Source organism: Mauremys reevesii, linkage group 10, assembly GCF_016161935.1.
Source record: "Mauremys reevesii isolate NIE-2019 linkage group 10, ASM1616193v1, whole genome shotgun sequence".
Classification (NCBI taxonomy): domain Eukaryota; kingdom Metazoa; phylum Chordata; order Testudines; family Geoemydidae; genus Mauremys; species Mauremys reevesii.
Window position 1 is genome coordinate 61625489 of NC_052632.1, and position 72089 is coordinate 61697577.

Below are 72089 nucleotides of genomic sequence, written 5' to 3' on the forward strand. Positions count from 1 at the left end.
AACTTAATAATGCAGGCTATAACATTAAACCACTCTATTCAAAGTTTATAACAGTAATTGCTCTAGCTTAGGTTTCAAGTCTCTGAACTGATCAGGATTGATGAAGCCTGACTTCAGAACACTCTCATAGGTTTTTAAATAGTCTTTGGCAGGAGAAATAAAACATAGTTGACTAATGATACTAGGAAACTTTAGAAAAAGTTAAGTAAGAAAAATAGCTGAATTTTTTCCTTCTCTCTACAATATTCCAGAAGCGTTCACCCAGGGTGAGAGGACATTAGGAGATAAATTTTACCCCAAAATTACAATAAGTGCAATCAGATCTCATGCTTCAGAGTACAAGCTTTTAATACTATAGGGGGTTAGGAAGTAATTTTTCCATCAGTCTCTTTATAAGATTCTCCAATTAGCTAATATAGCTGCAATATGGATGATTTTTCCACCTTCGTCTGAAGCATCAGTTACTGGCCATTGCTAGCTGCAGAATATTAGGTTGAATGCATCTAAGAGTTCATGTGACATGACAAATCCTATGTTTTGATTTTTTAAAATAGGGTTTGATATTAACAAGACTCACATAGCTAATACCTGTGCATCACAGTGAAAGTATATCTTTAAGGAATATTTGATTTGAATGTGAGGTTAGAGGGCTGTAGGACTGTGCAGAAGTTTCAATTTAAATCTGTTACACAGCTGACAGCAGTTTTGGTTTGAGTCCAACCTGCAATCATAAACAAGCAATGACATTTTTTTTCCCTTCAGAATTGTTTGGTCCACATCTTCAAAGTTATTTACGTACCCAACTCTCATTGAAATACCTACACACATTGGAGGAGCTGAGCCTTTGTGTCCAAGAACTAATTGACGCTTTGGGCAAACTTTGTTTTTTCTATTTATTCATCAACATTCAGATGAGTTTGTGATGGATTCCCCGCTGGGGTGCCATCTGGGACTGTGGTACCACTGAATCCCCTGACCCCCCAGCTTAGGCTCCCGCTACACTATACTGCTGTCACCAGCCTGCCAAGCCCTCTCCCAGGCTCCAGCCTTCAATTTTACCAGCACACATACAGGTAGGGACACACCCAGCTGCAGTTACATATGGATGCTGTGATCAGCTCTGCCTGTGGAGGCTTCAGCTAAGGAACTTCCCAGCTACTCAGACATGGCTGCAAACTCAAAATGATACTGTCTTGCACGGCACAGAGAACTGTACAGCGTAAGCTCATGAAATGCCCCCCCAACGTGGAGAGGAAATATACAACAGCTTTTCACCCTGAGTTATGATTTCTCCACACACACTGGTTTTAGACAAAACAAAAAAAAAAGTTTGTTTACTACAAAAGATAGATTTTAAATGATTATAAGGGATAGAAAACATTTCAAAGCAGGTTACCTAGCAAATAAGCAAAACACGCAAACGAAGCTTAAAATACTACATAGATTGGATGTGAATAGCAAATTCTCACCTTAAATGATATCAGCAGGCTACAGATTCTTAAGGAGCAAGCTGCACTAATTTACAGCTTAGAATCCCCAGGTGTTCCATTCACAGGCTAAAAATCCCTTTACTCTGGGTCCAGCACTTCCCCCAGTTCAGTCTCTCTGTTCCTTAGGTGTTTCCAAGAGTCTCTTTGGGTGGGGAGTCAGTGAAGAACCATGAGGATGTCACTCCCCTGCCTTAAATAGCTTTTGCATATGGTGTGAACCCTTTGTTTCAGAGCTTGGTTCCCATGCCAGTTAGTGGAAAAATACTAGTATCCCAAGATGGAGTCCAGCATCAGGTGACTTGGTCACATGTCTCTGTAGTGTCACAGCAGCCATGAGTGGGAGGCTGTTTGTAGAGTCCTCAGGAAGACTCCCCAGGTTCAGGAAGATAAACTTCTTCTAAGGCCTATTGTTTTCCTAATGGCTCATTAACCTGAATGGGCCCTCCCAGCCAGCCATGTAGACTTAGGCTTTGGCTACACTTGCATTTCAAAGCGCTGCCCCGGCAGCGCTTTGAAGCGCTAAGTGTAGTCAAAGCGCCAGCGCTGGGAGAAAACTCTCCCAGCGCTGTCCGTACTCCACCTCCCTGTGGGGAATAACGGACAAAGCGCTGGGGCTTTGACTACACTGGCGCTTTGTAGCGCCGCAATTTGCAGCGCTGCAGAGGGTGTGTTTTCGCACCCTGCTGCAGCGCTGCAAATTTGTAAGTGTAGCCAAGCCCTGAGAGCTTTTTGCCTAGTGGGTGTTCCGCAGGTGTAAACACATTTACATAGTCAATATTCCTAACTTCAGATACAAAAATGATGCATGCAAATAGGATAATCATATTCAGCAAATCATAACCTTTTTAATGATATCTCTCATGACCTATCCTGCATAAAATACATCAGAATTATGCCATAATCATAGCATAATAATATCTTTATGAAGACTATGGAGTGCAGTGTCACAGCGTTCAGAGTTCATGCTGTATTTCAGATTTGATCCACGCTTGTTGTGACAGGGTATGCAGGACAATTCACATGGTATTTTCCAAGACAACCACTAATTCCACTTCGGTTTCTGTGAAATCACACAAATTCATTGAAAATGACCCTTGACTATAGATTTGCAATGTGATTCAACCCTGGGAAAGCTTGGTTCATTCCAGCTGTCGTGGGGTACACTCACCACCGGGGTGCTCCCTTGTGACTGCATCTGGGGGTTAGCGCTCCCTGGTCTGATGCCCCCTGTGACGCTGGCAGAGCAGGTGCCAGCTCATGCCAAGGCCCAGGGCCTCACTGAACAATGATAAATGCATAGTTGGAAACTAGGCTGGTTCATCTGTGGATTAAAATAGATAAAATAGATATTTGTGTTATAAGAATGAGTTTAGTGTTTAGAATTTATGGAATGCTGCATGTATTAATCTGATTTATCTGTATCCCATGGTATAAAGTTACCGTATTTTCCGGCGTATAAGGCGACTGGGCGTATAAGACGACCCCCTAATTTTCCAGTTAAAACATAGGTTTTGGCCTATACTCGCCATATAAGACTACCCCCCCTTCCGAGGCAACACCATTTAATAACATGAGATTTGATTTAAATAATTTTAATTAAAATGGTTTTGACTTACCGGTACTTACCGGGAGTCAGAGGGCTCTGGGCTGCCCGCTGCGGTGGGGAGCACAGAGCCTTTTAAATCCCAGCCGCGGCGGGGAGTCAGAGGGCTCTGGGCTGCCCGCTGCGGCGGGGAGCACAGAGCTTTTTAAATCCCAGCCGCGGCGGGGAGTCAGGGGGCTCTGGGCTGCCCGCTGCGGCGGGGAGCCCAGAGCCTTTTAAATCCCAGCTGCGGCGGGGAGTCAGAGGGCTCTGGGCTGCCCGCTGCGGCAGGGAGCACAGAGCCTTTTAAATCCCAGCCGCGGCCGGGAATCAGAGGGCTCTGGGCTGCCCGCTGCGGCTGGGATTTAAAAGGCTCTGGGTGCCCCGCCACAGCGGGCAGCTCAGAGCCCTCTGATTCCCGGCTGCAGCTGGGATTTAAAGGGCTCAGGGCTCCCCGCGGCTGCCAGCAGCCCAGAGCCCTTTGAATCCCACTCCCCGCCCATACCTAGGGATGCAGGGCCAGCTCCACCGAACTGCAAAATCAAAACAGAACGTCCCTGTGCTGATACTGTATGTACCGCGCTGAGCCAATCACGGCAAGTGGTGTCACCTATTAATGCATACAAAGCCTGCTCGGATTGGCTGAGTCAGAGAGGCGGGCTATTACAACCTTTGCCAATCCGAGCAGGCTTTGTATGCATTAATAGATGACACCGCTTGCCGGGATTGGCTCAGCGCAGTACATACAGTATCAGCACAGGGACGTTCTGTATGTAGCCGAAGCTACAGTATGTTTATACCCGGCGTATAAGACGACCCCCGATTTTTGGGGGTTGTTTTTTAGTATAAAAAGTCGTCTTATACGCCGGAAAATACGGTATATTGTGTATTTGCATTGGAAACCTCTGTAGCTGTGTAACAAACAGGAAAAGAAGCATTAATTAAGGTACAGTGCTCGTCCTGCACACAAGATGGCCCATTGAAGGCAAATGAGGCATTAAGTAGCATGAAAGGACAGAGACCTTGTCCAGGAAGTGGAGGGCTGCACATGAACTCATCTCATCAGTTTGAATTCTGGGGTGAAGGGGATAAAAACCCCTGAGAAGGAGAAGCTGGTTCTCGTTATGCTGCCTGGACTCTGAGGGGCGAAGATTCCTAAACATAAGCAAGAGATCCCCATGCTATAACCAACCATCCCCATGGCTATAAACAACTGTGGCTGATCAGCTGTTAACAGTAATATTTCATTAAGAATATCACTTCTGCTGTCAGACTTACCAGTGAAAATTGCCTGCAGCCCTTATAAGGAGTCAGACAGGATACTCACAGCAGCTGGCTGCACATCTAAAGCCCAATTTAGTTCTAGCATAATCCCTGTTAGCTCAGCTGTAAAGACAAATACAAAGTTAGCTAGCCTTATGGCTTTCTTCTTCCTTCCTCGTTGGAGCCATCAGTTTATATCTGACAATATCAATATTGTCCCCACTTATCATAAATATATTGATTTGCTATATCTTGTATATCTATAAGTCTTTTAATTATGTCATTATATACTTCCATGTCTATCTCAGGGAGGATGGTTTTCCATTGACAGAGTATTTTCCCATAGCTACAGATCTTTCAATCCTTTCTTTTCATTTAGATCTTTTATCCACTTCTGTACCCTACTTGGAATGAGGACATTTTGATTTCTTGTCCTACCCAGCCTCCACTTAATTCCCAACAATCATTATATGTTAGTCTAGTGTTGTACTTTGGCCCCAAAAGGATTGTTCTAGGGAGCTTCATTCTAAAACCGGCAGCTATCTGTAGTACACACAGAGGCGGCATAATGAAGGCACCACATGCAATACACAATGCCTGTGCTTGTTTATAGGCTAGTTGTCCCAGATTTGTGTTTGCTGCTGATCCAAAGGCCTGGGGGTGGCAGCCATCCTCAATAATTGGTCTAAGTAGCACTCTGTGTAGCATTACCACTGTTTTCTTATCCACTCCCCAGGATTTCCCAGCAATACATACTTCTAAGTAAGTTAAATCTGGCTTTGCATTTATCTTTAATACTTTCAAAATGGTTTCTCCAAGTGCGCTTGTTATCAAATATCACACCTAAGAATTTGTAATTTTTCACTGTGTTTATCGGTTGCTCATATAGACATAACTACATTTTTTTTGTAATTTTCTTGTTGGGAAGATCAGTCCGTTAGTTTTGTCTATGGAGAATATGAAGCCCCACTTGTTTCCCCACTGTGGCCTTCTCTTAAGTGCATCATTATTTCTTTTGGCGGCACTTTCTGTATTTGGTCCATATGGCACGGTCATCAGAAAATAACCTGATCCCTGTACTCATCTCCTTAGGGAGGTCATTCATCATGATGTTGAAGTGGGTTGGGCTAATTACATTCAACTGTTAATGAAACTCCACAGGGGAGAGTATGTTGGAAAAAGCTTTCTCTATTTGGACTTGAATGGTTCTTTTGCTTATGTTCCTTTTCTGTTTGTATGATTTTCCTATAACAACCAGGTAGGCTGCTTTACGATGTAGTCTCTCTCTCCGTAACACAGCATAGGCTTTTTCCTGTGTCCAGGAAGGATACTACATGAATTCTTTGATTCTTGTGCTTTTTTGTTCTTTTGTCTCTATCCTTAGAATGTGGGCAATCACACTCCTGTATCTTTTGAACACACTTTGCTTTCTATCTATGAACCTATTCCTTTCTAGATGTGCTACTAATATCTCTGTTACTGTTCTTTTCATGGTTTTACCTAACCATGCTGTGAAGGAAATTGGTCTGTATGCCTCAGGTCTTGAGAACAAATTCCCCAGTTTCCTTTCTGGGAGAGTGTTTTCAGTCCTTAGGTATTTCACCTTTTTGCCATATGTTGTTATATCATTTTAGTATCCTAAAGCTTCCCAGCCCCTTTCTGCTCTCAACTTCCTGGCTTCATACAAGCGCAACTTGCCTCTGTCCAGCTGGGCTTCATCTTCAAGCAATTCCTGTCATTCAAGCCCAAGTCTCCCGACCCGCCCCAGATGCAGCGTACCAGATGTGACGTTGCACTCCATATGCTTATGAATGTGAATATGATATAACTGATATAATATGATATCCCCTCCTTGTGCCAAAGCTATAAAAGGAGAGTGGAACAGAACAAAGGAGGCTTGCCAGTCGTGAGAACACCTCTAGTTCCCACCTAAGATGTCTGCCGGAACTAACAAGGACTATACCAGGGGAAGGGATTGGGACCAGACTAAGAAGGAGTCTAGTCTGTGAAAGAAGCTTTTTGGAACATCTCTGAGGGTGAGTTTTTACCTATAAACAGTTTCTTAATGTATTAGGCTTAGACGTGTGTGTTTTTGCTTTATTTTGCTTGGTGACTTACTTTGTTCTGTCTGTTATTACTTGAAACCACCAGTACATCCCTTGGCCCGTGCCACTTCCAGCAGCTCCCATTGGCCCGGAGCAGTGATCCACGGCCAGTGGGAGCCACGATCGGCCGGACTTGTGGACAGGGCAGGTAAACACACCAGCCCGACCTTCGAGGGGCTTTCCCTACACAAGCGGCAACCTCTATTTGAGAAACCCTGATTTAGCTTATCCCCACTTGAGTAAACCCAACCTTGCCCCCCAAAGTACAGAAATAACATGTTTGCCATCACATTGTTCACTCTGCTTGTGCATTAGAACTCATTTCTGCATCCTGTGTCTGTTTTATCTATTTAGGCTGTCAGCTCCTCAGGACAGGGACTGTCAGTTACTCCATGTTTCTACAGTGCCTAGCACAATGGAGCCCCATTCTTTGTTGGGCACTAGGGTCATAAACATTTTTATTATTACCACCACCACCACTAGCTAAGTAGGAAGTGTCAATTACACTTTTCAAACCTTAAGAACGTACTAATATCTAAAATGGTTAGCTATTATTCAATTATGGATATAACAGTCTAGTGTCAAAGCACTATGGAAAACAGCGATGTGTAATGAGGAAAGATAGATATTGGATAGCATATACATTACCGGGGTAAAATGAGGTGCTGCTACATGAATTATAAGCAAAAGAGTTCATCGATGTTGGCATCACCGTTTGTTATCATACCTAGAGTATATGCAGCTGTCTGTTGCAGTTGTTTTAATCAATTCCTCTTTCCAGCATTGTCTTCATCAATTCACACACACCTGAGTGAAAAAAGTTCATCAGTTATTCAAAACTATGCACACTAGCTTGGCTCCATACAGAACATATGTTCCTGTCCATATACACTGATAGGAATGGATTTATGGCTTATTGAAATACATTTTTAATTGACTGTTGCCTCGTAGTCAAAACTCTGCATGCTTGCAGCAAAGCCAAATAAAATATACATGGAAAGATGACACGTCACAGGCATTCCATTTCTGCCCTCCAGTAAGTTTTTCACTTCATCCTTAATAGCATCTGTTGAGTGGATGCTTTCCATCAGTTTCCTAGGGGGTGTTGCAGGAGATGGAAATCAGGAGGTAGTTATGTATGAAACTAGGCCACTAGCAATCTGTTCCTAACAGCAGTGTTACTAACTGGCTGCACAATTCAATTTTCAGTGGGCCAGAGGCACATTTCTTAATTCAAGGACTAATATGAGCATCAGTGGCTACTCATGGACCACTCCAATGTACAATATGAAGGAACTTATTATCTACCTTCAGAGGTGGCTGCCCTGCTCAATGCAGAGTTCCCCCAGAAAACCCTTACTTCTCTCATAGGGTCAATTTTGTAAAGCATGTTGAGGTCCTTTGATAAATGGTGCTAAACTTGGAAGAGAATTCCCATGTGAGGCAGTGTCAGGCAGATATTCTGATTGTTCACTTGAATACATTTACTGGAAATATTTCTTGTGCTGCTCATTCCCTTGAGGAAGTGTACTTATTACTTGGGTATCCTGCATTAATTTTTTGAAGCAAACAAATGGCAGCCACTCTTCTCTTTGAAGGCTGATCTTTATCATCTGGAAACAGAAACAGCTGCTTTACAAATGAATTGCAACAGGGGACCAAAATATACATGCATATTCTGTATTCACATTAGGGGGCAGAGAGGAAATGTAATGCCCAGAACCAGCTGCACAAGATCTGAAGTGAGGAAGGACAGAGAGTGAAGTGAGTACAAGATTCCCTGGCTTTGTTTCTATTATGTGTTTCAGGATTTTCACTGAGAACCATCTTGTGTAAGAAACACTGATAAAATAGTGACTTCCAGGAGAGGCAAGTGCAGCTTGGCTACTGGTAGCTCAACCAGGAGTGTGTTGCTTGTTCAAACTACTGCCCCCAGACCACAAGGGACTTCACTGTGGATGGGCTGGAGGCAGAAATTGTAGATCTGAATTCAGGTTTGAACTTCCCAACGTTTCAGGAAGATTGGCATCTTTGGCTGATTTTTTTTCGTTCACTTTGGAAGTGAATTAAAATAAACCAAATTAAGGCTATTTTAATTTTGAATGTGAGTGTCCACACAAGGTTTAATGCAGTTTAACTAATCCACTTTAAATGTACACCTTTAGTCAATTTGGATTAATTTCCCTGAGTAGACAAGCCTTAATTCACACTTTACAGAAAAAATAACAACCCTTACAACTTTCGACCTTTGAAGTGCTTTACAAGTGTTAACTAATCAGTCCTCACAGAACATCTCAAAGCTAGGTAACTAGGTATTGTTATAATAGCTTAAGAAATGGGGAGAACTACGTACGGCTCTCTAACTGTATCCTCAGCTGTGCAGCCAGAATAGCAAAGTGCTCACATTTGATCACTCACAATCTCTCCTTCCTGCAGAAAATCACTCTTCCTTCATCCCCAGGGTCCTCTTCTGAAGCAGAGACCCTTAGACTCACTGCTGCTCAGTGACTGTGCAGGACAAAGATGGGGCAAGATTCATGAGCGTCCAATCAAGGTGTTGAGGGCTCATTTGCATGTCCTCCGTGCCCCTTTAGGAGCGCCACAGGTTCTAACTGCAGAGACTCTCCACAACCCTTTCTATCTGAGCCTGGGTATCCTCACAACAGACAGAGGAGAAATGGGATGGACTTTTGGTTAAGACACAAGAACAGGACTCTGGGTTCAACTTCCATTTCTGCCACAGGCTCCCATTGGGACCTGGGGTAAGTTACTTTATCGCTCCGTACCTGTTTCCTATCTGTAAAATAAGGATAATAGTCCTTCCTTTAATGTTTTTGCTCTTTGAGGCAAGGATTGTCTCTTACCATGTGTAAATACAGCATCTTGATCCTGGGGATACAGATCTTGGTTGGGTCTCTAGATGTTAATGTAATAACAATAAATAATAACTGGTGCAGATTCCCTGGGGTAGGAATAAGGGACTTCTGTGTCCCTTGTTCTCCTGTTAATCTGGGACAGGATTTACCTATTACAGAGTCAAAGACATGATGTGGTACAAGTATCTCAGAAGTTTGTTGCACATTACTCCATTGCCATGAAAAAGTGAATTATTAATATTAGACTTAATGTATTATGCTGCAACCTGTTCTAATCACCTTTAAAAATCCATTTTTATGTCTTCTGAATTATTGGCAAAGGGGTACATTTTGAAATATTGTCAGGGAAATTGCCCAGATTTAATTGGAAGTGAACCAGTTTCCTCAAACTCTGAACACTACTGGGCACACAGAGTGAAGGATATTTTTTTTCAACATTCAATTTTAGTCATTACCAGTCGTGGTGTCTGTGAACTTCCTGTACATTTGCAGAATAAACAGTCTTTTTCCATTTTCACTTATTTTAGCAGATCATTTTAAACAGATGGTGTTTATCATATCAACTGCCTTTTCTTTAAACGAATTGTCTGAGACTTTCTCCCTAACACTGTGCTGAGAAACCCAAACGTGCCATCAGTATATGAAGGCCACCTTGATAAACTGTCTAGTGATGTTTTGGGGGTTTAGCTTTCTCACGAAGTCATTTGGTCCTTGAAATTTGCTAGCACTGCAGATGTAACTGTCAGTAGCTACTGCACACTTCTGGCACCATACTGTACAGTAAGCAGTCTCAACACAGCCTCTAGGGCTGAACCTGTGAGATGGTGAGGTTCTCAGGTTCCACTGGGGACAGACTAAGTTTGCAACACAGTCTGTTTTACTAGCAAATACTCAATTCTTTGTTCATTCAAGGCAATTTTTTTTCCCCTGTTCACATCCCGAAAATGTCTATATTTTTATGTCTCATCAAATATGAAAAACAGTTGTGCACTTAGAGGTACAGTATGAAGGTAAAAGATAGACAGCTTGATTGTTTGTCTGTACAGCATCTCATTCCATCAACAAGACATAAAATGCTGTTTTGAAAATATTCCTTCATCTATTTTACTGGTAATAGCATGCAAATCCCCAGCCAGTAGGGCATATTTTGAATCTTAATTTTAAAGCCGACTAGGACAAAATACGATCATGCTGGTTTGTATATTCCTTGACCGGTTTTAAGAATGTGGGGAATTTGAACATTGCTTGAAATGAACATGACCTAAAAGCGAATGGAAAACATGGTGGCCTCTGTTTCTTTAGGTTACCCATGACTCAGAGGTCCATGCCAGTATTATACTTCCATTAATTAGATGTTTCAATTTACTTAGCCCATTGTTAAAAGGTATCTCAGGGGTATGGCTATCCTTTATTAAAATGGAAAATGACCCTGTCTATTATAAAGCACAAACAGAAAAAGAAAAGGAAAAAACAAACAAACACAAGTTTACTACCTGATTTCAGATTACTTACCATTTAGCAGATGAAACCCTTAAATGACTGGACTGTTAAAATTTCAGGATGGAGCCTCCTCAAAATAGATGATGGTATTGGAACTTCCTATGAGACCAGATCCTCAGCTGATGTAAATATTGGTGTTGCTCCATTGACTCCAGAGGACCTATGCCCATTTACACTAGCTGAGGATCTGGCTCTGAGAATCTAATGTATAATGGACATAATGGATCCAATCCTGCTCCCACTGAAGATGGGTCAATCTCCCATTGACTTAATTGGTAGCAGAGGATCAAATCCATATATAGGACAACTAAAGAGCACAATATAAAATCAAAATGAATACCTGTCTCATGGCTCTCTGTCTACACTGGTATCTCTCTGAATTTGCATTCTGCTTGTTGATATTGATAAAACAGCAAATATCAATTGTAAGGCATCTATTGATTTTTACTTAATAATCAGACCTCATAATATGGACCGATAGAACCAGAAATATTGGGCCAATGACAAAACTTATGGTATTAAGCTTTTACTCCTTAAAACGAATGGAATTAACAGACCTAGAACATGGATGCTTGTACTGGCTGGGAGAATGCTAGCTCCTTATTTATATATGACTTACTTAAATCGGTATTCAAATAGCTGTGCTGTTCCCAAAACATAATTAAGTGATAATTTAAAAGTTGTTTAGACTGGAAAGAAATGTATATGTTGTTTAACTTAATTATAAGCCCCACTTTTTTAGAGAGAGAGAGGTGTCCTGTATTTTGAATAGAGTTGACATTATCTTATGGAGGTGAAAAAACTCTCCTTTCGTTGAAGCAAAACAGAACTGTAGCTTGGTGTTTGCCCAGCAGTGAAGGCCTAAGCCCAGTCTACTGAAGTCAATCAAAATCTTTCCACTGACTTCAGTGGGCTTGGGATCAGATTCAAACTCAGGCTTCTCAGTAGAAATTAAATGTATTGCTTCTTTCCCCCCCACCCCTTTTTAGATTGTAAACTTCTTCAAACAGAGACTGGGCCTTTCAGTATGTCTGTACAGAGCTTCACAGCTAGATAGATGAATGTGCTTATAAATAACTTCTATATGTATCTTTTACCCTCCCAGAAGGGGTTAAATACTGAATTTGATCAATCTAAGTTGGGAAGTTGTACTGAATAAAGTGTTCAAGAAATACAACAGCTCTGTGTATTGTGTGACAGACCTGGTTTTGGAGGTGATCTTAGGTTTCCCATTCCAGGATGGCATCCAGGCAGAGTGTATGTGAAATGTCTTGGCCAAAATGCCATTATGTCTTAGAAATAAAAGTGAAAGAATGCATATGACTCTAATGGAAAGTAACAGAACCTAGTACAGTATAGATGCATTTCATGTAATCATTTTAAAAGTAAGGTGGCCCAGCAGCTGTGATATGTTCCTTAATCTCCTCCTCCTTCTGCAGTGACAGATATATTAACGGTCAGATCCTCAGCTGGGATAAATGGCCAGTTTCCATTGAACTCAGTGGTGCTATGCTGATTTACCACAGTTGAGGATCTGGCCTTTGGCATTTATAAAATTAATTTATACTCATTGCTTCAATTGTTCCCTGAACAAATCTAATATGGCTAAAGTGTGAAGCAGGTCATTTGATTGGATGCATTGAAAGTTCTGTCTCCATAGGAGACTGTTTGTTTATTAGGCAGTGTGTCCATTGGTCCAGTCGTCCCGGGGGCTGGTGGACCTCCCCGCAGGCATGCGGCAGGCAGGCCCGCCCCCCCCCCCCCTGCTGCCCCGCGCGCCGCGGGCTTGCGCCCCTAGCACCACCAGCTTGTTTTGCTGTGTCCATTAGATAGGACACTGGAGTGGGATTTAGAAGACCTGAATTTTATACCTGGCTCTGTAATTGGTATGTTAGATAACCTTGGGCAACTCACTGCGTCTCTCTGTGTTTTGGTTCCCTGTCTATAAAATGGGGAATCGAGATACTGACCTTTATAAAATTTGCTTTGAGGTTTCCAGTTCAAGAGTAGTCTATGAGAGCTAGGTATTGTTATAGTCATCATTGTGTGGGATAGCTTGGCTTTGGTGAGGTTTAACACTGCAAACTTAAAAGGCCAATTTAAGGGAAATGTTAACACAAGGTTACGAGTTGGCACTGCAAGAGTGATAAGCCATGCCCATTATAATTAAAAGCTATGCGCTTTGTAGTAAATAAATTATATGAGAGCCTCTTAAAAGGTTAGCAAGATGTTCTCTCTTATTCCAGTAATGTAAATGAACTATCTTATTCATCTATGAGAGGTTCAGGTACTGCAGAAGTCACTGAAAGTGACTCTTCTTTTGGCTGGCAATGGGGTCAGTTTACTTAATTTCACCTGAGTGTTACAGAGTTTTGCAGCTTCTTAGGCCTGGTCTACACTGGGGGGTAGGAGGACTCAATCTAACATATGCAACTTCAGCTACGAGAATAGCATAGCTGAAGTTGATGTATCTTAGATCGACTTAGATTGACTTACTTCGCATCCTCGCGGCGCGGGATCAACGGCTGCTGCTCCCCCGTCGACTCGGCTTCCGCCTCTCATCCTGGTTGAGTTCTGGAGTCGACGGGGAGCGTGTTTGGGGATCGATTTATTGCATCTAGATGAGACGCGATACATCAATCCCCGATAGATTGATCACTACCCACTGATCCGGCGGGTAGTGTAGACATACCCTCAGATAGACTGAACTTACCTCTACTCACATAGACTGAGGAACTTTCTGAGCATAGTAACTTTCAGAGTGGTATGACTTTATAAGCAGGAAATTCAACATTGAATTTTGCTTTCTCTGTAGCTCTTGTTTATTTTAACAGAGGTGGTGCTGATTTAAGCTGTCTCTTTATAAAAACATTATTAGCTCTAGAAAAGAAAACATGTAGAAAGGTATTTGAATAGACTCGCATTGATTTCTGCATCAGAGAAATTCCCAGTTATCGCTTAAACAAACGCACACATACAAAAACACCTGAGTTAGGTATCTGGCACAAAACAACTCTCTGTTCTTCTAAAGTTTTAAGAATGTGAGACCTAGGCGCTCAAAGGATGTGCTTGAAATACACAAAGGAGGTGAAACTGATCAAAATGAGACATTATCAATGCTTAGGTGGGTGAATCTCAGATAAACCAAATCAGGCCTTCAATTCATTCTTTAAACAAAATAACTTGCTCATAGCATTGGGATATTGGGAAATGCAGTCATAGCTGACTAATGAGAAGGGGCATAAGAGGCTTTGGCAATGATTATACACCAGAATCACAATTTGCCTTTGTTCTTCTCTAATATCCCTGTAGCATATTTCCTGCAAAATCAACTGTAGAACCCTAAGGGCACAAATTGGAAAGTACCCTGCTTTACACAGGGCAATTCAACTGTCTTATTAAGAGGACACGGCTCTGATAAGTCTGCATGAGATATTGCCTGGAAGTGACTAAGGGAGACAGTTTCAAAGTGACCTTTGAGTTAACACAAACATTGCAGCTAGCACCACTTAGAGCTACAGTTAAGAAGGATATTTGCTTTATAGGAAAGTGCACCAAGGAATTAATTTCAATTAATGCTTGTTAATAGGTGTTAACGTCCTTTTTTTATTGGTACAGTTCTGCCTAGAGGTTTACCTCAACCAGCTAACATGGGTTAAAACTACAACTGACCTATCTTCAGAAGGATTGTGACAGAGGTTAAAAAGTCACCTTTTTCCCTTAGTGAAGGCACAGCCTCTATCACAATCCTTCTGAAGACAGGCCAGTTGTACCTTTAACCCAGGCCACTTACTGCATAATCATCCCTGGGGTTATTTTGAGTATCTGAGTTAAAACAACAGCTGCCTTGTTTTACTAGGGCTGTGTCTTTACTGAAAATAAGTGGTGGGCAGGCAGAGTTGTAAGAATGTAATGTATGAATGAGTGTGTGACAGGAAACGGAGAAGCTGTCGGCCAGAGCAGTATTGTGCTGAACCTTGAAGGTGAGACCCAAGAGTTTGAAATTCTTGTGGAATAAGATAAGCCAATGGAGGGACTGAAGAATATGGTGAGACATGATCAGAGCAGTGGGCAAGGAAGATAACTTTAGTTGTAGAGGGTCAAATGGATTTGAGTCAGAAGAGGTGAAAGGATGGAGAACAGGACGCATAATAACCCATTCCAGATCCTATCTTTTGTCCTCACAGCTCTTGCTGGAAGAGGTAACAACTTTAAGTGCATAGACTCTTACTGAAGTTAATGGGATTAACTATGTGGTTGAAGTTAATTGCTTTATTGAATCTGGGCCAGAGTGCTCAGCACCTTGCAGGATCAAGTGCCAGAAGAAGATCCTCTGCAAGTAGTCAGTGAGTAAAATTAGCTCATTTTGATTGAACACAACTACTACTAAGGGAGCATAAACCCCCCAGCATTTTTTCTCATGCTGATTTTATTCACTATCTCCTTCTCCCCCAGCATGTTCCTATAATTTTTCTTGAGAATCATTCAACATTATAATTAAACTGTCCTGTCCAGCCTCAGAAAAGAGAGAGGTTAATGTGGAGCCCAGACAGCAGTGTGGAAAGGATTTTAGCTCACAAGAATGATATGCCTTGACTAAAGAAGAAGGGGGCTACTTTTGATCATGCTTACTCACCTCCTGGTAAGTCTGGCAGGCCAGCTATCAGTTATCAGTCAGCAAAGATACAGCTAAATCATTTGAAGCTTTTCTCCTTTCCGCTCTTTGTTCAGACCTTTCCCTTTGTGTCTGTATATCCTTAAATACTATTTTGAGTGTATCCCACATGAAAGGGCAGTTTCTTCATTTTAGTACAAAGTGTAAAGAGAAAATCATTTCTAAAAGTGCTGAATTCAGAAAATCAAAAATATCAGGGCTGCCAGTGAATGAGTGATAACCAATTAATATCAGCCTGGGACTCGGGAGAGCCACATTCAGTTCCTTGCACTGCCACAGATGTCCACTATGACCCTTGAGTACATCACTTAGTCTTTCTGTGCCTCAGTTCCCCACCTGTAAAATGGGGAGAATAGACCTTCCTTACCTCACAGGGGTTTTGTGATGATAAATACATTAAAGAATGTGAGGTGCCCAGAGACTGTGGTAACAGGGGCCATAAGTACCTATGATACATTTAACAATTACTAAGAGTACACTGGGCTGATTCATGGCTAGGGCAGGCAAGAACTCAGTGCAAAATGGGGACAGGCAACATTTTGGGAAACTCAGCCTTCAAAGGTAACTAACTAGATTTCATCAGGTCTCTCAATGAGAATTGTGTTTTAGAGGCAGACAAATAGCATGTTGTTCCATATAGTTTATCTTAATCTGATCTATATTGTCACAAAGGATGCTGACTAGCTGTGGGGTGGGATAAGGGAATTTTACATCTGTTCAAATGCCGTTTAAGTTTGTATTGTCACCTCAGCATATGCTTGGCAGGTGTGGCATTTAATGTTTCAAGGCAAACAGTAGCTGCAGCCACATGGACCCAATAAGGGTGCAAGTGAAGAAAAGGGAGCTTTTAACTGGGAAAGGTTTTACATGCTAGTGTGTAGTTACAGCACTGCAGGTGCAATACAAGAAACAGCATGGGCCAGATGTTCTGACACTAGATGTGTCTTGCTCCCTTTGAAATCAATGGCAAAAGCTCCTATTGACTTACTATTAGCTCAGAAGTCAACTAAAGTTGCACAAGCAAATAAGCGGCATCCATGCCTGTGGGGAGTTTGGAATGTGATGTCCTTAAGGAAAATGTGCATCCTCCTCCAACCAACCTTACAGGAAATATGCAGAAAAGTCCTGCAAGATGCAGCAAAGCACGTAAGCACATGCTTAATTTTTATCATGTGCATAGATCCATTGCAGTCAATATAGCTGCACTGAATTACAGCAGCTGAGGATCTGGCCTCTGATATTTGAGAATTTTTTGTTTTAAACTGAAGTGATCATGGTGACATGAGGAGGGGGAAAAATTCACTGTAGATAGTAAAGTACTTCCACACATGTGCAATCACATTGAGTAGTAGTCACGGTGCACTGTGGACACAGAGTGTCTACTACTTAAATTAGTCTAGATAACTCAGTTGCCGCAATCTTTGCCATTAAGTGAGCCACTGTCAACCTTGTTTATGTCCTAATTGTTCAAGGTTTCTCTTGATTTTGTTTTAGCACCAGCTACAAGCAAGTGACAATCCTTGGAATGCACCAGTCATACATTATTTGTGTTATTTTGTATCATTGGGTAGCAGGTCTATTAATTTTTCCCTTTGATAGTTCACTAATAACCTACCATTTGACCTAACCCTTCAACAAGTCACAGATTTGCTGTAACCCTTGAGCATCAATATTGAGGACACTTATAAATTAATCTGGCAATGTCTTTAGAGCAGTTGAGATGATTTATAAAGACACCTACAACATAAATGCCATTGCAACCTGATCCATTTTAAACATTTTTTCATTTATCAAACGAATGACTCTTGATGCTTCATGCAACGCAATACTGAAACTCCAATCAAAAGAGATACTACAGAATTAAATGAGAGGCCCATTTACCAGACAGCTCTGATGTGAGAGAACGATCTATATTTCAAGGTTGTACATATAAGTGAAGCCTGGCCACAATATCAGCCAGTGGTTCTATCCTATGAAGACCTTGAGATGTTATTTCATACAGTAACCGATAAAGACATGAACAAGGTTTTCTGAGACATTCCTCTTTCCTTCATTACTCAATACACAGGCCAGGTCCTTCCCATGCAAGTACGATTCAGAAAGGCCCTTATTATTCACAGTAAACAGTAATTAGGACCTGATGCACTTGATTGATATTGGTCAGATCCTCAGTTGCTGTAAATCAGTGTAGCTCCATATGATGATTTGAAGCGAAGGATCAGGCCCTCAGTGTACTTTCTTCAAAAGTTCATTTATTAGCCCATCCTCTGTTTTCCTTTAAGCCACGTTATATCCTTCCAGTTACATAACCAAAAGGACAGCACGTCAGCTATGATACATTAAATGGGAGGTTCCACTCTGACAGGTTGTTCTGGATGACTCTAAAATATCTGCTGTTCCTCCACAAAAATGGAAAAAATAGATGAAGGCTGAAGCTATATAATTAGTGCAGTTTTAGAAACAGGATTACCACAGTGTCACTGATTTTCTCATGAATGACAGCACTATTTGGATTGACATTTCATGTGTTTCTGCAGAGTATGGTACATTTCTATTTAGAGCCGTTACAGAAGTTAGCGATGGAATATTTTCTGGATCCATTCACCCAACACCCCCACCATCCTTTTCAGTTTAAATATACCAGTAGCACAGAGTCTAATTTAGGAAAGAGGATGAAATGAATAGCGTTGCACGAGTAGGATGTTACAATGTTTTTAATGATCCACTGGTAAATATTGCATTCAGAAAAGAGCCCAAAACACCTAGTTCAGATCCAGATCAAAACTTTCCCAAAGTTTGGGACTGAGGTTTAGTTTATCCCTATCACACTCTCATTTTCCATATCAGTCATTTGACTGTGGCAGAAAGTAAATTTGCAAATTCCAAACGCCTCCCCACCACTGATTTACACCTCGCTAGTATACAGTGTTGATGTCTTTGTACTCAGAGCAGCAGGAAATAAAGGCTGCACATCACATTTGCACTGGACTGATCCAGAAAGCATCTGGGTTCTGCTCTGGTTTGGTGAAACAGAGCAGCTCTGAGGGTATTCTGGCACCTGGAGATCACCAAGGTATTAGAGAGGACCCAGACTCATCCTCTTTTCTTCAGTCATGTCCCTTGCACTAGCAGCAACAGGTCAGTGGCTAGAAGCAGTATATTCGGGCAGCCCTACCTTTGCTACCTATTATTAGTCTCCGCAACCCACAGCTGCCCAGAATCTCTACAGTGGCATGCACTACAGGAACTCCTCTGCAACCCACCGCCATCCTGGCTTTGCCCCAGCATGCTACACATACCAATGTTTTCTACCCATGGCAGCCCTATGCAGTGCCTATGCCAGGGAAGTTTCCCATTGGCCAGATGCAGGGCCCAGATAGCCCTGCATGCCAGTATAGCATCATACATAAGCTTGGAAGGATTTATTTATTATTGAGAGGTGTGAGTAAATGTGGATTTCACCGTACACAGACAAAAAAAAATTATAGATAATTGAAAGGTACAGACTAGAAAAAGTAAGAAAAATGCTACTTGAGGACTTTGAGTGGGATTTAAGATATTTTGTATATTTTGACATGATATAGACAGTTATAAAGCTTTAACTTTTGGAATCTCAATATCTGTCATTAAATAATTATTGCCTGACCCCTCCTCCTCCTCCCCCACCCCCAGTTTCCTGCAACTGTGAAAATGTAAAAGTTGATAAAAAAAGCTTAATGATCATCAATGTTATCAGTAGACAGTTAAAAAAAAAAAGCAAAAAACAAATTCTACCGAACTTAATTATACAGGTGTTAGTAGTGGGAGAGGGAGCGCCTCTGCATGTACACACTTTGACAGAAACTTTGAAGTCTGCCTTTGTCTGTGAAGGGAGATGTGTCGCTGGATCTACAAAGCCGAAATCTGATTACAAGGTACAATGCCTTCATCACAGCAGAATGGAGAAGCCATAGTTTGACAAAAGCAAGATAAGAAACAAACAATGCACAGATATACTCAGCAGGATGGTGTGTCCAGAACCCTTGTGTGGCTCTGCTTGAAGTCAAGCGATGATGTTAGACATACTGATCTCACGCCAGAACAGCAGCAGAAAGAGTCTGTCCAAGTGCCTGGGGAATATTAATGAGCGTAAGAAGATTTGTGACTAAGAAAAGGCTCTAGCATTGACTGTTGTCTGTTTTGCCATGTTGGTAATTCCACTGTACTTGGAGTGTTGCCTGGAGAACTTCACTGACTCCATTTGTAAACATTTCTCTCTTTCAGTGGGAGTGCTGGATACTCAACACCTCAGAAAGTCAGGGCACTTATTTATTAAGTGAAATCTATACAGAGATCGGAGGAGAGATTCTCAAAGGCAAAGAATAGATATTAAAATCCCATTTTTGCCTACTCCCCTAGGGCCTAGCTATAGGCACCTAGCTTTGAAAACATTGGCTTTCAGGCTTCTTCTAGAGGCATCTGAATGGAGTGTGCCTTGGATCAACTAAAGACCATTTCTCTAAAAACAAAGAGTGAAATGTTTAGAATCAAGTCAGTGAAGTTCTCCATGCAGTATATTGAGACATATTAGCAAAGAAGATGGCAACATACATGTGAGTGTTCTGCTGGAGCTCTCTTTTAGTCACAGATCTTGTAATGCACATCAATATTCCTCATTCTCGAGGCACTAGATAGGTTCTTTTTGATGCTTTTCCAGCAGTAACTCACCCTTCTTGCTTTTCTACATAATCTCTCAAGACTGCCATAAAGAAAACTTGAAACAGAAGGTTTCTATTAAAAGAAACTCTTTTTGTTTCTGTTTGAAGATTCAATATCATTTATTTTGTTAAGGCTGTGAAGAACTCTCCTACAGCTTGATTTAAGATCACATATTTAAAAACAAAATCCCTCTGGCAGATTTGTACAGAGCACTAATATATTCAAATATTTATATGTTTGTTTTAAGTAACAAGGAATGCAGTACAATCTTTCTTGCCACTCAGGCATTAGTTTAGCAAGTGTTACAGATTAATGGGAAAAAAAACAATTCTGGCCTTTCCACAAAACTCGGCCAAATAGAAACTGGACATTTGTTGAGGTTCAGATAAATGTAAATAAAAGAAAATATTTTATGCATCGATGTTGGACCCATATCACAAGAAGAAGCTACGATGGGAAATGTGTATTGCTTTGGGATTTTGGGGCGGGGGGTTGATCTAGTAAAGTACAACCTTTTCCCCCCATTAAAGTCCCAAACTCTCTGGATCAAACTCTAAAAAAAATTCTGGAGATATTTTCAGTCTTTGGCTTCAGGTCACATATTCCCAATTCTGCACGGCAGAGCTGCAGGGACCTTAAAGATATTTCAGCTGCATTAAGACATCACTGCTTAGCAAATTAGTTTGCCACTTTTACCATACAGATCTACCATAACCACAAGATGATCACATTTGCATCAAAGACAATCAATCACAGAACCAAGATAGAGAACATTTGTCCACAAACAATGGTTCGAATGATGTCTTTAAGGCACAGCCCATGGCGGGATGGAGTAGATGGCTATCAGCCCAGATGAAGTTTCTGGAAACATTCCAGCAGGCACAACACCTCCAGGATCAACACAATTTCTCTACCACCTTTGAGAAAGGTCAGCAGCACATGCTTGTTCCATCAAGGAGCAGCTCATAAATAGGTGTTAGATTTGCTGTCTGAGACTGTGACAATGCCCTGAGATTGTACAAGGGTAAAAATGGAGCAGAAAGCTTCCTTGGTCTTCTCACCTCTTTGGCATAACCATAAGAGCTGTGTTTTACTTGTGAAGTAATTGTGCAGGTCTTGGGCAACTGTCTGTTTAATATTTCACATTCACAGGCCACAAGTTATCACTGATAACACACAGCAGTGTAGGATATTCGGAACCTCTCCACCATGCTTAAAATTCAAGCAGTGCCTGACATGCATTCAATAAACTGGAAACAGCATTCCTTTCCTTAGAGCAATTCCTGGTCCTTGTGAAGTCAGTGGACGTTTTGACAATGACTTCAGTGAGGGCAGGAGTTGGCACTCTCAAAGTAAGTACAAGCTGTGCAAGGTGCACAGCTGCGTGGTTTACAAGCTTGCAAATTTTATGTTTAAAATAGCTCCAAAAGCTTGTAAGCTCAGGGCGAGCATAATTAATGCAGTAAGTTTAGGCCACAGCATCAGTGCCGCTGCAGAGATCAATTTACACTGATTGCTAGGGACAGGTGACTATGGCCAAATGTTGGGGTCTGCCAGCTGTTCAGACAAGGGAGGGCTGCAGCTCAGTAAAAAGTCACATACAGTTAAAAACATTCGTGCAGTGGAAACAGCATGTGGGAACCAAGGCTTATACTCTGCTTGCTCGCTCCACGGTATGGAGTCTTGATGAAAGCTGTTCATGTTAAAGTTTCTGCCCCATTCTGCATTCCTAATGTTTGAGTGTATTTGGCATAAGGCAAACAGTCGTCCGATGTTATTGATTACTGACACCACAGTGGCTCTGAAGATAGATTTAAAGTGACTGTGTTTTGTCTTCACAACACTACAGAGCATACGTACATAAAGATGTCAAATATTCTGAACCACCGAAGGAAAGAAATAGTACACAATTATACTAGGATAATTGCAATGGCTGGATGATACATCCTTCCTATAAATATGCAAAATATTTAGAAGCATTCATTAAATGTTTAAAATGTGAACGTTCCCATTAACAGCACGAATGAGAGGCTGGTCAATGAAGGAAAATGTGTGCTACTTAGAGAGGCAGAGTGTCTAGCCCTGGACTGGGAAACAGGAGACCTGGGTTCTATTCCCAGCTCTGCTGCTGGTCTGCTGAGTGACCTTGGGCAAGTCATATCCCTCTCTATGCCTCAGTTTATCCATCTATAAAATGGGGATAATGTTACTGCCCTCCTGTATAAAGTGTTTTGAGATCTACTGATGAAAAGCACTCCGTAAGAAATAGGTACCATGATTATCCCTAGGTTGTTCTTTGTCCTGAAATCTCTATCAAGTGAGTTGTATCTTGGATTCTGAATATATCCACAGAAGCATCTAAACTGCCATTCCTGATGAGGCCAATAATCTTTCTATACCAGTATCCTGTCTCTAAAAGTAGTTAATAAGGGCTGCTCTAGAGCAGATGTGCAAACCCCCAAATGCATCTAATTACACCACGTAGAAGTGGGGAGATGGAGTAACTCCATTTAAATCAGTGAAATTTCCCCAGGTATACAGTGCTGTCGGTGAAAGCAAAATTTAACCCACTGACTCCAAGTGGTGATCTCTTTATTTACTGAAGCATGCGGACTGATGGTCCTTACAATTTTTATCCAAATACTGCAGCTTGATTTTGTTTGCATAAAAGTCCAATCCTTATTATAATCTCACTATGCTGTTTGCCAGCGTAATAGCTGAGAGATAACGAATTGTTTTTATAAAATAAACACTACCTTCTATTTGTTTTAAACGTTTCCTTTTATAGCTGAATGCTTCCTTGTTCTTGTAGTAGCAGATGAGTTAAAGAACACCTGAATAGCATCATATATTATTCTCAAGAGAGCTATTGCTTATATTATTATAGATTCTTAATACAGCCTCCTCACATAGCTTTGACTGCTGCTGCTTATTCAGGAAACATTAGGTAGCCCACAGTGCTACCTAGATATCCCCCTGAGGTATAAATTCATACATTCTGAATTACTAAAGACAAGTAATAATAGGAGATATACCAATCTCCTAGAACTGGAAGGGACCTTGAAAGGTCATCGAGTACAGCCCCCTGCCTTCACTAGCAGGACCAATTTTTGCCCCAGATCCCTAAGTGGCCTCTTCAAGGATTGAACTCACAACCTTGGGTTTAGCAGGCGAATGCTCAAACCACTGAGCTATCCCTCTCCGGTTTAAACTCTTCCATCCAATTTGTGTTGCAGTGCACTTACACTGAAATTCATCTGACATGAAGAAGTTGGACTTGTTCCCTACACCTCTGGAGTAGCTAGCATCTTATTCTCTGTTAGACTCAGCCTGGCCCTAAATAAGGACATATGTCTTAAGGAACACAAGCTGCTATAACATACCTATTGAGAGGGCTGGAAAGGCTTACGTTAAACCTTCTTTGACTTCTTCTATACTTTAGACTCATTTTGAATTTGGCCCATTAACATTTATACCACAACTTTTTCTGCTTGGGTCTTCTCTAGGCATTTTGGTAACTCAACATGCCAGCTATAAGCTCTAGCGTGTTCAAAACAGGTCACTAAAAGCTTATTTGATGCTAAACATCTCCAGGCTTTTATGCCACATTGGGGAGTGGAGGGGTAAATCCGTATTTTTAATGCAAGTCTAGAGGGTTTTGGAATCTGGAATTCTGACATGGGCATGCCACTCCCTGTAATAAAACCAGGGTTTTATTTTAACTGGCTGCAGGAGGATCTGTGTGCAGTAGGATTAGTTTTTCAATAGCCTTTCCATAGCAGTAGATAAGAGATGCAGCAAACCCCTCTTTGCAAAAAAAGTATTAAATTAATTGGTTGTATATTGTGTCACTCAAATACTTACACAAATGTTAACACATGGGTAGAAACATTACAACACAATGCTGGAAAGTGCCATTTAAATTCTTGATATCTCCCATATGCAGAGATTTGCCTTTTTCTATTTCACTCTCTCTCAAAGGGCTACTGAACTTGTATGTTATAACTTCACCGTGTTCTTAGATCTCTTAAAATGAACACTCCAGAGATTTTTCCCTTCAACAAAAGCTCAGTCTTTACTGAAATATACTGGAATATTGCATATGGGTTGGTTAGACATAGTACTTAGGCCTTGCTAAAGGAAAGCACTTCTTAGGCACATTCGTAAGTCTATCCTTATTCACGACAGCACCTTACCATGTGCTTTCATCTTTTGGACTTCAATGGAACTGAGTCGCTTGCTTAACGTTAAAGTGCATGCTTACATGCTGTGCAGAAGAGGGATTATTTTGAACTGAGCCTTACATAGTAGAGTGATGGGTACAACTGATAAAACAGACAATGGAAAATATAATCTGTAGTGTAGGAACTTAAAAAGCAACAATCCTTCTCACAATACTTTGCTCTTAAAGGCCATGATTCAGCAAAGCTACTAAAGATATGCTTCAGTCCTATCATAAGTGGCTTGTCAAATCAGAGCCTTAATGCTTTTCAATCAATCGCTAGTGAAGACCTTTACAAACATTAATTAGGCCTCATTGCATTCCATTAATGTCAGTAAATATTGTTATCCCGATTTTACATGTTTAAAGTCTGTTTTACACAATACAGACATCTTAGCATTACATACATAATCTATGGTACTTACATGACCGTCATCGCAGCATCTGAGCACCTCACAATCTTTAAGGTATTTAGCTTCACAATTACCCCTCTGTGAAATAGGAAAATAGGCCCATTTTACAGATGTGGAAATAAAGCAAAGAGACCAAGAAAAGGCAATATATTAAAAAACCCTCAAAGTTCATCACTTTGAAAAGCTGTTGGATGAAAGTGATGAGTAAAAAGTGTGAAAGAAGGACAAAGAAGAAATGTACATAGATACATCCTTAGGGCAGATGTGCAGTTAAGCCCCATCAAGCAATAAATACATACAAATGATAGGAAAAGCAATTAAAATGCATGAGAGAAGAGAGAGCCATACTGAACAGAGGAAGAGTAGAGAGATAACAGTGGGTCAGAGTGAAAAATATCATGAGTGACAGCAGCAAAGAGGAGAATGGGGAGAAGCCATAGTACATATTTAAAAAATTGAGTTAATCAGGAGGAAGGAATTACTGAGGGAGATAGCGACAAAGAGTCCTGTGGCACCTTATGTCGCTTTTTACAGATCCAGACTAACACGGCTACTCCTCTGATACTTGACACCATGTGAGGGAGATAGTAAAGCCAGGAAGAAGCTGTGAGAGGAAATTTATTGACAGGAGAGAGAGATGTTAAGGAAAGAGGGAATTATTTTCCATTCCAAGGGTTTACTTGTGAGCTGCCTTATGTGACTGAGAGATGGAGAAAGTGGGTGCCAGGTACCCTTTACTCTCTTGGGCAGGCAAACCACAGTATGAGGTGAAACTCCCCCTTATTGCACCTGGGGAAAAGAAAGGGGTGAGAAGTTGCCTTTATTGTTGCCAAAAAAAAATAAAAATTCAAATCATGCCAGAAAAGTTTCACACGCACATTAAAATAAATGGAGAACATTTGTAATATACTGGCTTTAATGGTGCTAGGGATAAGAAAGAGGATATCTTTAGCAGGGGCCTTTCTTTGCTGCCCCTAAATCCTACTTTTAAGGCTCCTTCTCATATAGAGATTTAGGTATGGACTGATTTAGAAGACCATGCTAGTGTAGGGGGCCATGATGAAAACTCCTGACCACCAACAGGACAATTCTGGACTTTGGCTCAAAAAGAACAAACAACCTAGAGCATTTTGCCTGCTGGGTGACCTTGTGCAAACCATTTGACATATGTTTTGTAGGGTTTCTTCATCTGTAACAAAGATAATGATACTGACCTTTTTTCTTTGTAAAGCACTTTGAGACCTTCTGCTGAACAGTGCTATATAAAGGAGCTAGATATTATTATATTTAAGCCTCCATATAAGTGTTTGTAATATAACGGCCTTAGACTGCAAGCTATGTGGGCAGGGTCTATGTCTTCCTTTGTAAAACAAACAAAAGGAAGTATTTTTCACACAACCTGTGGAACTCCTTGCCAGAGGATGTTGTGAAGGCCAAGACTATAACAGTTCAAAAAAGAACTTGATAAATTCATGGAGGATAGGTCCATCAATGGCTATTAGCCAGAATGGGCAGGGATGGTGTCCCTAGCCTCAGTTTGCCACAAACTGTGGTCATTGGGGGATGTCCCAGACGATTGGAAACAGGCAACTATAGTGCAAATATAGTGCCCATCTTTAAAAAAGGGAAGAAGGAGAATCTGGGGAACTACAGACTGGTCAGCCTCACCACAGTCCCTGGAAAAATCATGGAGCAGGTCCTCAAGAAATCCATTTTGAAGCACCTGGGGGAGAGGAAGGTGATCAGGAACAGTCAACATGTATTCATGAAGGGCAAGTCATGCCTGACCAATCTGATTGCCTTCTATGATGAGCTAACTGGCTTTGTGGATATCGGGAAAGCGGTGGATGTGATATACATTGACTTTAACAAAGCTTTTTATACCGTCTCCCACAGTATTCTTGCCAGCAAGTAAAGGAGGTATGGATTGGACGAATGGACTATAAGGTGGATAGAAAGCTGGCTAGATCATCAGGCTCAATGGTGATCAACAGCTCAATGTCTAGTTGGCAGCTGTTATCAAGTGGAATGACCCAGGGGTCAGCCCTGGGGCTGGTTTTGTTCAACATCTTCATTAATGATCTGGATGATGGGATGGATTGCACCCTCAGCAAGTTCATGGCTGACACTAAGCTGGGGGGGAGGGGTAGATACACTGGAGAGTAGGGATAGGATCCAGAGTGACCTATACAAATTGGAGAATTGGGCCAAAAGAAATCTGATGAGGTTCAACAAGCACAAGTGCAGAGTCCTGCACTTAAGATGGAAGAATCCCATGCACTGCTACAGGCTGGGGACCAACTGGCTAAGCGGCAGTTCTGCAGAAAAGGACCTGGGGATTATAGAGAGGAGAAGCTGGATATGAATCAAGGGTGTGCCTTTGTTGCCAAGACAGCATATTGGGCTGCATTAGTAGGAGCGTTGCCAGCAGATTGAGGGAAGTGATTTTCCCCCTCTATTCGGCACTGGTGAAGCCACATCTGGAGTATTGCGTCCAGTCTTGGGGCCCCCACTGCAGAAAGGATGTGGAAAAATTGGAGACAGTCCAGTGGAGGGCAACAAAAATCATTAGGGGCTGGGGCACATGACTTATGAGGAGAGGTTGAAGGAACTGGGCTTATTTAGCCTGCAGAAGAGAAGAGTGAGGTGGGGATTTGATAGCAGCCTTCAACTACCTGAAGGGGGGTTCCAAAGAAGACGGAGCTAAGCTATTCTCGGTGGTGGCAGGTGACAGAACAAGGAGCAATGGTCTCAAGTTGCGGTGGGGGAAATCTAGATTGGATATTAGGATAAACTATTTCACTAGTAGGGTGATGAAGCACTGGAATGGGTTACCTAGGGAAGTGGTGGAATCTCCATCCTTAGAGGTTTTTAAAGCCTGGCTTGACAAAGCCCTGGCTGGGATGATTTAGCTGGGGTTGGTCATGCTTTGAGCAAGGGGTTTGACTAGATAACCTCCTGAGGTCTCTTCCAAACCTAATCTTCTTTGATTCTATGAATAATATAGCGCTATCATACTCATCTACACTCAGTAGAGACTCCCTGCTGCATTGCAATGCAAGAATTAAAGCCATTTTTAAGTTCCATGAATAAGACAAAGAGTTTGACAGCAAACTAATTTATCTCTCTCCCTGTCCCTCCTCTTGTAACTTGAATTAGTCCAAGAGTACTTTGTTTTCCAAATGAAAAGACAAATAGCTGATATTCCTGGCTGAGTCTGTCCAGAGTGATTTTTGTCTCTATTTCAGTTAACATATAAACTCTTGAAAATGGGGGAAGTGGTTATGAAATACTAACATGGTTTCAGGCTGAGCAATGTTAACTGCTCATACTATAATATACACCTTCACTTTCATTCTATTATTTGTCATTTTAGACAGTGGCCAAGATTGTCTAGGGACTCCAGGGCACATTCTGGGAACTCATAAGGATTACTGTGTTGATACCACTACGCTGTCCACAATGATTTCATTGCTGTATCATCTGTGACTGTGTTTTACCTACACGGGATATCTAATAACAGTAAGTAGGGATAAAAGAGGTTCCTCCATCTATAGCAAGTAAGGTAACATAACTGACAAAAGAGGTTGCTGTGGGCAAACATTTCTAAGGCAGCAGGGTGCTATTGTCACTCATTGCCAAATATTCCTCAGGACAGGAAGAGTGAATGTGGAAAACTTCCCAGTATACACAGTGATCCCTTAGACCTATACTTCAAGGGGGGGGGGGAATTAAGGTACAGAAAAAGGACTAGAATAATTTAACAATATAGTATAGTTAACTTCAGCTACAAATAAGTTGACTCTCCCAACTGTTCTTGATTGCACTGAACTTTTTAAACATACCTTGTATTGGTGGTGCTTTGATGAGTAGCACAAGCTAATCACACTATACAAATAGATGTGAGCTATGGCCCAGATCCTCAACAATATTTAGGCACATAAATCCCCTTGGTTTCAGTAGACATTAAGTGCCTAAATACTTTACAGGATCTGGGCCTAGTTCAGTTATTTAGAATAAGCAAAATCCAAACAAAAGGTTTGTCAGGAAGGCTGGGAAGTTTGAACCCCTATAAATCCAGTAGGATTTTGTGTAAACTCTTCCATTGCAATGGCTTGTTTTCAGCCCACCAAAATTAACTGTTTTGTTCCAGCACCCTGAGACTGAGCAGTGACAAACACCCTCTCTGCAGTAATCTATGGGGCAGTTCATTGGACACAGCATTGAATATGAAGACATATTTTTAAAAAAGAGTGTCCCTTGACTGGCTGAACTGAGTGATCAGTTGCAGTTAATTGAATACTCTAACTGGCTGAACATTAAATGGGCTGCATACGCAGAAGTGCTTTATAAATAGTAAATAAAATGTTTGAAGGTATTTTAAAATAAATTGCTTAAACATTTTTTATACAAAGGGTGTTTTATATACAAAAGTTATTTATTCCATACTCTTTGTGCAGGCTGCCAGATAACCATGATGTTTGACAGCAGGAATAGGTCTTTTCAGCAATGATACATTTATAATGGCATACATGAATTCTGACGGCTTGTGAAGTTCCCTAATTAATTCTTATATAGTGTTCCATTGGCAACAAAATGTATGTTTAGAGATAAAATGAAGCTCAGAGGAATTACTGAACAGTCTGTTCCTTTTTGTACCTCTTGCATTTAGTGTCCAGTATTGTTAATCGCTTTGTTTACCAAGCGGGGTATTGTTTATCACGCCAATGACACAAACTGCCTATTATTTGAGGGAATAGCCCTCAACAAGGCTTAGAGGCTGCAAAGTAATTGCTTACATTTCATGTGTGTTCTGAGACATCAGGTTAAAGATCTCCCTCCTACCAGAAATCTTATTTCAGGACAATCACACCTCCTGGCGGGCGCTGTTCCATTTGTAAAGTGGCTATTTAAAATAATTAAGGCACTGGCTCAAGAAAACGCTTAAAGTTCAGCACATGCTTAAGTCTTATCAAAGTTAACCTATAAACTATGACACTGAAAATTTGAGCCATAATCTACCTGTAAGGAGGAGAAAATACTTACATAAGATTGTACTTCCACAGTAGTTAATGTGTGTATAGTGCTTTGAAAATGTAAATTATTGTATTTGATTGTGTGGGGAAAAGTTTGGCTAGCCTTGCTGTAACCTATCTGTCCTGCTGCAAGCTGCACAGAAAACTGTGCCCTTGGGGGGGATGGATAGCTCAGTGGTTTGAACATTGACCTGCTAAACCCAGGGTTGTGACTTTAATCCTTGAGGAAGCCTTTTGGGGGAACTGGGGTAAAAATCAGGGGATTGGTCCTGTTTTGAGCAGGGGGTTAGACTAGATGACCTCCTGAGGTCCCTTCCAATTCTATGAAAGCATTGCTCAAAGAAATTCTAGACAAAATTGACACACAAAAATATATATTAATATCAAGTGCATTTCAGCAGCAATTGTGCCTTGCAAAGATATTTTTGGTGCAAGGAGATTATGAGCTTGACAAGTTTTTAAAGTATAAAGGTAAGACAGAAAAAAGGCAGCCATGGTACTTATTGCACAAGAGCATACTCAATGCAAAGACCTACACTAGAGTGCCAAACATTACAATGGAGGTTGCTGACAAGAAGTAATCATTTTAAAGACCCTCTAACTGAAAGACTATGATTCTTCTCTATTTTTTTATTTAACTTCCAGCTCTTTTAAATTAAAAAAAAAGCCTTTGAAAATGAAAAACTCAGCTATAATCATAGTTACTCCATCTTATTAGCTGCAATAAACACAAACATTTTTCCATGCACTTTTCCAACTGATTTTTTGAAAGTTCAGTTTTCATTCAGGCATACGAGTGTTTAATTAACAAATAGAAATTAAGCAAATTTAGACTGAATTATGTTCATCTAGAGCCTGATTTGAAGCCCACTGAAACCAATGGACATCTTTCCACTGATTTCAATGGATTTTGGATTAGGCCCATATTACTCCTATATACACCACTTTCCTGTTTTTCTGAAATGGATCTGATTATGAACGTTATATTGATTCACAGTAGGAGTATTTTCACTTTAGAAGAGACGTTTAATAGGTGGGTTAGGTTGAAAATTTCTTGTCAAAACGTTTTCAGCAGAAAATTGGATTTTTGATTAAATGAAAATTTTTGCAACATGTGTCTAATTTGCACAGCAAATTTAAGTTTTCTGGATAAAAATTGAAAAATTTCAAGTTACTTTGACTTTTTGCTAGAAAACCAGCCCCCCCTCCCCCAAACTGAAAAGTTTTGGGCCCAGGATCTTTGGTTTTGTGAGTTTCAGTAAAAAATGAAATGCTTTTGTAAACAATTTAATTTTTGTTCATATTTTTAAAGGAAAAGAAAATTAATTTTGAACTGGCTCTATTCATAAAACTTTTACAAAATACAACCATTGACGAATGAATTATCTCTTTGGCTTGGTTTATATTTTTAAACTTTAAAATTAAATAGTGCACAAGCCCATCAAAGTCAACAACTCATGTGCTTAAAGTTAATCACATACTGGCAGAATCAAGGCCCAAAATAAGTAACTGAAAAAAAAAATCAAACAGGTAATGATTTCTCAAATAAACTTAATTGACGCAATGAGATGATTATTGAAGGATGCTTGTCCAAAAGAGAGTTTAGAGGTTTATCTTAAAGAGGGGCATGTGACCACTATCTTTGATACACTAGAAAAAATGTAACTATTTTAGGTACTGAGGGAAGTGAGAAAAAGGACACAGCATATGGGCATAATTACATAATCCAACCTGCGTTCCCCCCTTCCTCCCGCCATGTCAAGCTCAATTAGAATAAAGACAGTAGAAGTACAGAACTCCAGTACTGAATAAATAAAGACAAACAGTAGTCCTTTCAAACGTTTACTACATACACCAATAGATCTAAGCATCTCTGGTATTCCTTAAGAGCTATTCTAATTACAGCAAGTCTTTGGATATAACAATAAGAAAGGGGGGAGGGAACCCACAATAGAACGAAAACTCTGGAGAAGCAAAAATTGCTGCAACATGCCTAATAACTCTTTTAAAATATTGTGTTCATTCCTTTGTTGTGGTTAACCACTGCAGAGGTGTGAATAGTTTAACAGCCCTTACTTCAATTAGCAGATATGCAAAACAAATATGCTGAAATCTTATTTGAATCATTTTCTCTCCCACATACATAATTTGCCACTTTGAGCAATTTTAATTTAAAATAAATCATTAATTTACTATTTTTTCCTCGAGTGTGTGTGATGAATTTCAACAGCATTTTAAAAAAAATGTAAGAAAGATTCCTCAGTGTCTGTTTTATTTTAATGCTCTATATTGTATGAAATATCCTTATAAAGGGATATACACTATTATGATTCAGTATTGCAGTAGCACCTAGAGTGCTGAACTAAACTGGGGGCCCCATTGTGCTAGACATGGCACATATGCATAATGAGAGACAATCCTTGCCCCAAAAATCTAACCCGGAAAATAAGTAAGACAGCCAAGTGGCTGTGGGGGAGGATAATTGAGGCACAGAGGGATGAAGGGCTCAATTACCAAAAGTGCTCAGCACTCACAAGGTGAAATCCTGGCCCCATCGAAGTCAGTGGCCAAAGTCCTATTGACTTCACCCACTGTCAAGGCCAGATTCTCTCATTTGCACATCAAAATAAATAACCAGCCTCTCGAAAGGGCTGTTGGGTGCTGAGCTCTTTTGAAAACTCTGGCTGCATGTGGCTTTCAAAGGTCACCTTGAGGTAGCCGGGTTTAATTTCCAGACGTCCTGAGTCTGATTCCAGTGCCTTGGGATGTAGTACATGGTATAGCATTACCACACCACAAGACTTGTAACACACACACACACACATATATATATATAACTGATTACAGACATGACATCACCTCAGCTGTTAATTCACAGCAATTATGTTACATTTGTGAATCACAAGTCCACTCAGGCAGGGGATCTCAACCTTTTTCTTTCTGAGCCCCCCGCAACATGCTATAAAACTCCACAGCCCACCTGTGCCATAACAACTGGTTTTCTACATATAAAAGCTAGGGGTAGCAAGCAGGGTACTTGCCCAGGCCCCAGGCCACCCCGTGAAGCTACATTGCTCAGGCTTCTGCTTCAGCCCTGGGCGGCAGAGCTCAAAGCCCCGGCCTTCAGACCTCCATGGCAGGGTTTAGGCTTTCTGCCCTGGGCCCCAGCAAATCTAACACTGGCCCTGCTTGGCAGATCCCCCCTGAAACCTGCTTGTGCCCCACCTCTGAGGGCCCTGGACCCCGGTTGAGAACCACTGCACTAATGAGAGCACGAAGCTGCCTGCAGATCCCATCAATCTGAGCATAGCCTTGCTAGTACTGCAGCAGAAATAAAGGGGAAATGTTTATAGAAATCCTCTAAGCCACAGCTCCTGGAGAGTTATTTGTGGAATGCTCCAAAGTGTGCTCAGCCCTTTGTAGACAGAACAAGACAGGCCTCTGCCCAGTAGTGGATTTAGAGTTAGTGGGGCCCTGTACTCAGCTTCATTTTTGGGGCCCCTCTTTGGGACCCAGCCAAGAAAAAGAACATTCTCTCTTATCTCCCCCCCCACGCCTGTTTTTCATTCTTTTTTTCTTCATCCTCCTCCTATAAGTAATAGGAAGTAAATTAAAATAAAGTGAGGTACTGTGACGTTGCACTCCGTGTGTTTATGGAAATATGCTTCTGAGTGTAAATATGACATAACTGGAATATGCTTTATGCTAAATATGCCATGTAACATATCTCTGAAAAGGTTATGATCTACCGAATCTATTCATCCTATTTGTACGCATGTATCATTTTTATATCTGAAGTTATGAGTGTTGGCTCTATGCTTGTATTTGAAGTGTTTGCTGTAGGAAATACATAAGGGAGGGTGAGCCAACATATTGTGAAGAAACTACTCAAGTAATTGGAAGTACTTAACTAACAGTGGACTTTGGGAGACACCAATCCACAGCTGAGCTTTCCTGGGACCATTCAAACTAATATGTAAACAATGGCATCAGCCTACAGAAAGCTGAACCATTCGTGGACACGTGACTTGCCCACATGGCTACAAACTCCATTTTGTTGCTGTGATTTTGCACTGAAGAACAAAGGGGTTTCCATCCACAAGAGAGAGACTATAAAAGGCCCTGGAAGCCTCTCCATTTTGTCTTCAGCTGGCTTGAGAGATGGCCCCTCCACCCCAAAGAGATGCCTGAAAGAAACTGGAAAAAAAGTACTGTAACTACGGGGCTGTGAGTGATTGCTGAACCCAGGCAATAAACTACAATTTTGGTCTGAAAAGGATTGTACCTGAAATAACATGCAGGGTGAGAAGTTAGTATTTGTAACTGGATCCTTAGTGTATTAAGTTAGCCTTGCGTATTTTGTTTTATTTTACTTAGTAACTTACCTTGTTCTGTCTGTTATTACTTGGAACCACGTAAATCCTACTTTTTATACTTAATAAACTCACTTTTGTTTATTAATTAACCCAGAGTAAGTGATTAATACCTGGGAGACCAAACAGCTGTCTCTCTATCAGTGTTATAGAGGGCAGACACCTTATGAGTTTACACTGTATAAGCCTTATACTGAGTAAAACGGATGTATTCGGGGTTGAGGCTCCCAGAAAGATGGAATACTGGGTGTTGAGAAACTCCCTGTTAACTGAGAAGCCCCTGGGCTAAGTGAATTTTAGTTTCTGTGAACAGTAGGGGGGCATGGCCCAACCTCTTGGTCTGTGTTGGAGCTAACTGGTGTGTCTAGCTCAGCAAGACGGGAGTGGAGGGAAGCCTTTTCTGGCAGGGGCACCCTGTGTTTTACGGTAAATCTGACTCTGCCCCCAAAACTTGCTATCTACAAACACACCCAAAATAGAGCAGGGACGGGTTAAGGGATATGCTAGCAAAGTGACCGAGGTGATGATTAGTTCCTGCAATGTTGGGTTCATGCTTTTTGGTAGGGTTGTTATTTATTCATACTAAATAAAAAGCGTCAGATTCTATTACCCTTACTTGCATTGGGTAGCATCTAAGGAGTCCTACTGAAATAAATGGGACTGTTTGTAGAGGAAGACACTTCTCAATAGGCGAAAGCCTGAGCCCCATTAAAGTCACACCAACTTTAATGTGACTAGGATTCCCTTCCACCCCTGCCTCATGTGAGTAAAAGTATCAAAATCTGTTCGCTCCCATCCTAAAAGTCTCTCTTCAAATGAACTGAAGCTGTGAGAGTGGCTGTCTGAAGCACTGAGACATCAGTAGCCCAGCATTTTGCTTTTGATATCTGCTTCTTCCACAAGAGCTACTTTTCTTACAGGGGTCACCAGGATGTCAGCTGTTCCACGTCAGATCCATGCACTGTATTACAAGCATAAAACCCCAAGGTCTGCATGAGATTTGCCACATAAATTGTTCTTTTCAAAGTGTACTCTGTGTACATTCAGCTAATGTACTCAAAATTCAGATTTAACCTCTGTTTATTAAACTATAATAATAAATAATAAAAATTAATAATAAAGACAAAGGCATGGAATGTAATACTCATATGACTATACTGATTGGATCCTGGGTACTGAGAACAAGCAGTGAACATTATGATAGGCTGGCATTTGATTACTCAGAGGGAGTTCTGCTTATGCAAGTATTGTAGGCTAAGCAGTTTATAGTCTCTGTTAAGTACTGGAGTTCAGGGTCTAGGAAAGTGGATTGAGAGGCAAATGACCTTGAGAGGCATGGGTTCAATTCCCATCTTTACCAGGTTCCCTGTGTGACCTTGGGCCAATCACTGTGGCTCTGCGCCTCAGTTGAAATCAATGTTTGTTGGGTGCCTGAATACCTTTGAGTAACAGGGCCTTAGCCTCTCTGTTTCCCATCTGTAAAATGGGGATAATAAGCACTGCTCTACCTCAGCAGGGTGGTGTCAGGCTAAATGCATGAAACATTCAGAGTTGCTCAGCTATTGTGGTAATGGGGAACCTTATAAGTGCCTAAGATAGAAATAAACCCCATATGAATCTAACTTGACCACTGATCTACTGCATGACCTTGGGAAACTCATTTTGACTATCTGCCTCAGTTTCCACCTTGTATACTGTGAAGAATAATACTTATACTCCTTTGTGAAACCCTTTGACATATAGAACAAGGAGTACTTGTGGCACCTTAGAGACTAACAAATTTATTTGGGCTTAAGCTTTCATGGGCTATAACCCACTTCATTGGATGCATGCACTGGAAAATACAGTAGGAAGATGTATATACACCGAGAACATGAAAAAAATGGGTGTTGCCATATCAACTATAACGAGACTAATCAGTTAAGGTGGGCTATTATCAGCAGGAGAAAAAAACAACAACTTTTGTAGTGATAATCAGGATGGCCTTTGACATATGTGGGTGGAAAGCACTTTATAGGCACTAAGTATTATCTCTCTCTCTCTCTCTGTCTCTCTCTCTCACTCACACACACCCTATACCAGCCACCATTCATTTATATGTTAAAAACACATTATCTGTTAAACGGCTTTCCTTAATCTGCGATTGTTCCATTAGCTTTCCTGCCTGCCCAGCATTCATTGACACTGTTTGTCACATAGGTGCAATTTGAAAAATTTACCTCAGCTTGTTAAATATGTGAGCAGAGTAGAAGGTGGTATTGGAATGATTTTAACTGGGGGAAATGGAGGCGATGCTCATTCTATTGCAAGAGACTTACCAAACTGTTTGATTGGTCTTGATTTGAGGGGAAAAAATAGACAAGAATAGCATTACTATTTTGAATCCCTTTCTAATAAAGCAGTTACAACACCATTTGTAAAATATAAGCTCATATTAGTCCTTCTTACAACTCCTAATACTCTTCTATGACAAGAATGTCTAAAATATAACACATGTGCCAGACTGATCCTTCCAAGTCCTTTAATCTGTCCTACAAAGTCCATTGGAGTATTATAATCCATATCTGGGTTGCCAGTCAGTTAGAAAGGCCCTTTGCTGTTTGTGCTTTCTGTGACTGCCTGCCCTCTGCAGTACTGAAGCAGCATTGTCGGAAGAAGCCTGCACAGTCAGTGGCAAAAAGCAAGTGCTGCTGCCTTCAGGATTGCTAAAGCATTTCGGGGCAAGAGAGCCCAGGAGCAGAAGGACTGGAAACATTCTAGAAACACTGAAATAAAATAAAATATTAAAGTAATAGCTGAAGACCAGAGGGTGGCATTTTCTCCCCAGGCATATTTAAGCAGCAGATGCAAAGGAGCAGTAGACTGGGATCCTTTCTTAAAACCCCCACCCTTTTCCCCTCCCCCCCCCCCAATCATTTGACTCACTATTCACTGTAAGAGAAGCAGATCCAAAGTAAATTAGTTTGTGAGTAAACTTACTGGGTTGCTAGATTATCCTGGAGCTGGATCTCTGTCTTTTTCTAACTCATGGTGAGTGCTAGTGAATTGTATTGGATTGGTGGAAGTAGAGAGCAGAGGCTTCTCTTTGTCTACAAAAATAGAGGTGAGCTATGGAAGTTCAAGGTTCCCCTCATGGTTCTTGACCTGGAGAACACATCCAAGGTTTGTCCTGTCTCCAGACTTAGGCAAACTCCTCTGAAACGGAAAAGAAAGCACCGCAGGTCTAGGTTTTTGATGCAAGGGTTGTAGGATGTCAGCCAACAGCATGGCCCATGTGTGAGCCATGCAGGGAACGGTGAAGCAGAAAGAGTCTTTGCAGGCAGCCAGAGATCCGTAGAGATCTCCGAAGATCTTACACCTACACCATAAATCCTGATGATGCTCCATAGAGCCACTAACCCACAACTCCCAAGATGATCTGCAGGAATGGTCGTTCCCAGGAGACCATGTCTGTGGGAAGTCCTGCCTTTCTTCTGCATGCAGCTCTAAAGTGCAGATGGAATGGGGTTTGCTTCAGCTTATTTTTAAAGACTGAAAAGCAAAGATAAGAGTATTTGACTGTCTGTGTAAAGCCAAGAAAACAGACAATACAGGATGTTTGATGACCTAGTTCAACAAATCCCTGAAGAGTATGTTTGACTTTACAGCATGTACTTTGCTGACTCAGGGCCCAGCTGAAGACATTCATATGAACTGAAGACAACTGTGACATAAAGTAAAATAAGCAGAAATAAACATTCCGGCCATTAGAAATAATATCACCAGCCCCCTTTAACATGTTATATTGGACTCTGCATCACTTTATTAGCAGAATAGTAATTGGTTCCCATCTTTTCAAGCATCCAACCCCATCATTCTTGTTGGAGTCTAATAGTGCCAGACTCTCGGCTTTCCCTAGCATTTAAGCAATGGTATTCAACCCTAAAATGGCTAGCTTTTTTTGTTTAAAGAAAATGAGGCCAGGATTGAAAAAAACAAGGATGATGTTAGTGAAGTCATCTGACTTCTGGCAGTCCCTGGTTTCATAAAAACATGTCAGAGAGTAAGTGGGTTACAACTAACAAAAAGTCTCCTCCCCTCCACTCTCAAGGTCTCAGGCGATTATCATTTGGAGGTGGTTAAAAGAAATAAAATAGGTTGGCTCTCTATGGGCACAGTAGAAAAAGGAGGCTCTCTTGTGGGGGGTGCCGCAAAAGAACAAAGGCGGAAGAGTTGCTGAATCACCACAGATGCTCCACCACATTCAAATAGCTCTAATTCTCCTGAATCTGCAGTACCCAGCAATCAAGCAATTGTGCTGCTGAGAGGAATTTTAACTGGCACTCTAATGACTGAACAAAAATGACACCAAAAAAGTTAGCTTTTTTTGGATAACACCTACAACTGTCATTCAGCCCAGGATACATTTATTGGGGCACAATAACTGAGGCATGCAGCTGCTTAAAGTCAACGTGGGGGTCACCCTACAGACGGATGAGTGATTAATTCTGCAGTAATCACTGTAGGGATTAGCTCCAGAAATGCATCAAAGAATAGCTCCTTTGTCAGCATATTCATTTTCAAAAAGGAGATTTAAAAAAAAAGCATGCAGATAACCTACAAGGTCTAGAAAACAGCTAGGGTGGGGAGACAAGAATGCAGAGGAAGAAGGCAACTGAATTAAGAAACCTGAGCGCTAAGAGTCTAAACTAAAGGTGGCGATCATATGATGTATGTGTAGAGTAGCATTGCTTTTTTTGAGCTTTCATTCAACCTGACAGATTTTGATATAATTTCTATATATGTTACAACTGGCTCCAAAACTGAGCATGACTAAACCCTCCAATTTGTTTTACCACCATATATACTCGATCGTAAGCTGGTTCATTTATAAGCTGACCCCCCCTCCCCAAGATGGATAAGTAAAAATGGAAAAAAATTATGACCCATTCATAAGCCAACCCTATAATTCAGGAGTCAGCAAACTTTGGCTCCCGGGCCATCAGGATAAGCCGCTGGCAGGCCGAGATTGTTTGCTTACCTCGAGCGTCCGCAGGCACAGAGGTAAATCTAATTAAACAAAGTGTCCCAGTCCCGGCGCACCAGCTGCTTACCCTGATGGGCCGGGACAGCAATTGGTGGGGAAATTTTTTGGCGGGGAGAAGCTGGGGGTCAGGGGAGTAACCACTGTGACCACCCCCCCACATGACCCCACCCCTAGCCCAGGACCCTGACACTCTCCCCATCCTATCCCTTCCCACCTTATTTGGGGAGGCCAGGGGAGGATGTCTCTGGCCTGGCTGGAGCTGCTCCGGAAGGCTAGACAGTGCTGCCCAGCCTGCTGCAGCCTGCCAGCCCCGGAGCTGCAGCTGCTTCAGCGGCTGGGGAGGAGCAGCATGGCCAGAAGCAGAGAGAATCAGGCCCCGCCTCTTCCCTTCTGGCTCTGCTGCCTCTCCTTGTTCCCAATGTTGTGGGGAGGGCCTCTGTCCCACCTCTCCCTCGCTATACCCATTCATAAGCCGACCCCCTTCTCTGGTGCGTCCCTTTTTTACTAAAAATGTTCGGTTATGAACGAGTATATACAGTAATTTTGAAGTTTGGGGGTGACTGGTATTGTAATATTTTAAACTACATTGTATATCCTCTCATGCAGCCGGTGGAGGGTGATACTTCATATTTTTGTTGTTGTCACAAAGATGCTGGTGGTGAATGAGTAGTATTATCCTACAGTGAAGAGAAGCAGTAGAAGAAAGTTTCACAAGGGTAGCCACCCATATGGCAATGATTAGCTTTGGAATGAATTATTGCTAATTTCATGGTCTGATCTTGCAACATGTGGAGTACCCTCAACTCCTATTGGCTTCAGTAGCGTTGCATGTAGCACCAGACTAGACTGGGATGCTAACTGGCAAAGAGAATTGGCACAAGAAATAAACCACTTGCAATGGTTGTATGAACATAGAAAATGGAATCTCATGCTCAGAGGATAATTACCATAATCTGTGACACGTCGAGGTGTCAGTTTTAAAAAGTACCTTGAGTCCCTTTGAAAGTCTATCCCAGTGACATTAGAGCTGTTTTAAGAATTGGGAAATGATCTGATGAGAAGTTGAAGATTTTTTCCATTTCACAGCATTGGGATATGGATACATTTCCCATTTTTCATGGTGTCCCCCCGCCCAGTACTTTTAATTGCACAGCAACATATTGCAAGTGACTATCCAAATGCTACTGTGGGAGAAGAGGCAACTCTATGGATAGGTAATGAGACAAAGCCTTCCATCTTTAGGCAAGTCCTGCACAGGCTGGTTGTTACTGTCTGATGGGTGTCCAGTAGTCTGTGTGAAATAGGTAGGTATTCACTCAGGAACGGAGTTGGATCCAAGTTTTCACATCAAAGGTTGGACCCAGGCCCAACCCAAATCCCTACCAGTCTGCAATTATTCATAGTCAGAGGCATAGCTGAGGGATTTGAGCATTGCTGTTTGGGGTTTATTTTTACAATGGTGCTGACTGCACTGTTTTTAGCTCTGATTGCCTCCATTTCCATCCTTACTGAATACGGAAGAAGTTAATTGAAGTCACTGTAGCAAGATTAGCCTTCATTCCCAATGCCTCCAGCTCATTACACACACACATATAGAGTTTGTGACTACAGGTTCTGCTGCAGCAAGAGTAAACTATGAGGGTGAAATCCTGGCCCCAATAAAGTCAGTGGGAGTGTTGTCACTGACATTAATGGGGCCAGGAGTTCATCCCTACAGCCTAACAATACCTTTGTGGAGGTGTCCACCATCAAGATCTGATAAGCAAACAGCCCATTGTACATATGGGCCATTAGGAAAAGCCTCATCCTTATGAATCAATATTTGTCTCCAACAGGTTTTAAAGTCTGCTTGAAAGGATAGCAGCCACTCTGTAAATAACAAGATTGGTGCTCTTCTAACCAATCTTAGCACGTAGTAAAGCCAATACTTTCTTTGGAGGGAGGAAAAAAGTCAGAGGAGCTGGACAATGGCATCGCCCCACTTGTTTCCGTACTTTGTCTCCCAGTCTTTGGTCCAAAGTATGTGACCAGATGTTAGAACACATCCAGATGTTTACAGTTGCCAGAGTTGGACACAGCAGCTTTGGGGGGAGAAGGGGAGGCAGATCTTACAAGTGATGGTAACTTCTCACAGAGTAGGAAAGGGCTTCAATATTTTGTATCTGTTTTTACTTCTTCATTTAATGAGTTACAAGCTAATAAAGATGGAGTTGGTGCAAGCCTAGATTACATAACTGATGACAAAGTAAAACAGTAGCAGGAGTCCAGCGGGATCTGCAGTGCTGCAAACATAAAGCAATATGGTTCAGCTAGGAAGAACTGATTATTTTAACCCTGAAATAGAAATTTGGTCAGCTTACATTAAAAACAGTTTTGTGTCTTTTAGGCCAATCCTCTGGTAATTTAAAGAAAACTGCTATTAGAGTTCACTGCCAAAAAACTGGTGTATAAAATTTGTATGGGTATCATAGCAAAGTCTACATGATGTTTCACCATTGTATTACTTATTACTGCAATATTTCTATTTCCAGCGTGAGAAGCAGAGTGAATGGTTTATGTATAAACTTAAAGCACTATTTAGAGCTTTAAATTAGCTACAATATCGCCCAGGGACTGTCTTTTTGTTCCATATTTGTACAGCACCAAGCACAATGGGCACCTGGTCCTTCACTGGCACTACAACAATACAAATAAATGGGAGTATAATTTTACTGAAATTTGTACATTTAACAGATTAACTGATGATGAAAAAATATTTGTATATATGCAATGTGAGTTAATGTTAAAATGAGAACCTTAACTCGTCCATTTCCAGACTCGGGCATTTAAATTCACAACCTGACCTAAGTTTTTGCATTTAATAGTTCCTGTAGCTATATAATAGATTTGTGCCATCGTTTGATAAACAATTTCATTATTTTGTTCCTTAAGCTTTACTAAAGGGAAGAGGGAACCTTTTTTATTATTGGTTTTCCGGGGCAGTCTAGCATGAGATATTTTGATGTAGTTGTTTTGAGGATTAAAAAGTTGAGCATGAAAATGTATTATTGATTCTGCACTGTGAAGTACAGTATACTGTCCATCTAACTCATCTATTATTGATTAAACCACTCAACAGTCCTAACCTTTCACTTGATCATTCCAAGGTAATTTTTTCATGGGGCTGCCAATGTGCAGTACTCCCAGGTTACACTTACATGGGAGTCTGGATAATTAGTGGGACAACTGCAGTGGAAACCATTTAAAAGATTCTTGTCTATAGTCTCAGAGGGTATATAATTTAAGGCTAGATTTTGACTTGGATCAAACACTCGCACAGGAGAGTGAGAATCCCTCTTAAACCAATGCCGGCGTCCTGGACATTGTGTAAACCCTCACTCCGCCCCCTTGAGCAACAGCCAACATGGCCAAACAAGCTTGTCATCATTTGCTGCTGGTATCAGCCAGCAGCCCCTGAAGCAAGGGGCAAGAGGATGTAGAACTGTAACTCAGTGGGGTGTCTGAGACACAGTACCTCCCAAGGCTACTCCTGGAATGGTGCCGTTTACACGCCACCATTTACTCAGTGCTGTGACTAAAAGTATATGCTGGCCTTTGTAGTCTCTAGTCCTGAAGCTGTATCCTCATGACCTGGTGCATCAGACTGCAGAACGGTGGCCATGGTTTGTAAAATGCACGTGTCTCTCCTTTGCAGTAATATCTGTAATACTTAGATACATTTTTAGTCACACTGATTGTTTGATTTCGGTCTTAGAAAGGAAATAAGAGCTAGCTGTGGAATTAAAGAGTTTGGAATTACCCAAAAAAGAGTTCCCTCTAGGACAAGTTTGAGGCAGGGAAAGCATGCCTTTACCACTGTCCATGCTGTGCCTGTTCTGTAGGTAGAGAAAAAGTTCCATTCCTAGAACACCTTCCATCAACACTAAAATTCACTTTAAAAATACAGGTTGGGATGCCAACACTGGGTTGGACTCTCCCATTCTTATTCACATTGACTAGAAAGTTACTTTGTGTGAAGTCCCCTGAGGGGACAATGGATCTACAGGACTTGTAAGATACAGCTCCACAGGAGTAAGGATGACACAATAATTAGTATGTGGACAGATACCATGGTGATAGCTATATGATAGACTAGTAGAGCAATTCCATGGGAAACAGTTATATTATGCAGACTTAGTAAGGACGTCACAAATCTCTGACATAGGTTATCAAGTTGAATCATATTCATGGATAAAGCTGGTCAAATGTAATTTTTCATATCATTTAACTGAAAATGTTGGCTAATAGTAAAATCAATTTGAGAGCTATTCTTATATATCGGCTTAGGAGTGGTGAATAATTCCGGAATATGTTAGTTTTGAAATCAGGAAAGAAATCCTATAAAATCAGAATTTTGTAAAATCCTTTTTATAGTTGTTCTCCTCCAGGTGCAGCCTATAAGGTTAACTGACCCTTTAATTACCTGGTCAGGCTATGTATGAAGGCCCTAGCACACTTCCCTTTCCTATGCAAGTCCCTTGAAGCAGCCAGAATAAAATCAGTAACAGAAAAAAGAAAAAAAAAAAAACAGGACTGAGATCATCCAGAGCATAGCATCCAGGTTAGACCAAATAGCCTTTTCCTTGTCCTAAATAGGCTCTTGCGTTGATTTTTCCGCAGAAATAGGTTCTGCAACTATTAGCTCTGTTTCAGGGTGTGAGAGTTACAACTCATTAAATGTCAAAGGCAAACATTCTTTGATTTTTCTGAAATGGGGCCCCTTGCCCCAACAGGCTAAAGATTGATTAGCTTCACAGCAGGAAGCTGACTGCTGAAAGAAAGCGGTTGCAAAGCTATAGGAGCAACATCACATACTGACCTGTATTAACATCAAGTGGTGGACGCAGCAGCAGCGGGGAAAAGAAATGAGGGCTTTCGCATTGCCATTAATAATTACTGAAGACACTGAAGCAAGGGGATGTGTGACAGCAAGTGAATTATGAAAAACAAAGTTCCGGGGCCTAATTCTCCTCTTACATTGATGTAAAAGAGGAATAATCCCACTAAAATCAATGCAGTCAAATTGGAGCATAAATTAGTATTGAATGAGGCTCCACAGGGTGAATGGACTCTTAGGGTAGCACATGCCGGCTCTGACAGTCTCACAATCAATATTGCTGATCACTCAGACCTCCCACTGACTAGGGCTGGATTATGTCTTTGCCATGGTCCCTGTGGGTAAGACAACACATGGAATTGTTCCCTTGCCTCGATCCAGGGGGATCTATAGCAGCAGCAAATTATGAGTCCAGTGCCAGCCCAGCCAAGGCTCTCCCCATTCCTTTCACCTCCCTACTTATCTGCTCTGGGTGGGGGAGAGGGGTACCCATGGAGCCCATGTGAGCCATAACAGAAGAGGGAAGGTGTTTTACTACTCATTATGCCCCTAAGAAAACAAGCCAAGGGTAATCAAGCCCCAAACTTTTGCTCATATGCTCAAGCCAAACTTAATCAGAGTGTGTTGTTGGTTTGGAGATTTGGTTAACATTACTTCATTAATTTTCATTATTTTTAACTTCTCTGCCCTTTCTGATTCAAGGTCCAAACAGAAGCCAGACAAGACCCTTCTTTTGAGGTTGTAGCCCAGCTATGAAGACACATGAGCTATGTGTGGTTAGGATAAGCTTGAGCTGAATATTGATATTGTGAGTACTTACTCAAACCAACTGCAAAACCTTTAGTAAAACATGAATTAAAACAACTAACTAAAGTTACTTAAAGTATTATTTGCATGTGATTGATGCCTCTGCTTTCTTTTCAAAATTCAATGTTCTTATAGGATCACCTTTCCTACTTTTGCAACAAGTACCAGATTTTGCTAGTGAATCCTTGAACAGGAAATGGAAATCAATGTGTTTCTTTCTTTAGCATGTTTCTTATACGGTTAGACAAAATTTGTTCCCTGGAATAACAGATTGGCAGGAGAAGTGTGTGTGCGGGGGGAGATCAAAGATAAGAAGATACATGTCTGCAACATGCTAGATGAGCATGGACAGATGTATAAAGCAGTAGCCACCAGCTGGAAATCAGACAACTCATCCTTAGTTTATTTTTCAGTGGTCAAAAACAAAATCCTTGTATGACTTATTCCTAGCATTTAAAGTTTGAAAAGATATTTTCACCCAATTACCTGTGAGCAAATGCCCCAAAAGAGCAGAGAAAAAAAGGATCCAAATGAAAATAAATCAGGGGTGACTCATGCACACCTCCATTTGTACCGTCACTTCTTCTGTTATATTTTTCAGTACCTGCTGATTTGTCTGCCTGACAGATGAAGTCTCTCTATCTTCATTCCTGTCATCTAATGTGTAGCGATGGATCAAATTGCTCCAGATATCTTAAAATACAGCTGCTGCAGACTTTTTACTGTCCTGATCCCAGCATGTCTTTTGAATGATTTTGCACAATTTAATACTGACAAATAAATGACACTTTGTAAAACACTGGGGAACTCTGCACTAGGAATTGGCCAGAACCACAAAAGTGTGGAGTATTCCTCATTTATTTCTATTCTGACAGTGCCTGGATCCCACCAATCCAAGATTAGGACTTCATTTTGCTAGGAATTGTATGCGCAAATAACAAAAATATGGTCCCCTGTTCAAATGACCTGACAATCTATGCAACAAGAGACAATGGTTAGGTACAACACACGGGGAGGAACATAGTGTGACAATGAGTTAATTATGGGTAGCACGATAAAAAGTGATCCCAGCACACCAGCTGCAGTCAGTGTTTTGCACAGCCGAGATAAGTTTTAAAGAAGGATCCGAAGGAGGGCAATGTGATTGTTTGCAGGTAATTACAGGGCCAGTATTGTTGACTTTTTCCATTTTTATTTTCTATAAGGCATATAGTGGCTTCTCTCTTACATGGAAGTGTGCATGTGAGGACATCATAAGATCTCCTGGTATAATAGAAGAAGTGTGCACAAGCTTCTTGGTATGCTTTTTATAAGTAGCAGGAACTGCCAACTAAAAAGTATAGGTTACGGTGTTGAGGGGTCTTCAGCTTTTGAAATAAAACCAAATACAGTAAATGCTGGAAAATGTGCCATACATACCTCGCTACTTATCATGCAGTTTAACAATATGCAGCTGGTATGGGAATGCTGACCTTAAACACAAAGGAAACCAGAGTCACATCCACAGGTAAAATATTAGTGGATCCAGATTGTGATTTTAACACCTCCTATCTTCCTCGTCCCTTCCTGCAAAATAAACTATGGGAAGGGATGGGAACCTGCTTGTGTCTGTCTGCATTTCTAGTGCCCTATTGCTAGTGCCCAGTTCCAGCATGATGTTTGTGAAAATGATGAAAAAAACCGTAGATAACAGAACTAGCCGAAGCAGCACTGAGCATCACAACTGCCTCAGTTATAGAGTTTCCAGGCTGCATGACCAACTGGATTGTCTCCAGCTATCAACAGGAAGGGGATGAAGAGAAAGGACAGTGTGATGAGCACAGACCATGGCTAGCCCACTCCTTCAAGGCTGGGCAATTAGCCTGCTCCTTTCCCATTCTGCAAGTCTGGGGACTTGTAACATATGTTGTTTTAGGGGGTCTGAATAGCATCATAATCCCCTCACCTCCAAGTACAAAGACCTTCAAGAAATTCTTGCTGGAGATTGGCAGTTGTTAGTATCCCAGTGCATTTGGAGACCACCAAGGGTGGAGTGTTATTTAATGGGACAGTGGCAGCAGAGTACCTCCATGGCAGGGTGCAAATCAGAGAACATGTTTGATCTGCTGGCTCGGCAAGGCAAGCTAATGCTATGGGCACTGATCAGCAATTACTGCTTTCTGCTGACAGCAGCAGTCAAAGGAATGGGCAACAGAATACTGGGGAAGCCTGATCACTGATATGACCTATCCTTGTACTATTGGCAAATTAATAATTTGACTCATGCAGCCCTACTAAGTAGCAGCCATGGACTAATTTGCAAGTATTGTCACTCCATCAGTGATTAATGCTGACACATGAGGAGAAGCACAAAGGGCTCTTTCAAGAATGGATCACATTAGCTGAATAAAGACATTTGGCTTTTATTCTAAACACTATGTGCAGTGCATCAGTTTATTACATTTTTTTTTAATTCAAAAGAATTACTCCAAGGAAGGACTGAATCTTTAATATCCCTATTTTTTTAAAAAATATCCATTTCTACAGGGGAAGGAAGGAGAATCAGGGAGAGACTGCTAATGAAGTAGACTCTGTATAGCCTAGAACTATAGGTGGTTTTGAAAACTTGCTCTAAAACATGATTTTGCATCTAGTGTAGACAGTGTGATAGCCTTAAAAACATAGGGTAAATACTTGGCCCATTGAAGTCAATGGCAAAATGCCCATCAACTTCAGTGGGGCCAGGATTTCACCCTATCTTTAATTTAAAAAGAAATACTCTTTTGTTTCAGAATACTACAAAGTGCCTATACACAAGCTGTGATAAATGAAGTGTGTGTACATGTGGAGGGGAGGATCGTCCCCTTTTATGAACACCCAGCCAGCCAGTTAGCTGTAAACTTCCTCTTGATGTCTGTTCTCTGCTTGCTTTACCTGTAAAGAATTAACAAGCTCACAGGTAAAAGAAAAGGAGTGGACACCTGACCAAAGGAGCCAATGGGAAGACTAGAACTTTTAAATTTGGGAAAAAAAACTTTCCTTTTTTCTGTTGTTCTCCGGAAAGGAGACATGGAGCAGCATGCTGTGTAAGGCTTGAACCAGGTATGAAAATTCATCTTCCATACCTAGAAGAAATTATTTGGATAGGGAATGTTTAGTTAGACACAATCAGGTTTATTTTTTATTTTGGCTTGTGGATCTCCTCTGTGCTAACCCCTGATGTTTTTGTTTGCTTGTAACCTTTACGTTGAACCCCAAAGAAAGCTAGTTTGGGTGCTTACTTTTTGGAATGGTTCCTTTAAAATCTAGCAAAAGCCTAAGTTCCAGATGTATTTTTTTCCCCTTTTTGTTTTTAATTTTTTCCCCTCTTTTTTAAGAACAGGATTGGATTTTTGGTGTCCTAAGAGGTTTGTGCATGTTGTTTGATTAGCTGATGGCAGCTAATTTCCTTTGTTTTCTTTCTCAGCTCTTCCCCAGGTGGGGGGCGGGGATGGAGGGCTTGAGGGTACCCCACAGGGAGGAATTCCCAAGTGTTCCTTCCTAGGTCCAAGGGTGGTTTTTATTTGGTTTCTTTTGCACGCGTATTTGGGTGGTGGCAGTGTTTACCAAGCCAAGGTCAGAGGAAAAATTGTAACCTTGGGAGTTTAATACAAGCCTGGAGTATTACTTTTTAGAATCCTTGCAGGCCCCTACATTCTGCACTCTGAGTGACAGAGAGGGGATTCAGCTTTGACACAAGCTCTCAGCACCTCTTTAAAACTACAATCAAAACACACAGTTCAGTCAGCTCAGCACTTTTTCCAAGCAGCACCTCAATCAAATTTAAGGACAATGTGAAAAACACTAGAAAAACAGCCATCTATAAAATGGTTGGCTATTTAAATGATCAAATTAAACAACACAGAGATTTAAGGCTCATTTGGTCTTAGGTTTCAAAACCCCACATATGGGAACTTTGAATCTGGAAGAGTTCCTGATCTGGTTTATATGAAAAAGGAGTCTATATAGAAATCTTAGTCTCTTAATAAAGATGATACGAAGTTAACCCTCCTCAGAAATCATTTACCTGGACTAGATTGCTCATCTTTTGGATGCTCAATATTGCTGAGAAATCAATCAATAGAGAGCTTTATTGGACATGTAAAATGCCTAGTCTGAAATTAACTGTGATTTCCCTTGAATGTGGAAGTTAGCAGCCATGGATTCACCTGAACAGGATAAGAGCTGCATATGTGTCTTCTACTTTATGTGACCTTTCCCCAAATAGAGAGACACCCAGATAGGCAACCACTGAAGTCAGTTACACTTCAAAGAAGAGTGGGATGGGAAATGCTTTTTTTTTTAAATTGCCCATACTCAAGATCACAGAATAATGAGGAATAATTATCCAGAAACTAGAAAGGTCAAGAGCAACAACAGCTTTTAGGAGACATAAAAGAAATTCTCTTTCAGCTAGAAATGCAGAAGCTGGGATTACATCCAAGAGCAGGGACATCTGGACGAAGGAGAACAGACATATGGATTGTTCTGAGCCGGAATGGGGTGCTGCCAGCAAAAGAAAAGTCCGTGTAAACCAGAAGGCAGCCTGAGGTGGAGGGGAGAAAGGAAAATGCTAGAACATAAGAACTGGTCTGTTGTAAGCTATTATGATAATATACCTTTTTCTTGTGTCATAGCTACAAAGCCGATGCCTTTTATTTTCTGTGTGCTGCCTCTTCAAACTTCTCAACATTCTGTCCGTGCACTAAAGCCAAGGTCAGTTTGTGGCAGCCTGTTACAGAAGAGATACACGCACTGCTTACCCATGGGAGCCAGACTTGTGTAGCTCTGTGCACCTTCACCATTCATTAACTTCAGAATTGTGCCTGTGGAAAGTTAAGGTGGGATTTTCAAAAACACTCAATGGCCAAACTCTGCTGCCACTAAAGTCATTTTTTTTTTACCATTATGGTAACGGTAGTTTGACCATCGACTTCAACAGGAGCAGAGTTAGGCCATTGCTTAACCGCCCACCTTTTAATACTTGTGTTCTCTTCTCCCTGTTTTTACCTTACAGTAAGATAAAGTTCATCTTAGTCTGAAAAGACCTGTTATGCTCTGTGTACTTAAACGCAGCAATGGTAACAGTACTATTAATACATCGGTTCCCCTTTCTGAGTGTCAGTCTTACTCTGAAAAGAAGTATTTTCCAGTGTTGTCAACCCTGATCACTCAAAAATCATGAGTGAGGCCCTTATAAGGTCAAGAGATTACTTTTAAAATCTCCTTATATGTAAAGTAATATATTCTGAGTTCTTTTGATTTCGTTCTGCTCTCAAACCATCAGGGCTAGCTCCAGGCACCAGCATCCCAAGCAGGTGTTTGGGTCGGCAATCTGCAAGGGGCGGCAGTCCGTGTGTTTTTGCCCCCAAGCAGCACGCGAATTGCCGCCGTGGATGGCGGGAGCAGTCCGTGTGCCTTTAGGGCGGCTCGCATGTTTCCACCGTGGCGGCAATTCGGCGGCAGCTTCTATGTTCAGCTGTCCCCTGCGGCGCAGCTTCTGTCTTCCCACTGAAGAGAGAAACTGCCTCTGAATTGCCACCGCTATGGAAATGCGCGTGCAGCCCTAAGGGCACAGGGACTGCTCCCGCCATCCGTGGCAGTTCGGCGCACTGCTTGGGGCGGCAAAAACAGTAGAGCTGGCCCTGCAAACCATTAAGAGTCACTATTTCCAGGTTATTTCCACAACCATGAGAGGTAGAAACACACTTTTTGTTTTAAGTGAAAGCTGAAGTTCTGTTGGATTCATGTAACTTCAGAGGTGTGGTCTGGGGCTTTCAAGAAAACACCAAATATCTCAAGACTTATGATAAAATCATGAGAGTTGGCAACACTGATTTTCTTTCAAATTGTGAGCAAAACTTGCTCAGTCAGTGCTGATATGTAATAACTAAGCAGCTACAGCTAATTCTAGGCCTAAACTGCTTCCTTTCAGCTGTTTTGTTTAGTCTTCAGAGTCTTTTGTCAAAGGACTCTCTAACCAATCTCAGTGTTAAGATAATAGTATGCATATAAGTTTTCATTATTTATTTAGGTCCCTATAAATAATTCAGGATTTATATGCATAAATAAAACATACATTAATTAGAAGTTTGGAATTAAGGTTTGTTTGGCTTTTTTAATATCCTCCTTTGACAGCAGTCCTATTTAGAAACCCTAGCACATAGATTCTTAATTGTCTACCATGAATCATTCAGTGTGATATTTGGGAAAACACTTCAGTCCCTCTCTTTATCTCTGATAATAAGGACATGCTTTGAGATATCAGCAATAAAAGTTTGGCTATGCAGTACCATAGCATGGGCAGAAAAATACAATTCAAGTTTTGGTGGAATGGGTTTTATGTGTGGAGATAGAATAAGAAACTAAAAAGTGAAATTCTGACCTCTTTGAAGTCATTTATTCATCAATGGAAGAGAGTTTTGTCATTGCCTTCAATGGGGCCAGGATTTCACCTTAAATCTTCAGATATACCAACTGTGCGGGACAAATTTCTGGCCACTGTTTTCACCCGAGTAACTTGCCCACTGACAAGAGGGAAACATCCTCTCCAAGTCTGAAAGACATAATACATTTTTACTAAGTTAAATTACTGGCACATCCTGAACGGAGCCTTCCAAATTAAATTAGGTGTGTGGGTGTAGTTCACCAATAGGATTAACATATAGCACATTGTTACAGTTATAACACTTATTAGGTTTGGGTTATGTTAAAAAAAGTTAGTTAAGAGGAATGGGTCTATCTGCTTCAGCACAGATTGACCCATCAATAATAACAAGTTTATTAACACCATTATCATAAGGTGTCCTAAACCAAAGATTTCAATGCCTGTAAAAGTCTAGCTTTTCCCTTTTGTGCACTGAGAGGTTTCATGAGGAATTCTAGACTACATTGTCTGTGCATAATGATACAATGGGACCGTGTAAGGGGAGGAAGATTTTGCCCTAAATCTGCACCCACTGGATTTACTGTTTCAGATGTATGCCAGCAGAACATAATGCCTTGGGAAAACAACGTTGACTAGAGCAGAGGGCTGGGCATCAGGAGACCTGGGCTCTATTCCCAGCTCTGCCAATGGCTTGCTGGGTGACTTTGGGCAAGTCCCTTCTCTCTCCCAGTACCTGTTTCCCCATTTGTAAAATGGAAATGATGATACTGAACTCTTTTGTCAAATGCTTTGAGATCTGTGGATAAAAAATGCTATATAAAAATTAGATATTACAATTAAAACAATCCCTGTTTGTTTACACCAAACACCGACTGTTATTATTTATCTTATGGTAGCACCTAGATCTCCATGTACCTCACCTCTAGTCCTTCCATTTCTATACACCACTGTTGCCTTCCTAAGTGCTGCAGTACATCTCACGTAGTCACCATTGGCTCTGCATATCCTTCCGCTTCCTCTCTATCCATCTCCATCACCAATACATAACTTGGGCCACCTGGGTTCAGGTGTCACTGACACTTGTTGCCATTCTATCATTGCCTTTTTTGCCCCGATGGCTGCATATGTGTAGGCCTTTTCATTTTTTTCTAGCTTCCCTGATTATCACATCTGCTGGGTTAGGAACAAGTCGAGACATAAAGAGGCACGCATTTCCTGTATTATACTCTCCCTCTGAGCTATGCTCTGTTCCTAAATGAGAGAGAAACGAAATTATGAGCCATGCATCTGATGAAGTGGGCTGTGGCCCACGAAAGCTTATGCTCAAATAAATGTGTTAGTCTCTACGGTGCCACAAGTACTCCTGTTCTTTTTGCTCATATTAAAGTAAGTATAAAAATGTTTGTCACTTCAAGATTTAAATAATTTTGTTGTGAACACCAGTCTTGAGTAGAACCGAAGATCATTAAAAAAAAACAAACAGAAATGGATTGAATTTGTCCATTAGAGATGTGTCAGTTAAATTAATAGTATCACCAAGAAAATGCTGTTACCCTCTTTGTAGACTTCCTTTTAAAAGGACACAGAAAGTTGATGTTCCTGTATCAGTAGCCAAGTCTGCATTGGGTCCACCAGTTACATGCTGACGTAGTTATATAGCTCTTAATACCTTAATGTAAATTTTCAACGTTCATTAAATGTGAAGGAGAAAGAAAGTGAAACTTTTCTCAAGCATTATAGAAATTAATTTGCCAGGATTTTCATTGCCAAGGCAGTAAAGCATTGAAATTAACTACTGCCTTGGTTACTACAGTGTATGTTCTTCCTAAATGCTAATTCAGTTAGGGCTACCTAAATTATCAGAAAATGTAAATTCTTGTATGGTTCATTTTCTTTAGCTGCTTACTCCGATTACTAGTGGTGCCATTCTGCATGCTAAATATATTCAGACCCTAATAGGAAGCAGAGTCCTTGTATTCAGTATGCAGGATTATACAATATAATACAGAAGAAGAAGAATGTCAAAGGCATGGGAGTATCTTAACTCAGTATTTTAGCATTGTATCTTAACACTTACAAAGTCAATTCCCCCCAAAGCTTTAGCATTTAAGGGGGTTAAGATTTAATTATCTGCACCACTTTTTGGAGAAAAAAAATTACAACTACGGTACCAGTTTTCAATGTGTATTTATTCCTAGTGGGCAGCTTTTGTTTAAATGGTTGCTTCCAGAAGCCAAGGGACACTCAGTGGCTGTGGGTACAATAATCCAGAGGTTCTCAATCTTTTTCTTTCTGAGCCTCCCCTCTCCCTCCCTCTCCCCTTCCCCACAACATGCTATAAAAACTCCATGGCCCACCTGTGCCACAATAACTGGTTTTCTGCATATAAAAGCCAGGGCTGGTGTTAGACAGTAGCAAGCAGGGCAGTTGCCTGGGGCTCCATGCCACAGCCCCTCCCCGCCCCCCCAAAGCTACACTGCTCAGGCTTCAGCTTCAGCCCTGGGTGGTAGGGCTCAGGGACCTGGGCTTCAGCCCCATGCAGTGGGGCTCTGGCTTCTTACCCTGGACCCCAGCAAGTCTAATGCTGACTCTGCTTGGAGGCCCCCCTGAAACCTGCTTGAAGCTCCCAGGAGGGCCTGGACCCCAGGTTGAGAACCACTCCAATAATCTATTTTCCCTAAGGGCTTGGCTACATTATGGAAATTCACTCCAATAACATAGCTATGCAATCCCCAAACCGTAATGTGTATGGTTACCAACCAAATTAAGCTGTGACTATGTAAACCCCATCTGTGCTGATCTAGTACATCTGCCTTTAGGGGTTTCTCCAGTGTGACTTCATTTGTGTAATTACAACAATGCACATTTCCTTAATGTAGACAAGCCTTATTACCCTATGTCACTAGTACTGCCTCAGCTCCACTGCTGGTAACATCAGGGAGAGCTAAATTGTGGACAAGGGGCAAAGCAACCAACTTTTTAGCTACTGCGTCTTCTCATCCTGCTCAGAGCAGTTTTAGACAAAGCGATAAACACATTAGTCGTTGCCAGCACTGTAGCTAGGACTCACTTTGTTCCTCTGAGTTGAACCAGTGGTTGCAAGGGTGGGAAGTTTAAAGTAAAAAAGGCCTAGTGCCAAATTCTCTGAGGGCATAATTCTATTGAAACCAATGGAGTTGCAAAAGCAGATAGTTTGTCACCTAGTGGATATGAAGCCTGGGAGAAGATTTCAAAGATGTTATGATCCACTCGGTAAGTACATTCCATTGCTACAGTTCTGACTGTTGTGACTGTATCATCTAGAGCAGTAGTGGGCAACCTGCGGCCTGTCAGGGTAATCCACTGGTGGCCAGCACATCCCTCCAGCCCACTGCAGCTCCCATTGGCTGGGAACGGCGAACCGCGGCCACTGGGAGCTGCGGGCAGCTGTGCCTGTGGACGGTCAATGAAAACACTGTCTCGCAACCCGCCAGTGGATTACCCTGATGGGCTGTGTGCAGTCCACGGGCCACAGGGTGCCCACTACTGATCTAGAGTATACCCATGTCACAGCCCATCACCCCTTCCCACATATGGTGGCTGTCAAGTTGACTAGGAGAAGTAGAAGCAACCATCAATCACCCTCTGCAGAGTTAAAAGAAAATGTTGCCTACCAGTTCACCAACAGTCCGGTTATTCAACAGTCATATGCTGCTATTTATCACAGTACATTATAAATGGATACTTCAAGTTCTTAATCGCTTTTATTATGATGTTACTTAAACACAGAGCACTGCATAGTCCTATCTCACCCTCCTGCCATTGGCATCCTCTGACCCCCACAAACTCTGAAGTGGAACAAAGCAGGTGGTATAAAGGTCTGTTGTGGATTCTGGTGCAGTGTGAATCTCAGATATCTACCTGATGCAGCTTGACGTCTTCTGAATGTTGGACACAGCTCCAGAGCTCTGAGAAGAAACGTTTCACAGTACAATGTGCTCAGTCTTCCTTGGTCTTAGGACAGACATTATTTACTTTAGTATGTGTGTCTCCCTTGATAGATAGTCATCATCAATCTTAGATTGATGTCACTGTCTCTAATAAATATTGCTCATCTACAGCTATTGGAGAAGTTTTACATTATACAACGTAAAAATAAAAACATTACATAATATCTGCATATAATGTATTCCCCAGCCTAGCTTTCAACAATTATTACAAGAAATAAAGTTAAAGTACTATAAGAAACTATGGGGGAGGGAGTGGGGGGAACCAATGATCTCTTTCTGTAAGACAGAATATTTTGCTTTCTCCTTGGATGGCACTTCTTTCTGTCACTCTTTCTAATTAGAGCAAGAGAAACAATGAAAACAACATTCATGCATATTCAGTTGTTACTTATCCAGCTCTATAAGCTATTTGAATGTATTGGGAGAAGGAGGAAGAGAGTGATAGCAAATAATTCAGGACCAGAGAGGCCAAAATATAGTGTGAAACATGTAGAGTAAATAATTTGATACACATTATAGAGTGACTAGCTCTAACTCTGTGACCACCATGAATTCACACTAGGGGCTACTTCGGGAGATGGGATTCATTGTTTACAGGTAACATAAGAGGAATGCAGAATTTCAACCCTGTGTACCATCCCTATTAATATGTCAGACAAAGAGCATTAAAGGCTCTATGAATCCATGCTTTGAATGTAAAACTGCACTCAGAGCATGACCAGTGCCTCCAGAATACCAGGTGGGGTTCTATTTGGATTGTAAACTCTACAGAGAAGCGACTTTGTACATCACCTAGCACACTTTGCTTTCTTATTTACGTTATTTACTTAAGTAAAAGTGTGCAATTATAACACTCCACAGTACCCTCATAGTTTGATCCAGTACCTACTGAAATCAATGAAGTCAATTTTTCCCTATGGCTTCAATCCTTTCTCTCAGATTACTTAACCTCACATCCTCCTTCTTTAATCCAAGAGAGAGAAGATTTTAGCAAAGCTGCGTATACTACTGCACTCCTTAGTGAACCAAAACAACCCAAGCAAAATATCCCCTCAGATGGTCCCATCTCAAATATCCTTTTTTGATTAAGACAAGACTTGGTCAATTTGGGTTCCTGCCACCACAATATTCAAACTTCAAGAGAAATTTCTGAAAACTAGACTTGTTCAAATATACAATCAAGTGCATTTGCTTTGGCCATGTTCCCACTCCTTTGGGATTTGCTGCTGTGAACATGCAACTGATCCAGTTTTGAGGGAAGGAAACTTTAGTGTTGTATCTGTGACTATTCCCACAGACTGAATGTGACATTTTCACATGAAATAAGTTGCACCAGAAGTGCTATCACACTCAATCAAGGAAAAACAAACAAACAGTACTATTTATGACCAACAACAACCAGGCAACTCTCCTTAGGTCAGATGCTCAGCTGGTATAAATCAGCATAGCTCCGCTGAAGTCAATGAAATTACACCAGGGTTTCTCAAACAGGGGTCGCCGCTTGTGTAGAGAAAGCATTGGCATTGGCCCGGTGCAGCGATCCGCGGCCAGTAGGAGCCACGATTGGCTGGACCTGCGGACAGGGCAGGTAAACACACCAACCCAGCCCGCCAGGGGCTTTCCCTACACAAGCAGCGACCCCTGTTTGAGAAACCCTGAACTACACTGATGTATACCAGGTGAGGATCTGGCCTTATAGTTAGAATGTTTCCATTTAATCCATATACTTTAAATAAATTGAAGTATTCGTTGTATGAATTTGATTCACAAATTCATTTGTGACCTGCTCATGGAAATGCTGCAAGCAGAAAATGAGTCAAAATTAATCAGATAAAATTTTCATTTCATTTTTCAGCTTACTGATAAAGTTTAGAAGAGAGATTTTTCTCAGAATTCCCATGAATAGTAACTATTCAATGCAAACAGCTTCCTGTGGAGTTCTCAGATACTTTTATCACTTAAGCATCCAGCTCCTTTCCTACATTTTCCATTTGCTAGCAACACATGCATAAGTATTACAAAATCCACATGGACTATTGCAATGCATTTGTAAGTCTTTGAACCTTATAGCCTTTTCAGATGAGAAGATGGGTACTTAATTTGTGTTCCTGCTTTTGAATTGATTTTTTTAAAGACACCCAAATTGTAATGGTTTCTATCGACTATTGCATCCCAAATCTAAAAGTCATTCTGCCTTTGAAAATGAATGATCTTATCTTCCCACTTAAAGAAAATTTCCAAATAGTAATGATACCCTTTCTTAGCAAAATGGGAATGAATAACATGGAAAAAATCTTCTATCAGGTCCCCAGCTTGCACCTGCTGTCATTGGTTCAAGACGACATAGGTCCTTAGAAACCGTTTATTAACACACTTTATTATTAGTAGTATTGCAATTCCTGAGCAAGCATTCTCTCTGTGAAGTGAGCTCATCAGCTCTAAAAAATTTTTATACTGAAAACATTTTAAAAACCTTATTTACTTTACATACAACAATAGTTTGGTTATATATTATAGACTTATGGAAAGAGACCTTCCAAAAATGTTAAAATGTATTACTGGCACCTGAAACCTTAAATCAGAGTGACTAAATGAAGACTTGGCACACCACTTCTGAAAGGTTGCTGATCCCTGATCTAGATTGTTGATGTCCTAGTGCCATGTGATTTTTGTATTTACACTCTAAGACCTAGTTCCAGCATCATTAGAACATTAAGAACGGCCCCACTGGGTGAGACCAATGGTCCACCTAGGTCAGTATCTGTCTTCTGACACTGGCCAATGTCTGGTGCTTCAGTGGGAATGAACAGAACATGCAATTATCAAGTAATCCATCCCCTGTCATCCAGTTCCAGGCTCTGGAAGTCAGGGGCTAGGGGCTAGGGACAGGGCCGGCTTTAGCCAGTGCGGCCCGATTTGTGGGGCATGTACTCTCCAGGCGGCACTTCGGATATCCGTGCTCCGGCGCTGGTAGCGGGGCCCCAGGGTTGAGGGGCTCCGGCCGCGGGAGCGGGGCAGCCGCACTTGTCACTCTCGGGCTGGGGGACCGGGGCCGTGGGGTTGCAGGGCTCTGGCTGAAGGAGCGGGGATGCGGGGTTGCGGGGCTCTCACCGGGGTAACGGGGTTCTGGCCAGGGTAGCGGGGTCGCGGGGCTTGCCGCGCTCGGCCGGGGGAGTGGGGCCGCGGGGTTGAGGGGCTCCAGCCGGGAGAGCGGGGCAGCGGGATTGCGGGGCTCTGGCCGGGGGAGCGCGACCGCGGGGACGTGGGGCTCTGGCCGGGGTAGCGGGGCAGCAGGGCTCCGGCCTGGAGAGCGGGGTTGCGGGGCTCCGGCCGCGGTAGCGGGGCCACGGGACTTGGTGCGCTCCGCCGGGGGAGCAGGACCGCGGGGTTGCGGGGCTCCGGCCGGGGGAGAGGAGCCGCAGGACTTGCCAGGCTCCAGCCGGGGGAGCTTGACCGTGGGGTTGCAGGGCTCCAGCTGGGGGAGCGGGATCGCAGGGTTGCGAAGATCCGGCTGGGAGAGCGGGGCTATGGGGTTGCGGGGCTCCGGCCGGGGGAGCCCGGGCAAAATCTGACATTAACATTGTTTCAGACTGTGTGTTACTTGACATTGTGTATTCATGGTCACCATAGAAGGGAAGGGCTCTGCATAGACGGAAATTTGCCTGGGCATCAGTAGAAAATGTTACCTAAAATTTGCTTTAAAAATTAAACCTGGCGCTTTGTCATCTTGTGTCATCATTTTTAGTTCTTAGCTTTCAGCTATTTAAGTGAACTCTAAAACTTTCATATTAACTGTTTACTATCTGACATAGTGACATATCTAATCCCCTTCATAACCATCATTGACTTTTTTCCATTTTAATACTATCCCATAGTATCAGAGACAGTGAGAAAAATAGCAAATAAAGGTACGACTATCTTTCTATCTCTACAGAGAATGATAGATATACATGCATCTGTCTCACATAGAGAGACTGATGTTTTCCCTGCAGCCAGGGCCAGCTTTAGGCAGTGCAGGGCCCAATTTGAACAATTTCGACGGCCCAGGCAGGGATGAAAAACAAAACAAAAACACATGTAAAAAAACATGTCGGGCTTGTACTCACTGGACAGTGCTCCGAGTCTTCAGCGGCACTTCGTCCTTCACTCACTCCAGGTCCTTGGCAGCACTGAAGGACCCGCCGCCGAAGACCCAGAGCGAGCGAAGGACCCGCCCCCGAAGTGCCACCGAAGACCCGGAATGCCTCCAGGTGAGTAAAAATTAAAAAGGTGCCTCTAGCCAGGGAAGGGATTCTCACTGGGCATGGGGCCCTCTTAGGCGCGGGGCCCAATTCGGGGGAATTGGTGGAATAGGCCTAAAGCCGTCCCTGGCTAGGGACACCCAGAGCATAGTGCTGCAGCTCTGATCATCCTGGCTAATAGCCATTTGATGGACCTATCCTCCATGAACTTATCTAATTCTTTTCAACCCTATTATATGTATAGTTTTGGCCATCATAACATCCCCTGGCAATGAGTTCCACAGGTTGACTATGTGTTGTGTTAAAAAAGTACTTCCTTTTGTTATGTTTTAAATCTGCTGCCTATTAATTTCATTGGGTGACCCCAGTTCTTGTGTTATGGAAAAAGAGTAAATAACACTTCCTTTTTCACTTTCTCCACACCATTCATGATTTTATAGACCTCTATCATATCCCCCTTAGTCTTCTATTTTCAAGCCAAAGAATTCTAGTCTTTTAAATCTCTCCTCATATGGAAGCTGTTCTATACCCTTAATAATTTTTGTTGCCCTTCTCTGTACCTTTTCCAATTCTAATATATCTTTTTTTTTGATGGGGTAACCAGAACTGCATGCAGTATTCAAGGTGTGAGCAAAGCATAGATTTATATAGTGGAATTATGATAGTTTCTGTCTTATTACCTATCCTTTTCCTAATGATTCCTAATATTCTGTTAGATTTTTGACTGCCACTGCCGATTGAGCAAATGTTTTCAGAGACCTGTTCCCAATGATTCCAAGATCTCTTTCTTGAATAGTCACAGCTAATTTAAATCCTATCATTTTGTATGTATAATGGGGATTATGTTTTCCAATGTGTATTACTTTGCATTTATCATTTAAAACAAAGACTCTTTTGCACATAGGTTTTTACCCCATGACTTGTGTGATAGGGTGCTAAGCAGAGAACTGCTTAGCCAACGAGGTCAACTGGAGCTGGGTAGACCACCAGGCCCTGACTGGGGAAGCTTGAACAGCTGCTGCCTCATCAGGCTGGGGTGGGATAAGAGCCCCAGGGGAAGGAAGCCAAGGGGGAGCTGGAAAGAAGAAAGCTGCAGTAGAGGAAAGGCAGTGAGGGGAAGCAGAGAGAGATAGCTTACCCCCTCTCCTGCAAGGAAAGGTGGTGGGAGCACAGCCTGTAAATAGAAGCACCAGGAGGGCACTGCACCTAAAGGTCTGTGTGACTTTCTCAGCCCAGCAGGGGCAAAGGGCAGGAGCCAGGAGGGCCCTGCAAAAATGCTGTTACACTTGCTTTTGTAGAATTCTTTATACTGTAGCCCTGGAACAGGGAAAACCACTAGACTGATTCTCTTGTCTGAAAACTCAGAAATTGTCTTTAGTTGTCCTTCCCATGCCTGTCTGCCCTCTCTCTTCTCTTGCATTAATCAGGGATCTGCAACCTTTGGCATGCGGCTCACCAAGGTAAGCCCCCTGGCAGGCTGGGCCAGTTTGTTTACCTGCAGGTTTGGCCAATCGCGGCTCCCACTGGCTGCGGTTCGCTGTCACAGGCCAATGGGGGCTGCAGGAAGTGGCGGCCAGCACATCCCACATCTCTCACCACTTCCCGCTGCCCCCATCGGCCTGGGACAGCGAACCGCGCCCAGTGGGAGCCGCGATTGGCCGTACCTGCAGATGCGGCAGGTAAATAAACCGGCCCGGCCCGCCAGGGTGCTTACCCTGGCAAGCCACATGCCAAAGGCTGACAATCCCTGCATTCAATATTTCTTGTATGAAGAAAAGAAATCCCTTCTATCTGTGGGCTATTTAAAAATAGACTAAACAACAGTATGGAAACATTTTATTCTGGCTTTAAATGGGTCTTGCTTTGGTTTTTTTTTGCTGAATTAGTAACATGTAGACAACGCCTTTGAAATCCCAGGCAAAAGCTTTTGTGAATTCCTCTCCCCTTCCCTCCCCAAAACTGTAGAAGTTCAATAGTGCAAAGCTTTTCCATAGTGAATCAGATGCTGCTCGCATTTGAGTTCCTCTGGATTTACAGCAGCGTAAATGAGAGCCAAATCTGGCCCAACAAAATGTTAAAGGTTTTTAAAATACCTTTCTTTCTTTTTAGCAGATATTATGGTCAGCATGAATACATATTCTCTCTGCTTGATAGCTTGTGCATGAGCCAAACTATCTAATTTGGGGCCTGTCCCAGAAACTAAAGAACACTTTAATTTTCTTTACAGATTTGCAGTTGGTGCTTGAAAGCCTTAAGATTCGTATTTACTGATGAACCTCTCCTAGTGTGTAAAAACATTTTTTCCATTTCCATTGGCTGCTGTATTTGGTAATCACTTTTCCCCCCATTCAAATATCCTAATCAAACCTGTTCTTTTTTTTTTAAAAAAAGAAAACCTATACATGTACAGAGATGGTTTGGGCAGGACTGAATTTAAATCTTAGCTACAAATCTCCTTATCTGAGTGTAGAACCTGGCTGCGCAAAAGGGCATCACTTCTTGGGGGCTCCTGGGGTAGCCAAACACAAGGGTTCTTTAGGGGAAGAACCATAGGTTATTGCAGGCCTCAGGCTGGATTAGAGGCCATGGAGCAGTGGTCACTCACCTGCACCCAATGGAGGTACTTAGGCTGGACGTGGGGGGCAATATTCATAGTTTACGGCTCAATCCAGTAAGGTACTGACCACTAGCCTTGACCCAGAAAAACACTTAAGCATGTGAATTGTCTTGATGAAGCAAAGAAACAGCTGACCGACTTAAAGTTCAGCACGCGTTTAAGTCTTTGCTGGATCCGGGCCAGAGTCCAGACCACCTTACAGAATCAAGTGCTTAGTTGTTGGTGTTTTTTTTTTTAATCTCAATAAAGAGCATATGTAATTAAAGAATTCCCATGTCTAACCCAAAGTGCATTGAAGGCAATGAAAGTCTTTTCTCTGACTTCAGTGGGCACTGGGTCAGGGTCCATATGAGTAAATGTGCCCTGGGTAGCTAGCGTTTCAGGAAAAGAACCATTGCTAAAATAGAATTTGCCAATAAATATTGGTTTTTATACTACTTATAGCTACTTCAGAAGGATAGGTAATTTGCTTGCACAACATACTTATTCTGTATGGCTTTGTAACTTCCATACTACTTACAGCCACATAAATCAGAGTAAACAATTACAGAATAATGAGCAGTTAACCAGAGAAATCTCTCAGCAAAGCTGCATATGTTCTGTTTCTGTTACTCCTTTTCCATTCATAACGACTGAGATAAATTTTTGGGAACAACCCTCACCACCTTCTTTTTATTTTTCTTCATTTATATTCATTTTCTCTCACTGCCTTTTCTTAAGCTTTTTCTTCCAGGGCTTATTGACAAAAAAACTAGCCGGAGACTGATGGTAGTTTTTATTCACAGCAGTGCTGTGCTATTGCTGGTAGTAATTTAAATATTTTGGGAGAAATGTCAGGCAATGAAGCTCACCAGACCATGACAAGAAGAAATAAGCCAATTCCATTTAAATGTATATGACTCTAATTGAGAGTCTTTTTTGAGATATTAAATGCTATATTTAAAAATTCTACTTTTTTACAACCATAATTTTATTCTCATCTGGCAACATAGATTATAATCTATAAAATCTAGATGGAAAAATGTTTTCAACCATGTTAATTTCTCATGAGTAGAAATGTTTACGTCTACATTGCCCTGTTTCTCATTTAGTTCCAGTTTTTAATAATTCCCTTATCCTTTACGGTTTGCAAACAAGTAGTGGATCGTTAATTAGCGTTCTTATCTATATAATAATGTATAGGAAGATTTTGGCCACATTATGCTAGGCACTGTACAAATGCATAGTAAGATATAGTCCCTGTCCCAAAGAGCTGATAATCTAAACAGCCAAAGAGCAGGACAGAAAAATACAGAGCACAAAGAGGTGAAGTGACTTGCTCAAGGTTACACAGCAGGTCAGTGGCAGCGCTGAGAATAGAAGCCAGGTCTCTTAGTACAGTAGTCTACCTGTTGGACTATATTACTTGATACAGATGTTAAGCACATAGGTACTTTGTTACATATACTATGGGAGACAAACATAAATGGTGTTAACCTGGTAATCATGCATCTACCACTTTAAAAATGGATACTGCAAATACTTGTAGAGAATGGAGTATCTTCAAATATTGGAGGAACTTCCTGCAATCATGCAAACCTTCTTCACCACTTTCCAAAAAAGTCAGTGCCAGGCATCAAACTGAGTGCAAATACAACAAAAGCATTAAGTTAAATCCAAATCCTGTCCCTCTTACTCACAATATAGTTCCACAGAGACTTTATTTTGTCTTGTTACCTTTGGCTATGCCCTATAAAGGGAGAGGCCAGCCAATCTGGATAATAACAGAAACAACCTAAAGTTTCACCCAAAATTAAACTCCGCACTTTTCTGAAGTTTGTAAAAGCTTGACATTTTGGGTGGGGGCTGGGGTTTCCTTTTAGCCCATTTCTGCACTTTGTGGTTTTGCATAAGAGTGAAAGTACCCATCTACTCTGGAAGAAGTTGATCTGGTGGAATTAGCAGGAGCCAGGAATTATGGTATTTTCCAAAAAACTGTTGTCCCTCATGAGACCAGTTTGGTTTCTAGAGACCCAAAAGGTATGGATAAGCACATGCACATCTGACATTCATCCAAATCAAATTAAACCTCCATAATTGTGAGATGTGCTTATCAATAGGTCTGCATAGGCTGATGTATTGCACAGTTGGCAACTGATATTCCCAAAAAGCCTGATCCAAACTCCACTGAAAAGCACAGACGCTAGTACATCCATCACAATGACACACCAACCTCCTGTTTCAGCACAGTCCTGGCTCACTACACTCAGTTCTGTCATTGTCCTCTCAGCTAAATGCCACACTTTCTAATGAGTTCATTTATTTGCCCAGGGTAATTTTCCTTCTTGCTTGAGATTTTTTCCTTGTTTGTGATTGACCCGTAAGCTCCAAGGGACTACTCACCTAAATAAGTATTGCTCCGTATGAGTAAGAGTTGCAGAATTGAGGCCTATTATTGAGCTGCAGTTTATCACTCCACAGCTATTGCTTAGTTGAGGTTTTCACTTAAATACAAATATATAAAATGTTATGTTCTTTCATGCAGTATGTCAACAGTATTGAACCACAGGGCTCTCCTGGGAACTTCAGCAGGGAAAGGAGCAGAACGTAGGGCCACCTGGCGGCCCCACTCCCGCAGTTCCTCTGGTGCAGCTGCTCTGCCCCTCCACAACCCCCTCATTCCTGTCCTCCAGCAGGGCTGGCTGCTGTACACTACAGACAGAGGATACCCTACGTCAGGGATCGGCAACCTTTGACACTCAGCCCGCCAGGGTAAGCCCCATGGCGGGCCGGGCAGGTTTGTTTACCTGCCACGTCCACAGTTTCGGCCAATCACAGCTCTCATTGGCCACGGTTCGCCGTCTGCGGCCAATGGGGACTGCGGGAAGCAGCGTGGGCTGAGGGATGTGCTGGCCTGGCAGGCTGCACGTGAAAGATTGCCGATCCCTGCCGTATGTGAAAGGTCTGGGGTGGTACACCTGCACTGCTCCTCCTCTTTGCGGTACGCCATACGAGCTATAAATATCTTGCTGGTACAGTGGACCGGACCAGACCGCCCTACTTGCACTGCTGCTTAAATCCATCCTCAATCCCCAGTTCTGAGAGATCAGAAATGTAATAAAAAAGTGGCCATTTCTCACTGGTTAACTAGATTGCAATAGCACAGTCCTATCTAGAAACTTCAACACAGATAATACGACATCAAAGGATTAACACTGATGCTTTCAAATGTTAAGGCTTTAAAACATAGTTGGCCAGTCTTCAGGAGGTGTCAACTGATGTTTCATTGACCTCAGTGGTGCTGTGATGACTTACACCAGCTGAGGCTCCGGCCTAGTATGTTTTCTTATGAAGTCGAGGTTTTATTTAATTAGTTCATTAATTTAGACGAAGTGGGCCATTAACTTCACTGAACTTACACCAGGGACAAATGTGGCTCAACATGTTGAAAAGGGTGACTAGGCATCAATCAATTAGATTAATTACATCTCAGCTACTAGTTGCATGAAATCCTATTATACATACCTGCATGCTTTAATTTTTATATCAGCAAATTATTGGATTTGACAGTTATACCCTTTGATAATATTCCTTAAACCACAGCTCTCACTGCACCATCTCTCCTTATTACAACTAACATCAGCTGCTGTGAAGTATTCATCACTCACAAACAGTAATTTCATCTTTTCATTACTCAATGCACATATAAGGAAGTTACCTTACAGCATAAATAATAAATTAACTTCAGGATTGATTGGTCAATGTAGAGAAAGAATGTCAGGCACTTCAAGAACAAGCTGCTTCTCCATGGCAGGGGTTTGGAATGGCATATATGTTTTCTAACGCTAATGAACATCAAAGTGGAGATCGCATCAAATGAGTTAAAGTATAGGTTTCAAATTCTATAAATGAATCCCTGTCTTTTTATATATACGCGCACACACACACATACACATAAAGACACACACTTTGCTTCATCAGCCTTACAAAGTTATAAAAAAAAAAAATCTACGAGCCCAGACAAACACTACTTAGCTACCATTTACTATCATGATGATGACACTGAGAAGCCCAATGATACTTTATTCACCAGTGAAAATATAATTAATTGCCCTTGGTAAGTAAGTGAGTAAGCAGAAATTTGCTACATTGCTGCACGTAGCTCTATTTGCACCATGAATGTGGTCATGGTGATATCAGTGGAATAAGTGCCTTTATTCCAAGTGTTGCTCAGAAACTATGGCAATGAGGGTGAACAGAATTCATTTCTAGAACCATAGAATAAATTGCACCACCATGGCATGAACAGTATTTATTTTACTCCTTTGACCTCCTGACCTGCATTCTGCTCACTAATTCATCAGTGAAGGGATCAAAAGGTTTTTTTTTAACACCGCAAAGCTTTCAGACAGCTCCCATTTGCATCCTGCCACAAAAATATTTCATTCTTTTCGTAGATGATATAATTATATCATGTTTCTCCCACCAAGTGCAGAACAGAAATATGTATTGAAAAATTCTACTTTTTCTGTATTATTGTTGATAATTCTACCATTTCCATCTAGTAGTGGACTTAGGCCATTATTAGGATTTGTTTTGTTCTTTATATACTTTAAAAAATTCCTTATTGTCCTTAACTCTGCTGATCATAAATGTCTCCTTGTGTCTCTTTGCTTCTCTTATCAATTTTCTACAGTTCCTAGCTTCTGATTTATATTCATCTGTCCCTTTACCCTTTCTTTCATTTGTTTTATATATATATTATCTTGTATAGCTTCTCCTTTAAACTGCAAACCTCCCCTTTAAACCAGGTCAGTTTTTTATTATTAATTATTATTATTATTTTATTTTAACTAATACAGCCTTCTTCTTTGATTATCAGATTGTGGCTTTTGGGGGTATCTAGTAAAGTGTTCTTAAACAATTCCCAATTATCAGTCACATTTTTCTGATTAAATTCTTCCTTCTAGCGCATTTGGCTCATAATTGTTTTCAGCTTTGTGAAATTGCCCTTTTAAACTGCCAGGTCTGGACGGTATTCTGTTTGCCATTATAAATGTGATCAAGTCATGATCAATTGTACCTAAGTTACTATTAATTTTTAGTTCTGTGATCAGTTTATTTTTATCTGTCAAGCTGAGGTCTAATATAGAATTCTCCCAGGTTGGATGCAACCTAGGTTCCCTGTAAGCTGTGTGGCTGTGCAGCAGGCTGTTTAGGGCCATGCAGGTCCCCGGCCTGGCCCAGACCCTCCGGAGCTGCCTGGGAGAGGAGCCCCGCCCCCAATCCAGCCCGGCCCTGCCAGAGCTTCTCTGGCTGGGGAAAGGTGTCCCTCCCCTGGTCTGGCCCGGCCCAACCCCACCAGAGCAGCTGCGGCAAGGATAGGTGCCCCTTCTCCCCAGCCTAAGTGCTGCTATGGGGAGAGAGAGCTGTGGGGAGAGTCCTCTCTCCCCACCATAGCCCTGGGACAGCCTGTACCCCAAACCCCTCATCCCCGTCCCTATTCCAGAGACTGCACCCCCAGCTGGAGCCCCACTCCCTGCACTCCAACCCTGAGCCCCCCCCCCACTCCAAACCCCTTGGCCCCACCCCGCCACATGAATTTCGTTATGTGCACCAATATGGAGGTGATGTGTGTAACACATCACCTCCATATTGAATAACAAAAAATCATTCATTCTCAGTGGGAAAAAAAAAAAAAGAGGACACTGGACTGCACACTTTTTTTTTTTGTTGTCATATAGGACTGGCGCCATGAGATCTATATCATATATTACTCAAATTGAAATCTCCATTGAACACTAGGCTTTTTTCCTACACATTACACATAAGGAGGTGGATATCCTATTCCCTAATGTGGTTTGGTGGTCTGTAGCAGACACCAACTAATACCACATCTTGTGTTCTATCTGGGACGTCATTGATCCATAAGCATTCATGATGATTTTCTCCTGAGTTATCAATGACTTAGAAATGGGTAATGCCATTTTTGACATAGTCTTTTGTCCACTTGATCTGTCCTATATAGGTTATGACCATTGATTTTTTATCATCCAGTCCCCAATCATCATCCCAGGCCTCAGTTAGAGACTAAGATCAATCAATTATGCTTATATACATGATCCAAATTCCTCTTGTTTGTTGTGTTTGTTCTCCATTGGTGAAATTTCTTCTCCTCTTGTGTTTTGGATCCTTGATTAATTTTGTTCTCAACAGCTTAATTTTGTGCTAAATGTTCATATCGTCCCTCTTTTTACCTTCCCCTTTTGTTATTAGTTTAACACCCACCTGACTACTTTAACCAGCCTGTGCCCAAGAAGATTGGTTCCCCTTTTACTGAGGTGAAAGTCATCTAAACTATACAGCCCTCTTCCCATAAGAGGCAAATCAATGTTCCACAAAACGAAAACACTCTTCATCATCATCTACATCATCTAGCCAGCCAACAGTTTCCTTCTCTTTCTCTTCTTCTCTGTCTTCCATTGGGGGGGGGACAAGGAGGATAGAAGATTGCTTTGACTTCTTCTTCTTCCCGCTTCCTAGTTCTAGTAGTCATCTATACTCTCTCTATCTATCATGATGTCATGTGTCATTAGCACCCCACAATGAACCATCCAATCATCATCTTTTTCATCCTTCAAAAGCCTATCAAAGTCTCTTTTTAATCTCTGTCTTGGGAAGGCTCTGGAAGGCTCACCATCTGTCCCTTGCAGAATTTTCTTTCAATTCTTTTGAATATTGAATCCCCAACAAGGATCATCGGTCTTTACAATATCTAATTGATATCATAGGAGAGCTGTGATTCCAGGCTTTCCAGTGATTCAGATTCCAGAAGATCAATTTCTAGCCCTTGTAGGCCTCTAGATACTAGACTTCAGATAACAACCTGTTTTAAAGAACTATTATTTTAGATCATTTTTAGAGGTTTAAACATTTATTAGTACTAATTTTCTAACACTCCAAGACCTGTGCAGGGTATACTAAATAAAGTAATTTGGCTCTATAGGAGTGGTGTGCATGGGAGGTTGCTTACTACATCCTTGAAAACCTTCCTTTACCAGAGCTGGGGGCTATAACATGGAACTTCCCACTCAAATTGTAGCAGAAAGCAGCACAGTTCTCTAGCAGGGGTGTTGCTGCCATGTCTGAGGGCAAAGATATTTCACATAAGAGTACCTTGAGAATGGTTGGAAGGGAACTCCCAAGGCATAGACACCAGGAAATTTAACATATGTTCTTTCTGATGATTTCAGTGAAATCACACAATACTCAGACACTTCCACTGAGATAATTAGTCAAAATGGACCCTATTGGCTGTCCTTAGTGCCAAAGCATAGGATCAGCCAATCAGGAAGCCAGGAGAAATACCACATGACCAGCGCCCACTTGAAATTCTAAATGCACCATGTAGAAATACCTTAATAATCTCAGGTTTCAAAGTGGTAGCCATGTTAGTCTGTATCAGCAAAAACAACGAGGAGTACTTGTGGCACCTAACAAATTTATTTGGACATAAGCTTTCATGAGCTAAAATATCCATGAGAGGGGTCGAAATCCCACCAAACTTTTCTGAAATACTATGCTGTTAGTAGGCGCTGCATTCATTCAAATGTGGGCACAATTTGAGAATCTTTAGTTCTCCACTGAATATTTCACACCGCTTTCAAGAGGCCGTGAGGGTAAACTAGCAGATTTCGTTATCGTGCTGTTTGCTTACAGGTTCATTTTAGTCCAACTTTTCTCAGAAACTCCCATCACCATTTCTCTTATTTCTCTCACTTTCACAGTCCACATATTAAGTAATGAAGCTTGCTTTAGAGACCATAATATAATGAAACATTAATTAGCAGACAATCATATAATCATTATTCTAAACATTTGTCTGTCTTCCTCTTTTCTTTAGCAGAATAGGGCAAGTACATTGTGGGAACCCCCATAGTTAAAAGGCTATTATTCACTCTATTTTGCTCCAGTAATATGTTTATTTAGGGCACATCCTCAAATATACAAGTGATTCTCAGTCATCTGACTGTCTCTCCAGCAATGTATTGATAATGAGGAAAACAGATCAAATATAGCTCTCAGTGACACACAGCTAACTCCACTGATATTGATGGATTTGGATGTATTTTACTGAGACTAGAATTTAGTCTTTTTTTCTGGTTCTGTATTAGTAGCACTCAGAAAAATCACCTTCCACTAATATTCTCTCCAGCATGGAGATCTTGTAGTGTATTTACCAGTCCAAAGTTAATATTAATTATAATGTAAGCCTGCTATCTTTTCTAGATTGGAATTATTCTTACTACAGAGGTACCGAATGCAGTGTATTTTAAAGATTACTATATATTGTTTGAAATTTGTATTTTACTTTTTAAAAAATTCAAGTTCTAATCTGCTTTTGATAAACTCTATTTTAATACAATTTAATGCCTAGACCCAGCAAGCATAGCATATATTGCCAAATGTCGTGTTTACTACACAAAGTGTGTGTGAGGGAGTGGACTTCATGGTAAACCCATTCATTTGTGGGAGCACTGTGGCACAGATCCTAAAAGTTACTAAGCCATCAAATTTCCACTGAAATCAAGAGGAGTTAGATGCTGAAATACCTTTGAGGATCTGGATGTGAGTGTTTGTGTGCAGGTTTTGCCAGGAAATCAGTGGCAGTAACTCAATATGGTAAATAATCGGTAGTGTTTTGCTGATTTGGGCCCCAAGACTGCCTCCCCTCACCACGATGGGGAACAGCAATGCTTCATTGGTGATGTGGTCTGACAGAGGAGCCCAGACTAGAGAGGAGAATGGGAACATGATGCTCCTGAACTTCAACTTCTACAAGATTCCACAGCAACATTTCCAAATGGAAATATTTCAAGGTTTGGTTGAAATATTCCTGTTTTCAGTTTTTCACCCCCAAAAAGTCTAACTTTCAAGAGAAAAATTTAGATTTCTTTTCCCCCCATCTAAATGTTGAGTAGAAAAAAGCTTGAATTCTGACTAGCTCTGTTCAGATCACATCTGCCATATGTTGGAGTGAAAGGCGGCTAATACTATAGGACTAATAAGTTTCTCTTTATTGAATTGCCAAAAAGATGGTAAGCCGGATTGTGAATCGTCTCCTTAGTACCTTTGAGAGAACACTGGCTGCTCTATGATGGAGGGAGGCCTGTAAGTGATCAATCTTTTCCAGGCACTTCTTTCCTGCATCTCAAATGCACATTCTTGTTTCCAGTCTCTCTGGTCAGGGGTTCTATTCTATGTTTGCCGAAGTCTTCAGCACAGCAAAGCAGGTAATTTAATGAAGCATTTCAGAAGCTCTGAGTTCTGGTGTTTGTCCAAATGGCATGCATCAGTTGATGCTCTTGAGAACTTTCATCTGTCTATTTAGGTTATAAATTCTTCACATATTCCTAGATGTAGGAACTGCATCTAGCACAACAGTGTCTAGATTCCCCATTAGTTACTCTCTAACTTCAAAATGATTTATCTCAACCCATAATGTACAGTTTATTAATTGTATACAGTATTACCTATAGGGCCCTCAATCCAAAACACAGGCACATGTCACAGACCAAAATAAAGGCATATGTGAGGCAGCTCAGAAATTTTAACTATGCGGAGCAAGGGGCCTTGCTGGGTATCATTTTGAGGATAGAGGTGTGTGTGTGTGTGTGTGTGTGTGTGTGTGTGTGTGTGTGTGAGAGAGAGAGAGAGAGAGAGAGAGAGAGAGCGCCAAGGACACAGCCTGGAGAAGCACTGACAGCATGAGTATCTCTGAGAAAATGCCCAGCGAGAAAGAGTCCAGCTTGTTTGATTCCTGCTATGGTCAGGGAAACAGAACTTTGCCTATTTTTTGGTAAACAAACAGGAATGTATCAAAGAAACACCTAACTCCATCAATTTCTCACCCTA

The 72089-nt window shown here is 41.5% G+C and overlaps 2 long non-coding RNA genes across 6 annotated transcripts; one reads left to right on the top strand and one right to left on the bottom strand.

Moving 5' to 3' along the window:
* Nucleotides 1–12638: 12638 nt before the first annotated feature.
* Nucleotides 12639–44948, top strand: LOC120373637. Of its 2 annotated transcripts, none has more exons than XR_005585615.1 (4): nucleotides 12639–12702; nucleotides 15272–15458; nucleotides 19283–19405; nucleotides 44838–44948. It is a non-coding gene; the product is annotated as an uncharacterized LOC120373637 (long non-coding RNA). The 2 variants fall into 2 exon arrangements; XR_005585614.1 differs by lacking the exon at nucleotides 12639–12702 and adding an exon at nucleotides 14634–14799.
* Nucleotides 44949–49305: 4357 nt separating this feature from the next.
* LOC120373638 lies at nucleotides 49306–55296 on the bottom strand. Of its 4 annotated transcripts, none has more exons than XR_005585617.1 (4): nucleotides 52269–52505; nucleotides 51346–51516; nucleotides 49580–49692; nucleotides 49306–49466 (listed from the first exon to the last, which is right to left on the bottom strand). It is a non-coding gene; the product is annotated as an uncharacterized LOC120373638 (long non-coding RNA). The 4 variants fall into 4 exon arrangements; XR_005585619.1 differs by lacking the exon at nucleotides 49580–49692 and adding an exon at nucleotides 49724–49786 and having other exon boundaries at nucleotides 49306–49506; XR_005585618.1 differs by lacking the exon at nucleotides 52269–52505 and adding an exon at nucleotides 55249–55296 and having other exon boundaries at nucleotides 49306–49692.
* Nucleotides 55297–72089: the final 16793 nt, after the last annotated feature.